The 71,507-nt window shown below is 42.2% G+C and overlaps 3 protein-coding genes across 11 annotated transcripts; 1 reads left to right on the plus strand and 2 right to left on the minus strand.

Moving 5' to 3' along the window:
• Positions 1 to 5,842: 5,842 nt before the first annotated feature.
• Positions 5,843 to 35,993, plus strand: bcl9 (BCL9 transcription coactivator). Of its 4 annotated transcripts, XM_046053755.1 has the most exons (11): positions 5,843 to 6,012; positions 6,237 to 6,404; positions 7,941 to 8,106; positions 23,304 to 23,798; positions 27,621 to 27,934; positions 29,059 to 29,166; positions 29,312 to 29,498; positions 30,248 to 30,344; positions 30,451 to 32,629; positions 33,155 to 33,427; positions 33,576 to 35,993. In XM_046053755.1, exons 4-11 carry the CDS (start codon positions 23,512 to 23,514, stop codon positions 34,613 to 34,615), a joined length of 4,485 nt encoding a protein of 1,494 aa, XP_045909711.1. In that variant the 5' UTR covers positions 5,843 to 6,012; positions 6,237 to 6,404; positions 7,941 to 8,106; positions 23,304 to 23,511; the 3' UTR covers positions 34,616 to 35,993. The 4 variants fall into 4 exon arrangements, with proteins under 4 accessions (XP_045909711.1, XP_045909710.1, XP_045909709.1 ...); XM_046053754.1 differs by lacking the exon at positions 6,237 to 6,404; XM_046053753.1 differs by lacking the exon at positions 5,843 to 6,012 and having other exon boundaries at positions 6,082 to 6,404.
• Positions 35,994 to 36,342: 349 nt separating this feature from the next.
• Positions 36,343 to 45,389, minus strand: acp6 (acid phosphatase 6, lysophosphatidic). 4 transcript variants are annotated; one of them, XM_046054323.1, is made up of 12 exons: positions 45,192 to 45,389; positions 41,623 to 41,683; positions 40,961 to 41,181; positions 40,709 to 40,837; positions 39,697 to 39,827; positions 39,453 to 39,532; positions 39,278 to 39,365; positions 39,025 to 39,157; positions 38,393 to 38,493; positions 38,134 to 38,226; positions 37,876 to 38,041; positions 36,343 to 37,788 (listed from the first exon to the last, which is right to left on the minus strand). In XM_046054323.1, the coding sequence occupies exons 1-12, from the start codon at positions 45,258 to 45,260 to the stop codon at positions 37,654 to 37,656; spliced, it is 1,407 nt and encodes a 468-aa protein (XP_045910279.1). In that variant the 5' UTR covers positions 45,261 to 45,389; the 3' UTR covers positions 36,343 to 37,653. The 4 variants fall into 4 exon arrangements, with proteins under 4 accessions (XP_045910279.1, XP_045910281.1, XP_045910280.1 ...); XM_046054325.1 differs by lacking the exon at positions 45,192 to 45,389 and adding an exon at positions 41,798 to 42,599; XM_046054324.1 differs by lacking the exon at positions 41,623 to 41,683 and having other exon boundaries at positions 45,192 to 45,348.
• Positions 45,390 to 46,991: 1,602 nt separating this feature from the next.
• On the minus strand, positions 46,992 to 57,249 carry gja5a (gap junction protein, alpha 5a). Of its 3 annotated transcripts, XM_046054978.1 has the most exons (3): positions 52,465 to 52,499; positions 51,073 to 51,192; positions 46,992 to 49,582 (listed from the first exon to the last, which is right to left on the minus strand). In XM_046054978.1, exon 3 carries the CDS (start codon positions 49,480 to 49,482, stop codon positions 48,331 to 48,333), a length of 1,152 nt encoding a protein of 383 aa, XP_045910934.1. In that variant the 5' UTR covers positions 49,483 to 49,582; positions 51,073 to 51,192; positions 52,465 to 52,499; the 3' UTR covers positions 46,992 to 48,330. The 3 variants fall into 3 exon arrangements, with proteins under 3 accessions (XP_045910934.1, XP_045910935.1, XP_045910936.1); XM_046054979.1 differs by lacking the exons at positions 51,073 to 51,192; positions 52,465 to 52,499 and adding an exon at positions 57,112 to 57,249; XM_046054980.1 differs by lacking the exons at positions 51,073 to 51,192; positions 52,465 to 52,499 and adding an exon at positions 50,681 to 50,774.
• Between the last annotated feature and the right edge of the window lie 14,258 nt (positions 57,250 to 71,507).

The raw sequence follows: 71,507 nt of genomic DNA on the forward strand, positions 1-71,507 counted from the left end.
TATGAACCTGTCTCCCGTCTGCTTCGGTTCCCATGGCAACAAGATAGAGTGAAGGGGAATATGGGTTGTGGAATGTCTGCATCTACCGTTTCCTCTCTGTAGGCATTCATACACAAAGATAGGAGAGAGGAAGAGAATAAGCTCAATGAGCCAGGGTTTGGGTGGCGTTTGAAGGTGGGTACACAACTACTGTCATATACATCCCCTATGTCTGCTAGCCCTTGCCAGACCTGAGCAGAGGTGGAAAGTAAGAAAGTACATATATTCAAGTACAGTTAGGAAGTACTTGTACTTTACCTAAGTATTTCCATTTTCGGCTACTTTATATTTCCACTCCACTAAAATATATAGGGAAATATTGTGCTTCTTACTCCACCACATTTATTCAATTACAATGATTAAGATGTTACATTATAAAACATATGATAAAATATAATTAATTTTTATCCAATAAACGAGTGGTTTGGCTTGTGAAAAACTGTGTTTACTCAGGGCCCGTTGTCACGTCTCCAACAACCCTTTCTCCTGGAAATTACGTTTATATATTACCAAATTGTTTTCCCAATTATGTTGTGCTGACAAACGTAATCGCTGCCTGGATCGTGTTCATAGGCAGCCTTTCAGAGAATGAAGCGTTACATTTATGAACCAAACTGGCGCCACAAGGAGGTGGTCAGGGTGGATGGCAGGCGTAAAAAATGCAGGACTGTGACACCAGAGACCAGGTTCACATCCTGATTTCCATCTGAGGTTAGGTTTAGGCAACAAAAGCACTTTGATTAAGGTCAGGGAAAGATCGTGGTAAAATGGTAACAATGTAAACATTGTGTCTTGTGATTCCAGTCACTGTAGACTTTGTGAACTGTATTAGATCACGATCTTTCCCTTACCTTAACCAAGTGTAGTACTTAAACATAAGAATTAAAATGTTTAATCATGCTGTAGGTACAATAAGTTGATACTGTACTGAAGAAGGAAAACCAATAAAGCGTGTTGTCAGTTATCATTTTACTGATATGTCCAGTATCAACATTTCCTCATTATGTTATTAGACAATGTAATCCAGCCAGTACTATGTTTCCATCAAAACATATTTTGCTGCAAATTGGTATATAAAGGTACTTTCTAGGAGACAGGGCTGCAGGGCTGCTGTTTCAGATGTCTATGAGCAGTTTCACCAAATAGACATTTTCTCTCAAAAACTCAAATGGTTTAAGACAAATAGTTGTTTGAGTGCAAAAAATAACTATTTGTGTAACAGGACTTTTCTTTTTGTTTTCCTTTCCTCTGCATTAATCATCTCACGACTGCTCAGATTTATCCTTCGAGGGGCCTCACCCCTCTGTTGGTAGCCACTGGACTAAACTACCAAACCATACATAACGTTAAAACTAGTTCCACCTCGACCAGCTACAACAGTAATATGTTACTTACACATTGATGCATCAGTATTAACAATCTTATAATGTAATAATCTGTCTGTTTACTTTTACCTTTGATACTTTAAGTGCATTCAGCTTATAACACTTCTGTTCCCTCTTCGGGAACTGCAGCTCAGTTCCTGTTTTTGCCGTAAAGGCCTCAGCCATATAAGCACAACAGACTCATGCAATCATAAATCCTTCTCGTTAGGAGGCGATCTAATCACTCTTGCCTCTGATTAGTCATTAACAGTCCAGTTAGTGAAATGGTGAGACACAGGTGGGTGGGCAACTGCTTAGATCTCCGGGGTCTGCCATGACTCGTTAATGATCGGTTAATTAACATTGTTTCAGTCCTCGGGCTTGTTTACACTCACCTGCCACGGGGAAGAGTCAGAAAACACTGCTGCAGGGGACAGTAAACAAGAGGAGGAGGAGAGAAGGAGGGTAGAAGGGAGGAAATGATGTTAAAACTTAACAACAGAATTAAATTTTTATGTCTTAAAGTTCAACTTCAGCTAGGCCAAAGCAAAGAGAGACATAAGATTGTATAGAAAAGAGCAGGGCCGGTGGTGAAAGTGAGGAGAATACAGTGAAACAGAATAAGCCAAGTGGTCGCATCTCAGTGCATCAACCATCATTAGAGATCTGCGAGGCAGTGCTTGCCTCTGTTACTCATAGCAACACTGCATACCATGATAATAGGCAGACTGATGATTGGTCAGGCTGCCACACTCTGGTAAGTGACCTCACCGCTGTGTGAGTGAGCTCACTGTCTCAGTATTTTGATAACCCAGCCAGTCCTGGCGTTCTTCGCAGGCCTGTTAATGAACAAACCTGAATCCGACCAGCACATCCTGCTGTAGGCCAACATATGAGCCCTAAAGATACGATACACCCCCCCATTCCCACGAAGCCACCGTGCATCCCAGTCTTCCCACTTTGACTGGCAAGATGTGTGTCTGTTTAACTAACAGAGTTAGTGTCTTTATCAATCAAACGTATCTCACCTCATCCCTCTTCTCTGCGTCTACAGTGTGTCTCCCCAGCATGAGACTGTTTATCGAAGCTTTAAATAATGCAGATGGTAATAGGATAAGTGAACAGTCAATGTTGGTGTCCTTCTTAAACACACACACACACGCAGAACACAGACAGATGATGCACACACACCCATGCATGCAGGCAGACAGATGGGCAAACGCACACACAGCATTGTTCTAATGTAACATTGGGCAGAATCTGGATTTTGTTTTACCATTTCCAAACTATTCTGGGTTACTCATGCTGGAGGATAGCCAGAACATAGACCTGAAGAGCTTTGCTAGTGTGCATGTCTAATGCAACCCAGTCTGGGAATACTGCCAGTTTACTGTTACTCCACCAGTGGGGTTTATCATACACACATGCACACACCCACACACTTACTTACACACACAGAACCAGAGAGGAAGGTGTGTGTGTGTGTGTGTGTGTGTGTGAACACACACACACAGAAAGAGAGACAGAGCTTTGTGGTGTGTCACTGATCTCTGCTAGCATGCACAAACATGTCCCATGTAGCCGTGGTCTGCTTGTCAAAAGTCACAAATATGCAGCTCTCATCCCATGAAAGTGTGTCCTACAGTATGTCATCCCACTGCTCATTATAAAAGGCTTCAGTGTTGCTGATGCTCTACAGTTCGAGATATGCCGAGAGACATGTGGTACGTTCACACACCTAACAAGAAACAAACAAACAAACTTTTAAGCCAAATCTCAAACAAACCGAATAACTAACTAGGTTCACATAGACTAAAAGAGTTTAAGTAATAAGACACAAGTCATTTTTTAAGCAAATCGCAAAATCACGGTATTTATTGGTTTACTTTATCTTCTATAATGTAAACCCCTTGGGATTTCTGTCCATTGGTCTGCTGGGACATTGCAATGGACATTTTACACTATTTTCTGACAATTTAAAGACCAAATTATTATTTGAGAGAAAGCCATTGGCATCTTCATTCAATAGAGAAAATAAGTGGTAGTTTCAGACCTAAATGATACTAAAAGTATCGAGCACAAATCATGCAACCCAAACAATTTTTGAGCATGCCATCCCTATTTCCTGTGTATTCAGTTCCAAATCTGCTCTTACTATGGCCCTATTTCCAGCTATTTTGAAGACTGTGAGCAAAAAAATCCCTGTTGCAAACTTAAATTTAGTGACTCAACTCCTCTTAAAAACTCAAAAGATATAATACACATTCATGATTTCGTCCTCACCCTCAAACAGCCTCTTGAAGATGAATGCTCTCAGTTTGAAAAAAACATCTTCACTTTCTGTTCTCAGAAAAGTACAGGAATGCACACACACACACACACACACACACACACACACACACACACACACACACACACACACACACACACCAGGCCAACTAATAATGTGTGCACTTAAACACCAATTCATTCAATCCCCAGTTGTCATGATTATACATTTGGGTTAGATTTGAAATGTATCTTGATTAAATATTGAGAAGGACCACTCTCATGCATGTCCTTAATGTTTCACTCTTCCTCTGAGGCTCTGATAAGTGTGTCTGTGTGTGTGTGTGTGTGTGTGTGTGTGTGTGTGCGCGCTGTAACCGAACATAATTTTATTTTTGAAGTGGCATCGGTGGCATATTTTTTTAATGTCATTAGCTACTTTGAGCACTATTAAAGTGTATTGCACAATGCATCATCAGTGACGACTACCCCTCGTTGATATAAATTGGGTGGACAAATTATGAGAAACATCTTTTGTGTACGTGTAGGGCCTACATGTATAAGTATGGATGTTCATATATCTAAACTGTGTGTAATTCTATATACGTCGTATGTATGTTAAAACTATATGTCTCTTGATATATTCATGTAAATTCTTACAGGGCTTCTCTGCATTAAAGACATTTTTTCTTCCTCCTTTCTTTTACCATTCTTGTTTTATAAAAATGAATTTTCTTCTAATGATTTTGCATCATTGTGAGCACAACAGTAAGAATGGTATGATTTGGGGGTTATGATTCCTGCAATGATCTGATTAATTAAGTTACTTGTTGACAATAAAGTACAAAAACCGATACTGATATGTTTGTAAGTGTCTTGAAGGGGAACTCTACCGATTTTTCATATATAATGGTCGGTTTACGTGTGAGGAGTAGTCAGCCTCTGCAACACTGACATTTCTATAATATCTTCTGATGCCCTGTTCCTTTCAGAGCATCAGAAGTTATACAAATGTTGTCAAGTTTGATAAAAATTACCCCTGGTGATGTCATCAGGAGTCACAGACTGGAGGTGTGGAGTTTGGAAGGCATGGACCTTCACCAAGCAGAGATGAGCTAATGAAAAAATGGTTGCATTATGGGAAATGTAGGATCAAGTGTTTCTGGAACCCATTCTGCAGACCGAAAAACCTGGATATTGTAGCCTGTTTCTGCTTTAATCCCCCCCCCCCCCCCCCCCCCCCCCTTTCTTTCTTTTGTGAGCCCCCAGCTTTATGGAATTGCAATATTAGATGGCTGTACTCCTTTAATACAAATGCAGATATAGATATGTAAGTGCTTCCTTTTAATACAGCTGCTGCTAAATTGACAACTTCCTTAAGGGAGAAAAACATCTGGACATGAAATAACCAGAATGTTAATTCCACAAATGGCTAAATACCTGCAGACACTAGGCTTCAACTCACGATTATGTTTTATATTAATCTGCCAATTGTGTTTTGACTAATTTATTAATAATTTCATCTGCAGGCCTGCGCTATTAGGCTACTGAAAAAATGCCCATCACAATTCCTAAAACCAGAGGCGACATCTTCAAATGTCTGGACAAACAGTCCAAAACCTCATGATATTTAGTTAACTATCGCATAAGACACAGCAAAGCAGAAAACTGTCTGGAACTAGCGAAGTTAGGCATTTTTGGAGCAATCACCAGTCGCCGATTATTTTAATGTCGATCAACTAACGTTAATCAATTTATCCACTAGCTTAATCATTTCAGTTCTTATATTACGATCTGATTTGACTGATACCGACATAACGTGTGCATTTGAAGCATACTTTTAAACAAAAAATCCTCTTGCGAGGACTTCTACAAGTTTGATGCTTCTCTGCTCCGAAGTTCTGTATGGGGAAGTTTGATGTCTCCACAAAGACGAGGGTAAAACTCCACAACTAAGATAAAAATACAACATTTTAAAGCACAGTTTATGTGCGTTTGCTCTTCTCTGTATAAATGTATGTTATGCAGTGTTTACCGTGTGACATGGAGCGGACATTTGCGTCTCTCGCTGTCCGAAAGTAACATTCTCACTGGCACACAGACCTGACCTAGAATTGCTACTTAGAATTCGGGCTAAACCATCGCGCTGAAACGGAGGGGGGAGCAGAGACGACAGGAAATCTTGACTGGGATGTAATGGAGTTGGACCACTGGAAAGCTCGGGCGAAAGGGGGGAGACACATTTTTATTTTATAATGTTACCGTGATAATGTTGTGATTTGATAAGTGTGGGCTATGAATCCGTCGTCCGAGGGAAACGGGAATTAAGCTAACATCCCAGGTGAGTATTCTTTTATACAAATCCAGGTGGAAAGTGTCGCTACCACAGCTCGCCTCCTGGCAACGGGCACACGCGGGTCCTCCTCCCGGGGACATCTCACTCCGGTATCCGTTCTTCTCTGCCTCTGTCCCCGAAGGCTGGTTAGCAAGCCCACGTCGTGTCTGGCCTGGTAGACAGTGAGCGCCCTTTCAACCGTGAATGCCGATTCTTTTTTTTTTTTGCAGAGCACCAAAAGCGGATTATTCACGATGTTTTCAGCATGGTGTAAAACCCGCGGAGAAATATTGGTTTTTACCCCATTATACTGGAGGACCGCCCGTGCTTCGTGAAAATGAAAAAAGGATACAATGCAGCATGCATGTTATGCATTCTTCGGGAGTACCACACCGCTGGTATTGTATTTACTTTATTAAAAATGTGTTTGATATGATTTATAAACGCGTAGCGAGATTATAGGCCTCGGCTGCTGATTGTGTCGGCCAGCCCTATCATCTGCCGAGCGATTTAATTGTTACATTGTTAACGGAGCTAGCAGAACTTGAAAATGAGCGTTTGCCTAAGGAGGGCCTGGATTGTTTTATTGACAGACAAAGCCCTGAAATGAAGCCCATTTCTGTGTGTTTTTTGTGTGCTTGTGGCCGACGTCGTTGTTCTCGCTCTCAGCCGCCGTCCAGTGCCTCCCTCTTCGGGGAAGACTTTGTTTGCGCTGGCCGACGCTCCATGAATGCAAGTGCTGAAGTCCTCCCTTCCCCCCCAGCTCTCTGGCGAAACAGGAACAACTTCTTTTAGGAAAAAGAAAAAAAAAGTTCCTGGAGTTTCAAGCGCCATGGAATTACTTTGTCCGCCAAGAGTTGTCCAGTGAGGCGCTGAGATTTCAGGAGGAGGGGGGGAGTCTAGTCTATGTAGCTGTTGTGTGCTTTACGTTTATTTGCAGAGTTTTAGGTTTGTGGATGTCTTGTGTGTATTTTAGGGACGACTTCCTCGAGTAGGCCCGTTTGTGAGTAACTTGTGTGGCATTACTGTGTTACCTTGGCAAGACGAGAGAGCTAAGCATGTCAAAGAATATGTTCAGTTTTTTATTGAGTTTTGCCAATCGTGTTTAACTTGACTTGTGAGTGAAAAAAATAAATCCACAGGTCCTACAGTGTAAAAATGTTTAGTAAAAGACATCTGATACCTGGGAATTGTGTGAATTCACTCCCCTAATGAATACAGTCTTGTTACCTTTCATGTGTTTATTTCGAAAGTGTCCCTAAGTCATTTGTTTTCCTTTTCTTACTAAAGATTTTGCACAAAGTTATCAAATTCCCATTAAATGTGTATACAGCAACATACTGGCCTTAATACTTTGTTTTCTCTCTCATAATTGTAAAGAGAAAATCTCACCAGCTTTTGTGCTTTGTTACAGTTCGCCTTCTAGTCCTTTTTAGCTGATTCTGTCATCCCGAGTGACTTCTGACTTTGCAGGTCAGACTTCAGAGTCTTAGCCAAGGATGGTTTTGAAGCATACCTGCCATTTGCTGCGATTGAACTGCAGACCTTCCTGTTACAGGACAGTGGTCTCTTAAATTGCCAGGCAAAACTGCTGTCTTCTTTGAACGTGTATTTGTTTAATAGTCCACAGGCTAAATGTATTTATCATTCTATGGTCACTACTTCTACACTATTATGTTTGCATTGTTGCGGTCTAAAAAAGTCACTCTTCTGCTCTCACAGTTGATATTTAGAGGAAGGACGAAGTCCTCTTGGATGCAAAGAAGCTCTTGATAGAGTATCATGCGCTGTCTTGTAGTCCCTTATGTGTACACTGGTCGGTTATGTGTTGGCGACATGTTAGTCTTGTCAACATGAGTGACTGAGTGCTTTTCCTTGCCATTTTGCTTGTTTGTGTTTCACCTGACGAGCAAAGTTCTCTCCCTCTGTTCCAGGTGTGAATGACTTGTGGCTGTAGGGTGCCGTGAGAGGGCCAGGTTCCTGCACAGCCTCCGTGGCTGACTGGGAGGAGTCGAGTGGAGAGCAGACATCAGTGCCCAGGGGACCCGAGACCTGGTTCTCCATATGAGGCCCTGCTGAAAGGGCAGGGGGGCTTCTGAGGTAACCCAGCACAACTCTGGCTCCCTTTGTGTGTGTGTGTGTGTCACACTGAATGTTTCTTCCACTCTTCTCAAAAACATACAATATACAAATACAAATACAGTCCTCTTATCCTCAGAATCAGCTTTATTGCCAAGTTTACACATACAAGGAATTTGCTTTGGTGGTTTGCTGCTAAACAATAAACATAGCAGGTAGAATCCCAATTATCCTTATAATCCTTCATAATAATCCTTATCCTAATTGCTTTCATTGCTTTACTACTCTATAAACTTAACTGTGAAAATGCTAAGAAACAAGCACCATAAATTATGACAGGATCATATGGGCCGTGTCCGAAATCGCTTCCTATTTATTACATAGTGCACTATATTTACGGTCCACCATTTTATTTGAGTGTCTGGATTCTGAGTGAGTAAATTTATGCTCTTTGTAGTACCCTTAGAAATTCCCTCAATGTAATGAAAAGCCCTGTGTCCATGGCACGTGATAAAAACAAAAATCAGCAATGTGACGCTACACTTGTCAGTTATGATGCAAAATGACGATTCATGAATGTCTGACGTCTCAACTTTTCCTCACTCGACTGTAAACTATGATTTTCCTTCATGTAGGGAGCAGTGAACAAAGTCATGGTGTAGCAGTACAGCAAGTAGTTGCTTTCGCTGTACATGGGACCTAGTAAAGCAAAAACGAAAAAAGAACGAGACATGCCTGTTGGGCAGATTTTCCTCACTAGCATTTTATACATTTTCCTGACAATAATGGTGCTTTCAGACCAAAAGCGAAGCGAGCGTTCGGGGTGGTGAGTTTACATACAAAGTCAATGCAAAGATGCGTAGAGCTGCGATTTCATGTCTGGTGGCGCAAAGCGCCGCAAAGGCAACATGAAGGAAGTTGAATATTTTCAACTCAAGCGAGAAATTCGCATGACGCTGAGTCGCGATAGCCTATCAGCGTTGAGATTGTCCGTCCGTCACAGACAGCTATGTATGTATGTATTATGCTCTGACAACTATGCTGTTTGCTCAAGGGAAGGGCCCGGAGTAAACTGCTTTTATTAAATTAGCTTTTTACTTTGGTTTTTGGGATTACAACATTGATTTATCTTCACTCGAGCTTCTCAGCAGCTAGATTCCGTGCACATCCGGTTCCAGTGTTGTTAGCCTCGTTTGGCGCTACTTCATTTTTATATAAAAACTGGACATTGCTGGGAGAAAAGAAAGCGAGGAGGTTGAACTACCTGGTGAGTTCAGAAAACATGCGTATGTAACTTTATTCCACCTATCGTTGTACTTTACTGTGACTAAGTTAGCATAGAATAACCCTGATCGATCCGAACTCCATTCAGAAAACAAACATTTTAGAAGTTGTTGTCTGCTGTCTTGCTGACAGACCTGACAAAGCATGAAGTCATATGTTTAACAAATCTGCATCATATTGTAGTTAATTCGGCATCAGTTTGATCCGTTTATTGCTATTTAATCGCAGCAGAATGTTTACTTTGGGTTCATACAGCTGTAGTAATGGCGAGTTGTGTTTATTCGCGTTGTGTGTGAACACTCCAGCGATAAAACCCCCACGAGGAGAGCGTTGTGTGGATTAAATTCGCATTTGGTCTGAATGCCGCATAATGATGTTTCTCTTTTTAAACCAACAACATTTGTTGAGACCAACATTTGTTACATTATCAAGCATGACAGCAAACACTTCTTTCTTGAACTCACAGACTGACTGGTGCCAGGCTGTCCCTGACATCTGCCTCTATCTTTTTGACATTTATCTGTGGAGGTCGCACATTGATAGCTGTATTCTAATGAGAGAGTCCTTGAATTGTAGAGGGGTTACTCCTGTACAGCCTCTCTGTGAAGCGCAGTGAAGAGGAGAGGGACCTCGGAGCTGCACGGCTCTGTACGATCAGTGCGATGTTTGGTCTTAGTCTCTGATCTGCACATGCTGAGGACACAACATGGTCAGGGTGCTCTTCCTGAAGACGCTGTCCACACTGTTTATTTATCTGCTATCTAATCCGAAGCGTGTCCACCAAAAACCACAGTGAGGTGAAGGATGCAGGGAAATGGATATTGATGTAAAGTGGCAACGGATTTATTTTCTCCTTTGTGTATTGGACTCTCGTGTTTCCGTGCATTTGTTTGCTTCATGGGTTTTCTAATTAAAACTCGCAAGGCTTGTGCTGTGTATGACATGGAGGGATGGGTTTGAGGGGCGGTTTGTCTCATCGTCTGTGCAGTGAGTGGAAGGGGGCTCCCTTTCCCATGCATACAGTAGATTAGACCAAAGTGTTTCTTGTTTTTTTTCTATTGCTTGAAATGTTTATTTGTGCTCTGTTGACTGAATCTGATCTCTTTTTGTATTGATTTGCTCATAAACTAAGGAGCATTTACATTTAGCAAAAATAAAGCATCGGTTTGCCATTTACCTGGTGTTCTGACTAAGATGTCCATTCACAATTAAAAAGGAATTTCGTTCCCGATAAATGGCTCCTACAATAGTCAGCCCTCCATAGTACAGTAATTATGTAGTATTCCCCATGGAGCAGGAAAAATACTATTTAGTTTGTACCTGTCGTAGATTTGTAAGTATTCATTCTGCATTCAATTCAACATTGCTGTACTTCTATATATAAAATCATCATATACAATTACTTACAGTCTAGTTTTACATTGTGCACATAACATGAAAATATTTTAGTATAATATGTTACAGAGAATTCACAAATTTTGTAGAGGGTATTTTCTCCCTTTGCACCCACAAAATGTGCATTTGTTTCCCAGTTCCAAAAAACTAGGGCTTGAGATGAGACACTTTTTCATTCTTCAGTTTGTAGGAGATAATTCACAACTACTAGATTGAATTTGCCGCTTGTGTCTGTTGATTTATTGATTGCTGCAAATATTGCCCATTTCCCCCATAATGGGTAGTTGTGATGCCTTTCTCGTCAGTCGAAATAAGTAGTGATCTGATCTAATACATTAAATTGGTATCGTCGACTACACCCAAATGTGACCAGTCCACATAAATACTGTTTCTGTCCCGCTCTGTATAAAATTGTGACCACGTCGTTTTGAAAAGCTTCTAAATGTAATATAATTAATAATTATATATAATTCACTCAGTGGGTTACACTGGGGTTTTTTTTCCAGAGAAAAAGGTGAACTGGTATTGGATTGGTACTCAGCTAAATCAGCCAATACCCTGAGTTAGGTATCAAATTGGTATTTAAGGAGAGGAAAAAGTGGAATTGGTGTACCCCTAAATATAGTCACTGTGCAGCATATGTGAAAGGTCAAGCTACAAAATGCAGAAGCGAGTTAGGACCAATAACAATATTGTGAGGGGGGAAAAAAAATAAAAAATTACTGGACGGATGGATAATATTATTATAAGTGTTCAATAAATAAGGCCCTGTTGTTTTAGGAGCACTAACACCAGTTTTTCCAAACCAAAACTAGTGGTAAATGACAAAGTATTTATTATTCAGTTTATAGTCATACATGCCACGCAGCATTTTCAGCAAGTGCATGAATAAGTGCATCACTTGTTTTCTTCATTTATTCATTTGTTCAGTTCTGCGCTGACCAATACAGAGCAGCCATCACTTAGAAACATAGTAAAGATAAATTACTATAATAAAGGAAATCGACTACACAAGACTATAGGATGTCACTTTAAAACAAATCTTTTAGAACTGAAACTACCAGCTTCTAGTAGGAAGTCTTCACAGCTTAGTGTGCCTTTCCAAACAGTCACAGCTATAAATATGAATATGTTTTTCTAATAGCTGCATTTCATATCTTTTTTTAGTGTAGGAGGTCTCAGTCTCATATGTGTGGTGGGATTGTTGCCCATACAGGATCCTCTGGGATGTGTCTGGCTGAGTCAGAATGTACCTATAATACTGCTTTCATGTTTCTCTGCTGTGATTGACAGTTATTGCACAGACGGGCTGCTCCTCCTGCCTGGGGGGGAGGGGTCCTCTCAAACAGAGTGTCTCTCAGGTGGAACCTGGGGGACGCGGTGACCTGCGGTAACCCCTACTTTCTGTGCTAAAAGCTGCCAGCCATGCTGAGGTCCTGTCCGGTTAACAGATGACTGTTGCCACTAGTTAGCCCAGTTTAATGTAGCAAAAGGACACTACGCTGACCAGCAGAGGTTTAGAGAGCAAACCATATTTTAAAATCTGTTTTTCATAGACAACCAGATAAGATGCAAGCACTCGACAATGATGCTACTGAGGAAAAATATATATCTTTCTGACGCTGTCAGGCTATTTGGCATTTATTTTAAATGTTATATTTTAATGTAATTAATTTTTGTCTGTGTGGTTTTCCAACAAGAGGAAGATGACATTCCTGATAGTCTCCCTTTCGTCAAATTACCATCACACTTATTGCATGTGACACAATTCAAAGAGCTTTGTTTTAATTTGAAATTGTTTTTTTGAGCCAGTGATAAGCTTTCATCAACTGTGTCAAATCTTCATTATCAAGTGTTGTTTGAGTGTACTGTCAGTGGGAATGAGAGTAAGCTTCTGGTCTTTATGTTCTTTGGCTGAGCTCTTCCTGAGTTTTAATATATACTTTTCTATTTTCAAGGAGATTGCACCTAGATCTTTGGAGGGATTTAGAAATGTGAATACACTAACAATTTCTTCAAAATTACATGATGGGCAATTCAGATGGGTTTAAGATTTTGTAGGCAGATATTTGGGCCTTTGAATGGATTCATTCAGTGTCATAGGAAATCTGAAGAACGGGATAACCTTTTATTTCAAGATAATGTTTTATTCTAATATTGCCTTTAAATAGCTATAGAGATATCGATCGTAGTTTGTTAACAAATGTAACTACAGATGGTGTTAATATTGGATTTTGTTTAGATGTATCAGTCAGCGATGCCAGAGGCGTTGTAGCCATTTTGCCACCAGTTTGTGGTTCTTTTTGCTAACAGAACTACTAAAATGTATGAAGTTGAGGTGAGACTTTATTTTCCCTCTCAGCCTAATTACAGTCTGATCAATATGACATGAACAAGGCAGAAATTATATGTAGTAGTTTATTTCATAATATCAATCAATCGCTATGGGTGGCAATCAGCAGGGACCTCCCAATAAAATATGATCTTGATGAAGTGCTAATGCTAACATGCTAGCATCTATTGTCATTCCTGAAGTACTACAATTCTGTAATATTGTGGTTTGATGACAGTGTGTTTTCTTAGGTGGTGTGTTGTCAAAGTTGTATCATAACAGAATTTAGTGGGACTGTCTGGAGTCTCTTGGGCTGGCAAATCAACAGGTTCCCTCCTTTGTGCTTCTACAATGTTTAGTTCTGGATGTGCCTGCATGTTGGTCTTATCATTGTTCATGTCATTTCTTAAAACCGTGACCAAAATAGTGCCACACCTTGGATAAAGATAATGTTTAAACTGCTCAAATATCATCTTGGATGAAGATCGTGTTTAAACTGCTCAAATTTCATCTTTATCCTCCATGTTTGTTTTTGCTCACTGTCTAGTAATTTGAAACATGTGCTTATTAGGGCTCTACCAAATGTCTTTATTTTAATTTTATTTTTTTTTTTACATTTGAAGCTTCTATTGACGATTTCGATTGAAGCTTCGAATGACATATTTTATGTCATCACCCTAAAAGAAATTTAAAATACTCGATTTGAATAAAGTGATTCATCAGATTTATTGAGTTAGTGTTTAAGTACAGGCAGAATGAGTAGAATTTGATTGAATGATGATTTACAATTCCAATGTCGACGTGAACGAAGCTTCCAAGCTGCGAAGCTGCTTATGCTCATAAATTAAGAGAATAATTGTGTTCTTGTACCTCTCAGTTTATCTTTTATCCACCTTTAATGTAATGAAAACCAGTTATAATGCCTCATACATACAGTGCCAAAATTTGGATTCTAAGGTCATTATAGCAATACAAAAATGTCACAAATGTTGTAGCTATTCTAAAACCAGACGCTTGCCTGCAAATGAATGGGGAGTCTGGGTGAAGGCAACATGGAGGGAAGTGAGAATTTGCAAAGTGTCCCTTTTTAAGAATAAAGAAGGAAGTATCTCTAGTATAGCATTAATTAACAGGATTAAATTTACACTTCTGTGTCAAGTCATGCCGTAGCCTGATGCAAGACCACAAGAACTGTGATTGGTCGACTTGGTAGTATCGCATTTCCTCCAATCCCCCAGGAAGTGCTCTGTGCTTTGAAGCCAATTCTACTTGTGGCCAAACCAGACATTTTCCCATAGACTTACATTGTTAAAGAAGTGGCTGTAAAACAAAATTCTTTTGAGCGTCAGGACCCCATGAAATTACTCTTTTCACTATCAGAATTTGATCCATTCCATATAACATTTAGAAAGCATGGAATAGCCACACGATTATCATTTAACCCCCATTCCCCCAAGACGGCGAAGGGCTCAACCGGAAGTTGGCTAGCTTGGCTAGTATAAATGCTCACGATGGCGTGGCTATGTTTCTACAGCATAGACTCGATGAGAAGTACCCTGCTATGGGTAATAGCAGGGTAGATATGTCTTGCTTCAGAGCATTTGTAGAGAAACCTAAAGGAGGCTCAGGCTCATGGGAACATGCCATAAACTTGTAGCACAGTTTTTAGTGCATCTCAGACATTATTAGGACAGCTAAGTACTGCCGCATGTGGGTATTTCTATGTGCAGTGGTATGAGTATGAGCATGTATATTGCTCTGTGCCTGTATATTTAATTGGGCAGGTCTTTGCCAGTGTGTTTAAAATTCCATGGAAATGACACACGAATACAAACTGGGGTAAATCAGGACACAATCTGGCTCATATTCCCTCCAGAGTGCTAATTTTGTTGTATGATAGTGGAGAAGAGACGCCGCATGTGTTGTGTACGCTGTGTGTTTGTGTGTGTTCTGCTTTGAGTAAAATGTGTTGTTGCTTGTTTGTTGTCATGCCAGGTCAGTAGAGATGCCTGAACTGTGTCACATGGTCTGACAGGTTGAGATGTCACTTTCTTTCTGTTGCGTAGTGATTTGTAATGTACAAAAAAGAATCTATGGACGAATATTTTTGGGCAGCACATCTTAAAATTTAATTTCTTTTCTGCCTAATGTTCTTAGTGCTATAAATTGAGGTTCTACACAGCGTTAATTGTATTGACTGCTGCTTCAAATGTGGTATTTGATGTTTCTGTGCTGTTTGTTGTGATTTTCAGTATCAAGACATGTGTCATGTATGTAATAAATTGGCACGTTGCTTGCAGGAAGAGCATTTTGACCAGCACGCTACGAACACAAGCGTCCTTTAAACTATACCTCAGTGGTCTGCACGACCTCTGAAGGGCCTGGCCGTTGGGATTTCCCACAATGCTTTTAGCCACAGGGAGACGTCCTCCCAGCATGAGCAAGGGAGGAATGCGGGCCGAGTGTGGGAGCAACCGTCGGGATGGAGGGAGGGAGTCACGGACCAGAGAGCATGGTCAAGGGAAGGGAGGAAAGAAGGGGTCTGCACAGAGGACAGCAGAGGTTCTCTTAAGCAAATGGAGTTTCTGTTTGGCTTTTTATTTGAGCCACAAATGGGAGAACCTTGTTGTAGGCAAAAACAGAGTTTTGTGGGCACAGTTAACACAGCACATTGCTCCTGCCTCATTAGCAGTTTTTTTTTGCTCAGTCACAAGGAAGTGCCCTCCTACTAGAGGTCTTTATGTGTTTAAAATCCTGTGGAAAACCTACCATAACCTGATGTTCATAAATTTGTATAAAATGGGGACTGAAAAGATTCAGACCTAGTCTGAACTAGACCTGAGGAAAATCACGACCATGTCCAAAATGTGGTTGAACCAAAAAGACCACTGACCGTTAATTGCTGCATATTTTTTCACTATGCTTCACTGTTTTCTTTCACCTCAAAAAAACATTTTCTTCTGCAGTTTGACAAACTAAAAATCAGAGCTGATCATAGATCCACTATATACATATTGATTGATAGACTCAAGAGTACAGTCCAATCCTGGCACAGCTTGGGTCCAGGTTGGGTCTCTCATTAGTATCTGGGTGGACATGTGAAGACCTCTGCTTTCTACTGGTTAGTTCCTGCTGCTGCGCAGTAAAGCCTCCTAGTCCTAGCTATCGTGGCCATTGCTTGCTATGCTAACATTTGCTCGTCAACCTTTTGAAGTGCAACCAGTCTGTTGCCGACAAGTTGTAATGTTAAGTGAAAGACGGCATGATTTTATGCACCTGACCAAGAATACAAGAGAATAAGAACCTATCTGTTACACGCGATAGTGTGCAGAGGCGTTGGTCCTACAAATAGCTTATAAGAGTAAATATTAGTGTATACTTTATATTAACACTTTTGCAGAGTCTGTAAGTTGCATATACGCTTTACGTTTTTATAGTGGTTTTACAGTTTTTTTTCTCATCAAATCCAAGGTAAGGTATATCTGGTGCTTGTACTTTTAAATTTGTGGCTATAATAATTGTAATACAGGCACACCTCTAATTTGAACCATGCCTCTTGTGTCAGAGAAATAATAGCACAATGCCACTTACCCAGTCTCTTTGTCTTATATTGAGAAGAAAGGTGTGTGTGTGTGTGTGTGTGTGTGTGTGTAAGCAAGCAACACACCCACTTAGCCAGAGAGACAGAGGACAGATCGGCAGAGATGGAAGTGCAGGGTGAAGTGTGTGAGACGGAGATCACAGCAGGCCGGAGTGCTGAGTGCCAGTCCTGCTGCTGGAGCTGGCCGCCACGCATGGCACCGTGCCCAGGCTACGCCAGCAGATGTGTCACTAGTGAGTCAGCTGTGTGTGTGTGTGTGTGTGTGTCTGAGACACAGACACCCACCCGCACACTGCAAAGAGAGCGACTTGTGTAATAACCCTCCTCCTCCTACGGGTATATCTGTATCACACTCCTTTCCCATTCTCCTGTTTTCATTGCCACTTCCATCATTGTGATGGACACGGCAAGGCTTCTGTCACCACTGTATGATATGACAAAATGTGACACTACGCACATGTCCCCTCCCTGGGGACGGAGGGGCATCGTCTGCCGACCGGAGGAAAGAATGAACCGAGGATGGGGGAGTGTGAGTTGTTGTAGAAATGCAAGACAGACAGACCAGTGGAGAGACAGGTGACGCTAGGGGTAACAGAGGAGGGGGGAAGACTAAAACACACTCAGGTGAGCAGAAGGTGAAACCTGGGTGGAGGAGGATGGATATATGTAGCTATTAACGTTTGGGAGCAGTTAGGAGTTTGGAGTAATAAATAGTTGCGCGGCTTGGTTTTAGTAGAAACAGGAGCTCAGTCATACTTGTGAGTGCTGCTCATTTGTGAGCACTCGTGTTCCTGTCACGGTAGATAGATTATGTCAAATGTTACATCCGTGGCATCCCAGCTCTATCTTTAGTGACACTCAGCATTCCTAACATTCTGTGTGTACCAAGTGTGAGTCATGTATGCTATCTGCAGGGTGTGGCATGTTGGTATCATGCTTACACATAAAGCCACCTCAGCAGGTGAGTGTGCAGGCGTTTGCTCAGCCAGGGGTATTGTGGGATGTCCAACAGATCTTTGCTTGGAGGACAGTAGGAGTCTTGCTTTGCTGTACTTAAGTTAGAGTTAATGATGTTTGTTCTGTCTGCAGTTAGTTACTGCTTCACTAGCAGCCAGGTAGGTATGTGTAGGAACTAGGTGAAGTAAGGAAACTGGTTATGTACAAGGAAATACTGAGCTTATTACTTCACTTAAGACTGCAGAATAACTGCCAGATTGATATCATTATATTAGCCTTTCAGTGATATATTTTAGTATAAATGAACTGATGAAAATGTTAGAAAAAGTATTTCAGTATTGGTGTAAATTTAATGGTAAGTTAAAGCTAGCCTATGACAGCATTCTTGCACATTAAGTTTTGTATAAGGTGCATCTGATCGAAAAACCCTTTGTGAAAGAACATAAATAAATCGACGCACTGTCGCTCACTTCACCCTCATCAGGTAAAAGTCATATCATAACAGGTGAAACGGAAAGTAAACACACCGATTTTGTTGCAAATCTTTGACTTGAGACTTCATATGTATGGTAATTTGAATGAATTCGGATGTCCATGTAAGTTGAGGCCTTGTGTAAAGTGATATGTGTATATAAGTGAAAATATTTTCTGTTTGAGAGAGCTGGCTGCTGCTTCTTCAGACTGCATGGTTCCCTGCTGGTGGCTGTGTGTTTTTGTATATTCGTGCAGAAAACTGTGAGAAGGGGTGGAAATAATGTTTCTGATATTGCCCTAAACAAATAATGGACTAAAGAAATTCTTGAGATGGAGGCCGAGAGAGCGTGTAGGGGAGCTAGAGAGGGAGAGAGAGAGCGCAATACTCCATTGTGACTGAACTGCAAAATGGGATTTGCATAAATAAGGCTGAAACATCAGCAAGGCCTTTTACAGCCAAAAGCAGTGCTGAGATGAGGGAAGACAGTTGGTGCGTGTGTGTTTGCACTTGTGTGTTTTTCCCCTTTCTTTTTAAAAATAAGGGGGATTGTTGTGTTAAAAATTTAAGCCTTTGGACTAGGTTGGCTGTAAGGTCAAGGTACCTCTCTCCTCTTGCCCCCACCCCCCCCAACACACACACACACACACACACACACACACACACACACACACACACAGTGGATACTCCACTGTTATAAAGCCTCCCATTTCCCCTTCAGAAGAATTTGGGTGACGTAGCGGGGAAGGGTCTACTCTCTACACTGCGCTCAGAATACTGTTACATAAGCATGAAATGAAATGCTCCCTTTTAGTGCCACCCGCATTTGAAAACCCAAACCTAATTGAATTGAACTATTTTCTGCCCTCTTTTCATGTGGAACCTCATATTTATATCAGAGGCAAAAAGCTCATTTTTAGAGCCTCATTATACCGTTTTCCCATTAACTTGCATGCACTGCAGCTCCTCGTGTGTGCTGTGATAGACAGTTCAGCATCTACACTGGAGATAGAGGAAGAGAAATCTCTGTGATTACCTCCACGTTGCTTTGTTGTGTGTGCGTGCAGCTGGCATTGGCGTGCATGCCTGATGTGTGTTTGTGTGTCAGTGTATTCCTTATGACAGTCATGTCAGCAAGCTCCCCAATTAGTGTCTCGTTAGCGTGCAATTGGAGGGAACAGGTGATTGACAGGTCCTGCTGTTTATGTCTGTATGCGTGCTCCTACTCACATTACACATTTGTGTATGATTGGGGTTTAGGTTTAGATAACGCCCCTTGAGGGCATGCATACTAGTTGGGGCTGAATGAGGTAGGAGGCTGTTTTCTTTTTTTGATATAGTAAAATGAGATCTCTTCGAGGCCCCTGTGGTAGATAGTCCTGTCAGGACAGCACATTCACTGCCCATCCACATCCAACCACAGCAGCCCAGAAACTCACCGAAGCTGTAGAGGGTGAATCTATGATTGCCCACGTGTTCCTGCTTGACACCCGCTGTTACAATAATTATTAAGTCTATTATTATTATTATTATTATTATTATTATTATTATTATAATATATTCAAATCCTTATTATTGCTAAAAATTTCCATGTGGGACTTGTTGTGCTACTGTGTGTTCTCTTTCCTTCCTCTCTCACTCTACCCAAGCGGTCGAGGGAGTTGGCTGCCCACCCTAAGTCTAGGTTCTAGGTGCTTGCTCATGGTGGGAATTGTTGGGTGTCTGTAAATAATATTAAAAACAGTACGGTCTAGACCAGCTCTATATCAAAAGTGCCCTGAGTTAACTTTTGTTATGATTTAGTGCTATTGAAACAAAATTCCAACATTCACACCCACTTCAAGCAGCTTTTGGCCAGGTGTGTGGAGCTGAGAATGTAAGCAGGATATGAATGTCTCTCTCAAGCTTGCCCAACTACTTTCACTAAACGAGTGAAACACTATGAATGCATTTGAGGAAAAAACTGTCTGGAAGTGCGCGTCCTTATCCCCATATTTGGGTGATTATGTAAATGATTTGCCATTTGAAATAGCTGTTCTGTCTTTTTTGTCCTTAGATTTGTTCGGACAATATGTTGTATGAACTAGTTTGGACATGTGCCCTGGCCTTTTATTTAGCACCCAAACTTACTGAGGTCTCATTTAAAAAAGCACTTGTGCTGCGGCACTGAACTATTAGTTGTTCTGGAGGGAAGTATGCACTTAAAATGTTTTGCTGCAGAGACTGAAAGCATTTATTGTAAGTCGCATTGGACAAAATAATCTGCCAAATGAATGTAATGTATGATTAGGATTTCTGTATGTCATTCAATCCTCACTTCTCAGATGTTTCTTGTAAGGTATTAGGAGCTTTGTGCACACTGTCCGTTTTTGCTTCCCTGTCTTTGACATTGTCTTTCATGCTTTAATCCAAACTCTGCCCTAACAAAACCCCAACTCTAACAACTACTAATCTAAAAAACTAAATAACAAAATTTTTTTTAAAATTAATTAAAGTTAAATGCATTCATTTGGTGCAAAATTAAGAGGCTATCTATGAAGAACTTTGCACTCTTGTAAACAATGTTGTACTCTAGTAAAGTATTTGATCATAAACCCATTGTATAGCTATAAATGGTGATGAAACGGCAACAAAAAGTCAACAATCATTTGTTTTTCCAGCAACCCTAAATCAAATAATAGAAAATTTTATTGTTGTTGTTTGCTTTTAATGGACACATGTAATATGTTTTATACTTTCTGTGAATATAATCCAATTAATCTTATTGACATACTGTATAAACACATTATTTTGAAAACTGGACGTTGTCACATGTGTATCCTTGCGCTAAATTCATCAAACCCGACCCAATTTAATAAATTATGTTGTATGTGGTTCTCATCATGCAATATGAAGACTTGACAGCCTCTCTTCAGACTCTCATGACAGGATAAAGTCGCTAACCTGCCTGTCAGCTCGCACTGGTCCGTTTCAGTAAAGGCTTTAATATGTGCGCACTCCAGATTTAGGTGCGGCTAGCTTAATCGCCTTCTCACAAACGAGTGACACTTAACCACTTTTCTTTTAAGGTAACTTATCTCGAGTAAGATGCCAAAGTGTGTGAGCGTGCGAGGTTAGAGCAGCGCCCACAAAACACAACGTTAGAGGTCTATAATGATATGTGTAAAAATATTTTTGGTTCATTTTGAAACTATGGCGGAGCAAATTAGACTGTGGCTGGCCGCCATAGTCTTGTTAATTAATGGGAAACACTGTGTGTAATTATTTAGACACACAATTTAAACTGAATGTTTATACTAGGTCCACAGTTTGAACAAAAGCTCTTGTGTGAATTGTGTGTATATTTCTACATGCTGCACATCACTGCTGCAGAATTACTTGCGTATAATTGTGTGTTGCAGTCCTTATTTCCAAAGTTATGTATCAAACTTTATTGTGTCACAAAATAGAAATATGTAATTTCCACTTAGAATAGAGGTCTTTAAAGCAGTTCTGTTGTTAAAAAAATTGGAGTTCACTGGAAGTCACTAGTTCAGCAATCAATTATCAGCCTCCACTCCTGGGTAAAAAAGTGTATTATTTATCTTTAGTCTAATCACTGTATTTTGTGTACACATTGCTTCTCTGTGCTTCTTCTTCTCTGTCCCTGTGGAGGAGCCAGACTCTGCTCGTGTGCAGTTGTGATCTGTGGCCCTGATAGTTGTAAATCACTTCTGCTGTAGACCAGCGAGAGACTAGTGTTGCTGCTGTAGCAGGAGTCTGTGTATTTGTCTGTTTCCCAGTGACACCCCCCTCCCTTAAACCATCCTCCCCCAAACACTCCACCTCCTTCTCACCAGGGGAACTCTGGAGCCAGTTACAATGTTGAGTGTTTTGGAAGAGCTCCTAAATATTTTCAGGATGACAATGTAATCTGACTGACTGGGCCGCTCTCTCTCACACGGGATTCTCATGTCTCAATTCTCGTGCTCACTTGCAAACAGAAACACACAGTTGGCTGGTGTGGACCACAATACTACCTCTCCCTTTTGACCACCACACCACACTGTTGGTGTGGTGTGGTGGTCAGCACAGTGCTGATATTTATATAGTTAACGCCAGATCTTTACAGTATCAAAGACTAACTACCTGATTTATTTATTTATTTTTTTTTAGGCAAATACCAGTATTGATATTTGAGAGTTTAAAAATCTGTTAGTGATATTGACCAATAGTCATCTTTTTACATGAAAGCATAACAAAGGATCCTTAAAATTCTTCTCTTTTTTTTTGTTGCAAAACTGCGAGAGCGGGACAGTTGAAACGTAAATTTGAGAAATTAAACTTGTCAGTGCTCTCTGGTGGGCAAACTATGTAATGGGTACTCTGTTTCTAGTTGAAATCAAACAATTTCTTGTGATTTATGGGTCGACATATTCACTGTTCTTATCTAAAATGAGCTATTTTGGCCAGTTTATTGGTCTAGCTCCACGAAAGGCTCAATTAAGGATTGAAAGGTGGCTGTTGTAACTTGGCATTATGTTACAACAGTGGTTCGCTAACTTTTTCACATTAAGGAACTATAAAGTGACACAAATTAGTCCCAGGACCCCCATCTGACAGGGTTTTGGCTTTTAGATGTTTTATTACAGAATGTGTAAGAAACCCATGGCCAAGGTGCCCTACATCCTGTCATTATGTTACTCATGGATTGAAATATATTGAAAACAAGTACCCCCAGGAACCCACTTAAGAACCCCAGGGGGTATGCAGACCCCACTTTGAGAACTACTCTGTTACAAACACTCATGTTTGTGCCATAAAATGGTTCAATACACTGTTTCTGTTTCTTCCATTAGCTGCTGACTTTGGTGACTTGTCATATTGAGCACACAGATTAACACTGTAGATGTATGTTATACTGCAGGAGAGTTTTCTGTGAGCACTTAAATATATACTGAGAAAACTTGTTACCATATGCTTTTTACACAGCAGACATTTTACTTGTCATAGCACGAATCCATTCCCACTGACATAAATTAAAACCAATCAAAGCTATTGAAAGAGTAAATTACCAACTTTTAACAGCCACCTTTTAAACTTGCAATAGTAGATTGATAATGAGAAAATTTTGGGTTGAGTGTCAATTTAAGTTCCAGTTTTAACTGTCCCTTTTCCTCTCTCTTCTCTCTCAACAGTGTGCCCAAGGGCCGTTGAAAGCCCCCTTCGGGGAGTTTCATAAATACACACTGAACAAGAAAAGACTGTTGGACTATTGTTATTGTTTTTACACACTTTCTCACACCCTCACACACACACACATACACACACACACACACACCCACACACACACACACACACACACACACACACACACACACCCACACAGACAAGGACGTAGAGAGAATGTTGGAGGTCCAAGAGGAGAGGCCAGCGGCGGCAGGTACAGCAGCGACACATTTCAACAAGAAGGAGCGAGGGAAGAAAGATCGGGAGGAGGCCAAGGACGGTCGGGGAAACCTCTCGAACATCGGGAATCCTGTTCCTGGCTCCAGGAACGTGCGTGCAAAAGCACCACTCTCACACACAGGCAGTCCTCACCAGCTCATCACTCCACCCTGTTCTGTAGTCCTGGGAGCCCCATCAATGCACTCCAATAGGCTAAAGAACTCCCCGTCCACCAACACACAGAGGTGAGTGGACGCCCACACTGACAACCTGTGGGGCTATTGCTGTGATATGTGGTGCTGTGATGGTAATAATAAGCAAGCAGAAGTCCAATTCCAACTACGCCATGTTAAACAGATTTTTTTTTTTTTTATGGCAGCACAGCAATGTTGTGACACTAAATCAAGTTTTTACGTGTTGTTGTTATGTGCTACTAACAGCTGATGACTGAAGTACTTAGTCGTGCCTTCCCACATCAGTAACTTATAAACAGGTTTTGCTGGGAAAGCACAAGCCTCTGTCCAGTCCATAAGCCTGTTTCAAGTTATTTGAAAAAAAAAATCATCACACAATATCAAATGAATAAACATTAGCTGCCTGTTTATAAACAGTTGGGAAGAGAGAACAGATACAAACACTCAACCCTCTGTTCAAGACGGAACGAAGTGAGAAAAAACAGGTCTCTCTGTAAAAACAAACACACTGAAGCTACTTGAAAAATGTATGGACCCATTTTCTGTAAGAATCTAATATTTTATGCAGCAGTACATATGACAATTTCAGCAGTCTCTTAGCTGATATGATTGGTTGCATAAGGATCAGTGCATCCCTCATCCGAGCATTTGGTATGTTGTGAAACTCTCATATCTTACCAGTTGCAAGGTGCATAATGTGCTGAGTTTTGAATTTTGAAAAAGCTGATCAGGAGCAAGTATACAGAAAACTTTAGCCACAGCCCTTAAACAGCAATTTTGTTGTCATACTTTATTAATCCCTGTGGGGAAATGTGACCCATCCCAAATATTTAAGAACACTGAGCAACTATTTCTATAGCCAGTGGCATGGTCTGTGGCAGAAGGCTTTATATTACTTAACACATGTTTTCTTAATGTGCAGGGAAATCAGATGATCTAGAGGAAACCCATGTCAATTTGAAGAGAACATGCGATCTCCATACACAAAAGGCCAAGGCGGTGACCTTATTGATTTTAAGTTGTCAGTGTTACTGTATTGCTGTGGTGCAGCCATGGCAAGTTGTTACCAAGTGTTGTGTAGTAGTGATCAGTAGTGAAACTGAGTCCTGGCAATGTGATTAATTGGACACAAACGTGAGCATGTCACTTTGGCCTTATCCATGCTGTGGCCTTATCGATGTGTGGGGCAGGTGTAATGCAGATCTAAGATCAGCTCTATTATTTTACCTGAAAGGTCTTGATGTGTGATCCAGAGCTGTTCTAGGGTCAGGGAGTACACTGAGCTTGGAAGTTTTCCCTGCTGACTCATGGTTCTGGAGCCTCTGGAAACGGCTGTCTGCACTGCCAAAATTCTGGCTTTGCCTTCTTTTTCTACTAGCTGTGTGTCTGTGTACGTACATAAATTGTGCTAGGCTGCGGCTGTGCTTTTTGGACATGTTGGCATTTGTTTCATGCTACATGTACAAGTGTGTGTGTGTGTGTGTGTGTGACGGAGAGAGAGACAGAGAAAAAGATTAGGGTGTGGTAAGGCAATTGTCTGCCAGTTGGATGTGTCCTGCTTGCCTGAACTGAACTGCTCTCATAACTAGAAAGCAGCAGTCATTTGGAGATGGCCTATGTCTCTACAGTCTGTTTTCTTCAAGTTTATCTGTGCGCATGGAATTCCCAATACCGGCAATCTAATATGGTGTTCATAGACATGCGTACACTGCTGGATGCCATAATGACACTGTGTTTAGCAGTTGCAAAAGAAAAAAAACAGGGCAAAAGAAAAATTATGTTTTCCTGTCGGTCTTCTCCTGGTCTGGGTATCACAGTAGGGAACATGGGTGCCCAATTCCAGAGCATGATTACTGGGTAACCGAACTTCAAGCCCCAGGCTTTTGCTTAATATACCCATTTTATCTTTTTCTATCTTTATCCAAGTATCTTTCATAGGTGAAAAGAAGGTGACAAATACACACTCACCGGCCACTTTATTAGGGACACCTTGCTAGTACCGGGTTGGACCCCCTTTTGCCTTCAGAACTGCCTTAATTCTTTGTGGCATACTTTCAACAAGGTGTTGGAAACATTCCTCAGAGACTTCCATCCATATTGACAGCTGCACATCCATGATGCAAATCTCCCGTTCCACCACATCCCAAAGGTGCTCTATTGCATTGAGATCTGGTGACTGTGGAGGCCACTGGAGTTCAGTGAACTCATTGTCATGTTCTAGAAACCAGTTTGAGATGATTTGAGCTGTGTGACATGGTGCATTATCCTGCTGGAAGTAGCCATCAGAAGATTCACTGGTACACTGTGGTCAAAAGGGATGGACATGGTCAGCAATAATACTCAGAAAGGCTGTTGCATTTAAACAATGTTCACCTGGTACCAAGGGGCCCAAAGTGTGCCAAGAAAATACCCCCTACACCACCACCACCACCTTGGTTGTAATGAGTTGTTATTTGAGTTACTGTTGCCTTTCTTTCATTTCGGACCAGTCTGCCCATTCTCCTCTGACCTCAAGGCATTATGTCCACACAACTGGCGGTCACTGGATATTTTCTCTTTTTTGGACCATTCTCTGTAAACCCTAGAGATGGTTGTGTGTGAAAATCACATCAGTTCTTCAGTTTCTGAAATACTCAGACCAGCCTGTCTGGCACCAACGACCATGCCACCTTCAAAGTCACTTAAATCGCCTTTCTTCGCCTTTCTTCCCCATTCTGATGCTCGGTTTGAACTTCAGCAAGTTGTCTTGACCACGTCTACATGCCGAAATGCATTGAGTTGCTGCCATGTGAATTGGCTGATTAGCTATTTGTGTTATGTATATATTTATATACTGAACAAAATTATAAACGTAACACTTTAGTTTTTGCCCCCATTCATCATGAGCTGAAGTCAAAGATCGAAGACTTTCTCTATGTACACAAAAGGTCTATTTCTCTCAAATATCCAGGGAGTCCAGGGGGGTCCGGAAACCAGTCAGTATCTGATGTCGCTGTCTGCCATCTGCCCTGTACAGTGAAAACCAGGATTCATCCATGAAAAGAACACCTCTCCACAGTGCCAGACGCCATCAAATGTGAAATGACATTTGCCCACTCATGTCAGTTACGACGACGAACTGCAGTCAGGTCAAGACCCAGATGAGGACGACAAGCTTGCAGATAAGCTTCCCTGAGACGGTTCCTGACAGTTTGCACAGAAATTCTTTGGTTAGACAACGTGGTCTGCGGTTGTGAGGCTGGTTGGATGTATTGCCAAATTCTCTGAAACGCCTTTGGAGATGGCTTATGGTAGAGAAACATTTCACGGCCAACAGCTTTGCTGGACATTCCTGCAGTCAGCATGCCAATTGCACGCTCCCTCAAAACTTGAGACATCTGTGGCATTGTGCTGTGTGATGGAACTGCACATTTTCAAGTGGCCTTTTATTGTGGCCAGCTTAAGGCACACCTGTGCAATACCCATGCTGTCTGATCTGCATCTTGATATGCCACACCTGTGAGGTGGATGGATTATCTCGGCAAAGGAGAAGTGCTCACTAACACAGATTTTGACAGATTATGAATAATATTTGAGAGAAATAGACCTTTTGTGTACATAGAGAAAGTCTTCGATCTTTGAGTTCAGCTCATAATGAATGGGGGCAAAAACAAAAGTGTTGCGTTTATAATTTTGTTCAGTGTATGAAGACAAAACACAAATAAATTTGGAAGTCCGCAGATTTTGTTTTTGCATCTGATACTCAATCAAATAGACAATTAAAATCAGTTGTTTTACACCGCTTTGATAAAATAGAAAATGTATTTTGTTCTTCTCTTAATGCCTATTGTAAATGTATTAGTTATGCCGGTGTTATTTTTTTCTTTCTGTCAGCCCTAAACCTAAGACGGAGGCCATGGTACGCTCACCTCCCGTCATGTCCCCCTCCACTGCCACCCAGATGGACTCTAAAATGCCCAATCAGGGTAAACCGGGGAGCACGGGCAGCCAATCTCAGCCCTCTCCCTGTGACCCCAAGACCCTGGGTGCTAAAGGAGCTCCGAATGTGGCAGGGGGCATGGGACTGAAGAATGGCCAGGGCCTGACCTCTGGCCCAAGTTCCAAGGTTAAAGTCAAAAGGGAAAGAAGCACCTCAGTGGAGTCGTTTGAACAGCCAGAGAGCGGCACACCCACTAGTGAGGAAAAAGGTAAGTAGCCAGTACTCATTATTATCAGACCACCTAATGTCTAGGGCTGGCCCAAAGGAGAGCAGACAGAATGAGCGCTATTGAAGAGTTATGCGTGATCTCTTTTAACTTTTATTATAGACCACTACATGTTCTTCAATCGGCCTAATATAATGATTTAAATGTGTTCATTATGTTGTTGTTAGTATGTTGTAGCCTACAGTTTAGGCTACTGATTAATTTAATTTCCTTTTTTGATCTGTAATGGAATTAAGCAATTGTAAAATCAATAAACCCCATAACTGCCAGACTGCCGTTGTCATCATTCAGTTTCACGTGTTCTCACACAGCTGAGGGCTTCATTTTGCTTTCCCTTTGACGTGAACTGGAGCATTACGTTCACTGATGTGAGCGGAGGTCAGGTGCGCAAAAAAACCCCTCAACATTTGTAGCTCAAAATTAAAAATCTAATGTGTACCCAACAATTGAATATTTGAATATTCAGGTCCAGCCCTACTAATATCCAGCAAGTAGCTGGGGTCAGAAATGGTCAAATATTCTTTGTGAAGTGATACAGTCCACCTGGAGGTGTGTCGGAATTTAAATTTGAGACTATTTTACATGTTGTTTTTTATTCTCACCGGAAAATGAAAAAAAAAAACAAAACAAATGTATCCCCAGAATGATAAAATAGTTGAACCTTAGGTAGGTGGGAAAGGTGCTCGGATTTCTGGATGTTTTTAGGAGAATAATTAATAGCTTTCCTTTAAACATACCAAAGGTAAATCTGTTTGTAAGGAAATGATATGAACTGCTCAGCTTGTTCCTATGCATCTGGTAGTACTACCCATGTCATTTCCTGTAGTGGCAGTTTATTATAATTATTCAGCACTGATTATTGGAGGAAATGGCACAAATTCTCCCTGATTATAGCCCATGGTTGGTTTCTTGTTTCTTTGTCCTGTACCACTGCATACCTTTATTTGGAAAAATGCTGTACATATAGTTATTAATTTCTTCTTGGGTATACAACACTATCTGACCAAGAATATACTTTGGCGTCCCTCATTGTCACTTGCACAGATAAACCCAAGCTCACTGATAGATGGATGGATGGGTGGGTGTGTGTGTGTGTGTCTTTACAGACAGCAGCAGGGTGAAGAGGATGTGTGTGGCAGAGAGGAGGCAGCCGTACAGTGGAGCTGACTGGTGCTCTGGGGGAGAAAGCGATGAAGATGACAAAGGATTCTTCAGTAAGTGTGTTAACGTGTGCATCCAAGCATGCATTCAGTCCCTCTCCTGATCAACTTGCCTTGTGACAGCTTTTCCACAGAACTACATTGCCTATAAGCCTGTACTGGTCCTAAAGCCGTGGTCTTGCCTGTTGTCTCCCTGTAGACTGTAACTCCAGTGACGTGAAAACCCAGGACTCCGTCACACATTCTACCTCCAATGCTGGACTCAGTCGCTCCTCCACACCCTCCCACAATACACTGGGAGGCCAGGGCTCCACAACAGAACCTGCTAGTGGCCAGAAACCAGGCTCAAAACTTGTTTATGTCTTCACCACGGAGATGGCCAACAAGTAAGGAAGCTGAGTGTTGCCATTTGTGTCTGTTGCAGCTTGTATCCTCCATACTGTCAAGCCATAATTTGACATCCAGATTTTGAATCTTCAGTATATATTTCGAACATGTATGGTAGTTTTTGCACTGTTATGATTAGAGTTAAAACCCATCGCTACACTTTTTAAATATGAACGTGTTTATACAGGCTAATTAAATTATCATCTCAATACTTTAGACCTTTTTTTCACATAAGCAAAACATACACCCACAGCAAAACCCTTTGTGGAATTGCAGTTCAAAATTAAATGGAATTACTAACAATGTCAATTGCCTGAAGGATATTTCTATGCCCCTGTCATCTGTGGTGGTTGTTGTCTTTGATGTTTGTTGTTTGTTTCAGCTATTTGTGTGTATGGCACTAAGATACTTGCTTCCCACCCCTTCCTTCCACCAACTTTCCTAGCCTAAATCCATTGTGTGTATCTGCACAAGCATGTGTGTTTCTCAGTGGGAGCATTCGCTTGGCTGAGGTTAACACTCTGTTGGGAATTGGAGATCAAAGATGTTGATGCTCAGTGGAAGGTGTGTGTGTGTGTGTGCGCAAAGGTTTGCTTAGTCTGTTGACCTTGGATTTACCTTCATGGTCCCACCTAGTACTCATCCACCCGGCTCACCATCTCTCAAACGCGCGCACACACACACACACCACACACACACTTATTGTGTCTGATGACTGATATCGGACTGTCTGCCTTCTTGTCCTCAGGGCAGCTGATGCAGTTCTGACTGGCCATACAGAAAACATCATTGCCTTCCACATGAAAAACATCTCCAACAGCAAGGACAAAGCTCACCTCCTCCTGGTAAAAACACAATTCTTTTTTTTATCGCACACACATCCTTTCATACACCAACATTTTGCATAAGAGTGTCATAACTTGATCCTATTTCTGTCCCCATCTTTTAAAGAACAACGCAGCAAGCACCCTCCGAAATGACTCCAAGCCTCCCCAGCAACCCCCGTCCCATGCTCAAGATCAGAGCCACCAGCCTGGATCCAAGCCGTCCTTACCTGGCATGGCAGAGCCAGCCCCACCCCAGCCTTCAAACCAAGGGAGCCAATCTGGTGTTCTTCCACAGGAAGGGTCATCCTCGGCAGGCATGGAATCCAAAAATCTTCCTGGCAGTAGCCCCAGTAACAATCCCGCCCCAGTTGACCAGGCCCCTGTCACCCAACCTGAGGCAGGCCTCAACCCTCCAACAGCAGGTGAAGGAGGGCAGGGTGGAGGCTCTGGTGGAGCTGGTCTGACACCTCAGCAGCAGCAGCAACAGCAGCAGCTGGCCCAGGAGCTGTTGAACATGGAGGCCAACACAGAGGGTCTGTCCCAAGAACAGCTGGAGCATCGCCAGCGCTCCCTTCAGACCTTGCGAGATATTCAGCGCATGCTTTTCCCTGATGACCGGGATGCCCCACCAACGGGACCCCCACAGTCCCATGGTGGACCCCATGATGGAGGCCCTGATGGTGCACCCCGTAGGCCTGAGCAGGGACCCCTACAGGCTATGATGGCACAGTCTCAGAGCCTTGGGCCGCCAGGTGGGCCAGGAGGACCTCGTCCACAAGGTCCCCCCTTTGGCCCACCCCATGGTCCCAGGGACATGCCCCCGTTTCCACAAGATGAATTGGGGGCACACATGGGGGGTCCAGGGGGCTGTGGAGATGGAGATCAGATGACCCCAGAACAAGTGGCTTGGTTGAAGCTACAGCAGGAGTTTTATGAAGAGAAGAGGAAGAAACAGGAAATGCAACACCGGCCACTTCCTCCAGATATGATGATGCACCCCCATGGTCCACGTGGCATGATGCGAGGGCCCCCGCCTCCCTACCAGATGGGACCAGGAGAGATGTGGGGAGGACCAGGTGGTCCACCTGAACACTACCAGGAACGTATGGGCATGGGCCCTGGCCCCAGGGGTATACCTCCACATATGCAGAGGATGCCTGGCTTCTCTGGTATGATGAATCCTGAGATGGAGGGACCCCCAAGGCCTGGAATGGGCTGGCCTGATGACATGCCTCCCCGGATGGGAGATGCACGAGGTTTCCCTGGAGGGCCTGGTGGAATGTTTGCTGGTCCAGGGGGTCGTGGTGAGCGTTTCCCAAATCCCCAGTCAGTCCAAGAAGCAATGTTCCACCAAGGTATGGGTGGTGAGAAGGGCCTCCCTCCTGGGATGATGATGGACATGCAAAGGATGATGGGGCACCAAAGAGGTGGAATGGAACCTGGTAATGGCATGGGTATATTTCCCAGAATGCCCGGTGATGGTCCTATGAGTCCATCCTCTAGGCTTCAGGGAATGGGGGGCAGGGAAATGGGGCCTGAGTTTGGGATGGGGCCTGGACCAGGGCCAGGACCTCATATGCACCCTTCCAAGCTACGAGATCCCTCCATGAATATGAGTCCTGATGAGATGATGAGAATGAGGGGAGGTGGAGGACCTCCAATGGAGAACATGGGTCCCCAAGGGAGGCCTATGCAGGGTCCTCCCTTCCCTGAGCAGACACAGCCAGGAGACTTTCCTATGGGGCCTGGGCGGCCGTTCCCAGGGGGTCCTGGAGGAATGAGAGGTCCACATGCAGACCAAGCCTTTGGTCCAGAGCACAGATCTACACCAACAGGAGGTAATGGCCGTATTAACCACCTCCCCTCTGCTGGTGGCCCTTCACAAGGTCAGAGGGGCCGCAAGCCGGCAGATCTGAATGTCCAAGCGGGAGGGGGGAACTCTCCCAGTGTCAACCCACTTAAGTCCCCACCTCTGAGGCAAGTACAGTCCCCCATGATGGGCTCTCCCTCTGGAAACCTTAAATCCCCTCAGACACCGTCCCAGCTGGCTGGCATGCTCACTGGTCCCACAGGCCCCAGTGTCCCTCCAGCTCCTCCAACATCAGCACCAATGAAGTCCCCCCACTCCATGATGGGATCAGCTGGTGCCTCTCCCGTTCATATGAGGTCTCCTTCTCTTCCTAACCCCTCACCAGGATGGGCTTCCTCACCAAAACCACCCATGCAGAGTCCTGGAGTACCACCTCAGGGTGGAAAGCCTCCTCTCAGTATCACCTCACCAAACATGATGGGCATGGAGCAAGGTATGTATGACAATATATTTCCTCCCTTTTCTGTGTTCATCAGCAACTCTGTCTCTACTTGTTCTTAATATATTAAGTTAATATTTAATTCCCCTTCTACTTTCAGTGCATCTTTATTAAATTCCATACTGTTAATTTTGGGATTTCTTATGTGAATAATTTGGTGTTGAATTCACTGGTCTCTGGATTGTTAATACCACATGTAAAATATCTGACTCAGACTATGACCTGGGCCTTTGAAATCAGAATTGGTCTAAAAAACTGACAATAAAATGGACATGGAGGCTATCTTTCAAGTGCATCAAGTTAACACATCTGTTAGGGGGGGGGGGTTGGGGGGGGATATGGTCCAGTGGCTCCCTCTTGTGGCCACATAATTTAGATCTTACTGAGCCTTGAGTACCACACACTAATGCTAATATAATCAAAGATAAAAAACAATCTGCCTGAGAATGAAAAGTCTCAACTCTTAATTTTTATCATCTCTTTGTCATGTCCTCTCTTTCTCATCATGTCGTCCTTTAGGTGGTAACGGTCCTCCCTCAGCCCCTCCTTCATCAGGGGCTCCATCTGGCTCCATGTCCCTCCCAGGCAACGTCCCGTCTGGCAGTCCGTACACCATACCCCCTGAGCCAACTCTATCCCAGAACCCTCTCTCCATCATGATGTCACGCATGTCCAAGTTTGCAATGCCCAGCTCCACCCCACTCTACCATGATGCCATAAAGACTGTTGCCAGCTCTGATGACGACTCGCCCCCGGCTCGGTCTCCTAACCTGCCATCAGTGAACAATAATGGTAAGACATCTGAAATATCCATTGTTTGTTGTTTAATTTGTAGTTTCACTTCCACCCACCTTGGGCCAAATTTATGCTAATCTTCCTTTGATCTCCTTCACAACAGCTTGAACTGAATATATAAACTTTTTTTGTTTTGCATGTACAGGTATGGCAATGAATCACCAAGGCAATCCACGAATGATGGGACCTGGAAACACTGGACCCATGTCTGCCCTCAGCCCTCTGGGTATGAATCCAATGGGATCCCAGCCCCTCTCCCATGGCATGCCCCCACAGATGCCCTCCCCCAATGCCCCTAATATGGGCCCGGGCATGATGCCTCATGGCATGATGATACCACCAAATCCCCAAGACCCTGGTATGGGAAACCCTCAAATGATGCCCCAGGGACGCATGGGTTACCCTCACCGAAGCCAGGCATACCCCCTCACCCAGTCCCCCTCCCAGCAAGGCCCTTTCTCCCCACACAACGGTCCTGGTCCCCAAGGTTTCCCTGGCCACCCCATGGGCTTCCAGGGGGAAGGAGGGCCTATGGGAGGACGGATGGGGAACATGCCTCATGGGGGAGGGGGTGATGGGGTCATGTGCAAACCTAATAATCCAGGTGGGCCAGAGTTCAACAACATGCAAGGCGGATTCAGTGATGCAGACCTTCATGAGGTGATGCGACCGGGAGCATCTGGTATTCCTGAGTTTGACCTGTCCAGGATAATCCCATCAGAGAAGCCCAGCCAGACTCTGTCTTACTTCCCCCGAGGTGGAGGAGACAACCCTGGGGGAAAACCACCACACCCCTCTGGCTTCCCCATGCAAGGCATGATGGGCGAGGGTCCACCGAGGATGGGGATGTCCATGCAGGGGATGGGGGGGATGCCAGGGGGGCCTGGTGGGGGAATGGGTCCCCAGGACATGCCAATGGGCAACCCTGGTCACAACTCGATGCGGCCACCAGGATTCATGGGTCAAGGCATGATGGGCCCCCAGCACCGGATGATGTCCCCAGGGGGTCCGGGAGGGATGATGCAGGGGAGACAAATGGCCCACCCAGGCCCTGGCGGCTCACCTAACATGATGATGTCACTGCAGGGCATGGGTGGCCCCCCACAGCAGACAATGATGATGGGGGGTCAGATGAGGCCACGTGATATGGACATGGGGTTCAGTCCGGGCCCTGGAATGTTCTAATCCAACAGAAACCTTGTATCTAGAATGTTCTTGGACAGTACGCAAGGGTGGAGTAAAGGTGGCATATGGAGAGTGTTCAGAAAACTCTGATGGACTCAAGTACAGGAAGTATAATACAAGAGAGGGTGTTCCCAGAAATTAACAGAATGGAGCTAACCAGTCACCTAGTAATGTCCTGTGGGAACTATTCCAATGGAGACTCGGGACAGGCCCAGTTTGGAGTACTTTTGCCACAAGAACATTTAATTTTGACTCATGAACTTCAGAATGTATGGGATTGTTGTGCATCAATTTCGCAAAACTGTTCGTGTTTTTTGATTATCTGACTATAAAGATGACTTCACCATCAAAGAGGAATCAACCTTACAAGTCAGCGTGGAGATGCTACAGTATATGTCTACTTTTTTCAAATTTAAAAAACAAATTTGTCATGACAGTCGTATGGAACAAGAGAAAGGAATAAGAATTTGTGCTTTGTGAAGACTTTAGTGGAACTCCATCTTGTCTCTCGCTCCATTGTTTTGACTGTTTCTGTACAGTATATACGTGTGAGAGTGCGTGTGTGTGCTTGACAGACTGTATGTTTGTGTGGTATGTATGTATGTGTCTGTATGTATAGGCATTCTATCAGTGACCTCTCAACTCCTCTTACCCAACTTTCATTGGGGGAGGAATGCCCCCTAAAAATACTGTACTGTTTACCATTGGTGGGCTATTCGAATTTTAGTCTATTTTAATTTCCTTTGTAACTCCAGTGTATAACAAACCAAACTATGACCTCATTAAGATAATAGTATTATTAAAAAAGCACAAACATGGACCGTCTGCAGAAAGCGTCTTCTTTCTCTATTTTTACCATTGAGTGTAAACACACTAAGTGTGAGGATCCTGGCAGCTTTGCAGCACAATGATAATCCCCAGTCCATTTCAAGTTGTGGATGACATTTGACTTGATGCTCCAAAACTTTCAGGACTCAACTTTCGCCAGCGTGAATAATACTGCTAATACCCAGATGTGCTATGTGTGTTCTTCTTGTTCCTGTTTTGTTTTGACTCTTGTTGACTCTGGGTAATAATCATTCCCACAGCAATAATCCCCCAATGGTCAGCAGAATGGGACAGGAGTGGCTAAATGCCACAGCAGGTATGCCAGGTATTATAGAACTAGAGCTAGGTAGATCTGGTTAAAATTTAGAAAGGCAGGTGTGGTGTCCAGAGTGAGACACAGAAATGTAAACACGTACTGCTTACCATCCAGTTGACTTCCTCTCTTTTCTCTATTGTATAAGCTTGTCATGTGTTTCTCCATTGGCTTTGGTGCAGAATAGCCTACCAGGCCTGTGGTGATGGACTACAAATAAAAGATATTGTTTTGGTATATACATGTTGTCTATGGAGTGTGTGTGCGCACGCGTGTGTATGTGTCCACATGGCTCCCGACTATTGACAGCTAGTCAGTTATGTGGACCATTCACACATCAACCGAGCTTAAAAACATTCAGCTAGAACAATGGGAGCAAGTTCTACCTAGAATCAGCATTGACATTTTATCAGGAGGTACTTACTGAGAGCTATTTTCAGAGGACACCACACTTCCAAAATAGATGCAAACATGTTGATGCATTTGAACTCTACTGAACTAGTTGTGCTTTAGTAAGCTGTGTTTCGAAGTTTTCCTTGGCTGGTTGAATAGCACAGAGCCCCTTACGTGACATGAGCCAAAAGACTTCAAATTGATCAAAATCTTTATTTATGCCTCACAAAACCAAACCTTTACATTTTAAACAGCAGGTCACAGGGAAACTCCCGCTGATGAGGTACAATGCTTGTTATTCTAAGACTAACACTCAAGTCAAAATAATGGGCATGTATTCATGCATACATCAAACTGCGGTCTGATAACAAATCCCCACAAGAAGGCAACCTAATGTTTCACTCTTAAAACATACTTGAGCAGAATTATTCCCTTTCTGCATTTATGAAGACATTCACCTACACATTAAGAACACTTTCTGCACCCCTTTGTTAATAACCACTAGCTACTGTACATGAAGTGCTTAGTATTCCCCTGAGGAATGAATATTATGAATGATTAATTGTAAACACAACCTAATTGGCAGAATTGCATCAGCAGTCAGATACAGGCATTGATGATGTCACACTGGTTAACCTTTAGGTTGTCCATATTAAGATTAGATTTCAGCAACTGTTTGAACTTATAATTAAAAGGCTAATAATACTGTTGCATTTTTCTTTTCAAAAAGTCCTAAAATGAACAAAACCAACAATGAATCTATCCTACTGACAAGTATTGCCCGTGTAGACAAAGCCTGATATAACTTATTCCTCTGTGCCATAGACCTCCATTGTTGTCTAAAGCACAAAACAGGAGCCACACTATTTAACTGGGTGACATGTTCCTTCATAGCAGATTTGTATCAAACTGCAGCTGAAAATATTCCCCGACAAATCTACAATTTACTCCTGTTCAAATATCGCTTGCTAAAACTAGTGTCAAGTAATTTTAGGAAATTACTTTAAAAAAATTAAACTATGCATCTGTCACCTGTTCTTAATGTTTTATGAAGGTACTGAGAGATATGCAGACATTGTTGGTTTTAGTCTGTTGGGATTTGTTGACAATAAGAAAATCATGGACTAACGCCACCTTCATCATTAAGCAAAAAAGATTAAGTGCTTGCAAACAGACACCTATGCACTAAGCATCTCATATCAGATATACACTCTATAGTAAAATCATTCTGCACGTAAACTTTAAACTATATTAACCATTTTATTGCCATGGTTACATGGAGATGAGGAATAACGTCTGATGTAAACTAAAAGATCTCCAAAAGAGGATGTGATGCAGGACTTGTGCCCAAGAAAATTTTCCCTGGTGTAGTCCGAGAGTGAGGTATATTGACAGGGATGGAAGCTGGATGGAATGAGAATGTGAAAAAAAACATGATGCGTGCTAAGTGTCAGGAGTGTAATGTCATGGGTAGCACTGTGTTGAGACGTGAAGCTTTGAGGGTTCAGGGTTCGGCCAAACCCTCTGTGTGGTTACAAAGTGACTGGTAGAGTTCAGAGCTCAGTGAGTAGTCTGAGAGGGCCTGTTTGAACTCCTCCAGGGGGCAGTACACTCCGCTACAACCTGGTATAAGTTGATCCTACAGAAAGACAAGCAACTTAAAGTGAAACACAAGTGGGAAAAAATAAAAGCTTATCAAATAAACAGACACATTCTCACCCCCTACCTGGCCGATGTATGACACTTTAACAAAGGGTTTGCTGGTCTGCCGGTGCTGGTGCAGCTCCAGAGTGATATCGGCAGCGTACGGTGGCCACTTCATGTCAAAAATCCCCAGAGCCATCAGACAGGGAATCAAAGTGGTGTCATGTGCAGAGTACAAAAACAACTTCCTGTTTGAGAGAGAGGAGAGTGGACCACTTAAAGAGAAACACAATCAGGTTTGTGTGCAAGAAATTGTTGCATCCATCCAGAGGGGTCCAACCTGTTTGGATCTGATGAGGTGTCCTGTAGCTTCCCTTCAATGTTAACTAATAATGTGTGCAGGAGGGGTCCCACACACAGCTGCAAGTTCTCCCTGTCGAAAACATAGCAAAAGAATTAAAAAGTGGCCTGTTGAACTTAACAAAAACAAAAAAAACAGTTGGGTAAAGCCTCCTTACTGACACCTATAGATTGTCAAAACTGGAATCTACCCTTTTTTCAAAAGCCTTTGCACTTTTGAAGGCTTTGTTTAATCTAACCTCTTGCTGGGCTGATACACATGGTAGATCATGTCCACAGCTCTCTGTTCCACTTTATTCCTCCAGGTATCCAGCACTGCTGGACAGGGCAGGCCATGAGTCTGTTAATGAGCAGAGACTTGACACAGTCAGCAGGCTGTTGGGCTACACAAACATCAAAAGCAAATGTACAGCATGTCTTAAGGTTTTTCCTCACAAAAGCGGTCCTTTTATTGTAAAATATTTTCCATTTTACCCTTCATTGCCATCATTTTCTAAAGTGGTGTCTATTGTGGGCAACTTACAGTAAAGGATGGTGTCAATTTGAAGACGTGGCAGTAAAAACTACCAGTAGCTTCATTTATAACATTTCTATCACTGACTGAATTAGAAGTCTTCAGATTTGCATCAATGGGAACTTATTTTAAAATCAGTCACGAGTAAATGTTTAAACGCAAATCATGCTGAATCTGTTATTTTTTTGCTTGTTAATCTCTAGAAACTTGATGAACCTTTATAGAGTTTCATCTTATATAACTAGCAGCTTGCTGGGTAGCTGCCTCCGGCCAGGCCTTGATAATAATGGTATGTATTCTGATAGCTTGTGGTGAGACCTAATAAAAGTCATATGAATCATGATGTGGCGGTGTCACCTCTCTGGCAACCATGTCGTCCCTAATGAGGATGAAGTCGATGTGCTGGTGAGCAGCGATGCCCAACGCGCGTTGGATGCTCTGCAGGTCTGCTGCAATGTCTGGCAGAGTGGACGACTCTGCCCAGCGGTGGCTGCACAGAACACACACGGCGTCAGCCACAAAACACAGACACACCATGACAGCCTGTCAGAGGCATCTCAGCTTGGCTAATAATTATTCAAGTTTCCAGTTTTGGGTAGCCTCTACATACCTGCCAAGGATTTTGAGCAGCTTGCATCCGTGGTAGTTAGGATACAGGATTTCAGATTCTGCCTCCGTTGTTAATATAGGCACAATTTCTTCAAGCAGAAGAGAAAACAACAAAAACAGATTAGATGAGATCCAGAATAGAACAACTAACAGCATGCTGACATGGATTACCCTACCTATTTGTTTTTGCTGGAAGAGCCCTGCTACCAGGCACTTGGCAGATTCAATGGTCCTCACAATGTTAGTGGAGCGCACACTAAAAATGGAAAAAATAGGTCATGGAAGGCAGCCAACTTGAAAAGTACTAAAGCATTTGGGCTGATGCCCTTTGTACTGCACTCATAAACTTAATTTATCAAAATCGTAGAGTACAGACATGTGTTTGGGCTCTGGCTACCTGTCACGATGCGCAACACTTACTAGACCTCAGCTGGGTTAAAGCTGGAGCTGAGAAAAGGACTCTCCTCTATGTATCTCCTCCTCAGCCTCTTGCCCAGCTCATACAGCTGCTGCATGCCCACTGTGGTCAGCTGACCGGGGAACGTGCCACCCTGCCAAGTGCGACAAACAGGATCACGTTTCGCCCACAGATGTGGCCTAACATACACACTCCTGCAATGGCAGGAACCAGGAACCCAGCAAGGATGTGGTACAAGGATGGCAGGAGTCCATATTGTGGGATTTAGTTTTCTAAGTCGAACCCAGCGCAGCAAACCTCTTTAGCAAAGCAGACAACTCAAGCACAGGAAAACATTTTCATGGACACTGTGGCTGGCAAACAGGACACAATATCTCACTGGTAAGCTCTACACACAGTTCAGCAGTATTACAGAGGAGGTGAATGAATTAACCCACTTTAATGTCGTCTGCAAGGCATTGTAACGAATCATGGTGGCCACTAAAGGGACAGAGGCTAACTGAATGAATACAAGAGTGAGGCAGTCCACAAGGTGCTTTAAATCTCTAAATCTTTGATCTATTAAAAAGGCAAGAACATCCAAAAATACAGACTCTGTAAAATATATTTAATCCAATATCTTGATTACACACAGGTGGTCATATAACATATAAAACAACAGGCCTGTACCAAAGCAGATATTCAACTGTCATAGCAGAAAAAGCTCAGATGTAACTATTGTTGGTGACTCTCTTGTCTCAGTAAGTGTCTAAGTAATCTGTTCCAGACTGCACAGAGCCTTGGCAAAGGCTCACCTAAATGGAATGACATCATTATGTTACTAATTACACCTGTGGTTTTCTAGCTACTATGTGCCTAAATATCTTCCGTGAAAATGTACATGTATGTTAACCATTATCCTCCAACAAAGGCTCTTACACGAGAACCAACTACACAAGTTTCTGCACATGATTTTGTTCCTTCAGCCCTTTTCTTGTCTGACTGCATTCAACACCACAAAACACACCTACTCACGGTCAGTTGGTTTTTCCGATAGCTGTCTTCTACAGGAGCCGGGGGCTTTGGGCCACCATGAAGATCAGTCACTACATAGTCGATTTTGGTATGCGCTGGAGGCTCCAAGAGCGTTGGCACCCACTGGACCTTTGACGAGACAAACGTGCCCAGACAAGGAATTTCCTAGTTGTTACTTACAGATATTATGCAACACTATATATTTTAAAGACACAAGCACTAAATGGGTAAATTAGTTGTTGTTTTTTTTACCTCCATCACATCAGGTATCGACTTGAGTGGTGTTCTGGCACCATGTCGGAACAGGACTTGGACCAATTTTAGTTCATAGGGCGAACTGAGATTTGCATCAGCAGAGGAGCAACTTGAAGCAACCTGGTCTGATTCGGTCTTCTTCTGTGACCACAGCATTGAACCAAAAGCCAAAGAAACGGAACCGAAAACACCCGCTTTGGTCCAAAGATTCCTCATGGCTGTGTTGTGAAAAAAACAGGGCAATTATGTTAGTGTGTCTGAATTTACTACACATGCATCAGGGTTAATATTAGGAGAAAGAACTTTTATCATTAGAAAAAGTTAACAGGAATAATAATGATGTTATGGTGACATTAAAAAAAGCTTTCAGTCTGCATAATGTTACAAAACAATCTTTCAACAGCTCAAGCTTCCCCTTCACTCTGGAGTAAGACAGCAACTAACGATTAGTTTCACCAGCAGTTAACCCAAAAATTATATTCTTTATTCAAGTGTTTGGTCTATAAAATGTCACAAAATAGCTAAACGACATATATGATTAACTTTAGTCAGTTATTGAAATATTTTCTGTTGATCAAGTAGTGTTTGATGTTAAGTTAACTAACTTAATGTTAATCGTTTTAACTCGACATTCAGATGCATTAAAAAAAAGTACTAACCTGCAAAGTCCAATGATGTCGGGAAAGACGATGATGATGCAGTAACTTTAGCTAGAGTTAACTCCAATAGTAGTAGTAAGGTAACGTTAATGTTAACATATATGATACAAGGTGTGCTAAATTAAGACCCATTTGTGATCATATTTAAGGTTTGATATAATAACCTAAGACTTACACACGAGACGCCCAGCTGGAGCTTTTCTACTCAAATGTTTGTCATTTGTGAAATAAGTTCATATATGCATAAAACGCCTTGACACTGTCAGATAAGGGCTATTGAAACTACAGATAACCCGGGTTAGCCAACAAACGTTGCTTAACTCGTTTCAACCACAGACTGAAGTCGTTGCTGACTGAAGCACGTTGAGGAAACACTACTCGGCACAAGGCGAAGAGTAACTCTTTAAAAACCAGCACTAACACAAACACATGAAGTTTAACCCCCGTCTCAACAGTAGAGATGTGCAGATAATACCGCAGCTTTCTTCTTCTTCTTTGTGGTTTTATGGCGGTTGACATCCAAAATGTTGCATTACCGCCACCTACTGGATGAAATAGTTTCCCCAGTGCAATAAATTTACAGTGACCACCCGAAGTACTCCCATTCAATGCATTGTCCGTTCTATGACTCAGACTCAGTTGTCTGAGATGGTGTAAATCCTTCCCTCAGTTTACTGACTATTTCTTCTCCTGATGTGTCTACAATGTCCAAGAATCTCCTTGCCGCCATCTTGATCCTCTCTTTAACAACCATAGAAATGCCAGGAATTGCATATCATATTCTGCTCATCTCCATTCCTTTTCGGCTCCTGTTCCTTTTGCACTCTTGATAGCGTCGGTGCATGACAGACCCTCTTCTACTCTGATTTTACCCACTTTTATTCGTTTTATCTTTCCCGGACATTGTGCTGACCCAGCATGGTGATTTCTCGCACAGTGAATCCACTTTGCTTGTTCCTGCTCTTCTTCACACTCCTCTCTTTCACAGTTGTTCTTTCCACATCTCCTGTACATATTGCTGCTACATGTCCATACTCCTGAGAACAGAACCTCTTTTATAAGGCCTCACCCTGTAACATCCATCCATCGTCAACCACTTATCCTGCGTACAGGGTTGCGGGGGCTGGAGCCAATCCCAGCTGACATTGGGCGAAAGGCGGGGTACACCCTGGACAGGGCCACTCACATTCACACCTAAGGACAATTTTTGAGACACCAATTAACCTAGCATTCATGTCTTTGGATGGTGGGAGGAAGCCAGAGCACCGGAGAGAACCCACGCAGACACAGGGAGAACATGCAAACTCCACACAGAAAGGCCGGGGTTCGAACCCACAACCTTCTTGCTGTGAGGCGACAGTGCTAACCACTGCTTCACCCTGAAACATATGTAGTCTAAATATACCCTCTCTGGCAAATCTCTCTCAAACATCAAACACAGAGTGACTTTGCTCCCTTTCTCCTTGAAGGAAACTTGTAAGTCTTCTCGCCTCACAAACACTTTCAATACCCCAAAATTTCTCGTCTTCCACTGACTGTGGTACGCCACTTGTTACTCCGTTCTTTTTTATTTCCGACCCGAGTAGGAAGCATTTCAAACTGCTATAATCTGATCTCTCTGCCGCCTTGACACACAGTAAATGATAACCATCCCAATCCTTGTTATTTTGATTGACCGATCATCTCCGAGTTTTTCCTCCAACAAACTTTCCAACCTCGTGCGAATCCTTGAAGGTCCCGTCCGTTCTCGTCACCACTATCATACCAACTCGATAAATCTTATCAGTTCTTCTCGCCTGGCTGCCATCACTTGAAACACTATCCTTCTTCCTTTCCACAAATCCTCTTGTGGCCTCTTCTTTTCCTGCTACGCTCTCCACGCTCTCCTCTGACTCCATTTTCTCTCTCCTTCTTTGTATCTCCTGCGCTGTGCCGAGACGGTCTCTCCTTCTGTCACTCAACAGCCGATACTGCAGCTTGTTTCACTCCTCTGAGGTGCACCGTCCGTTTCAACTGTACCGGAAGTGTCGAGGGCAGAATATCACGTGACTGATGACATCCGAAACTCACATCACTGATTCCTCGAAAAGCACTTAATTTAGTTTGACAGCAAATTTACATTAATCCAATTTTTCAGATAGTGGAAACGAATGTAACTTTTTCAAAGGTGAACCAGAATCTTTAACGCATCTACTTTACCACTGTGTACACTAAGTGACGGGTTGGACTCGTGTTAAAACTAATCATACTATTATGATGTCCCTACACATTTTGAAGATGATAAATATAACATGGATTGTAAACTTATTGATTCTATATGGTAAATTTCATTTACATACTAAATGCAAAGAGTATATTAAGACTCAAACGTATGCTGACTGAAACCCATTAAGAAAACACTACTCGGCACAAGGCTAATATCTAACATTAGATATCTACACTTCATTTACTTATGTTTATATATTTATAACTCACTGTATTTTGCCCATGTAAATATATTTTGTAAAAATGTGTTAATTTGCATCGTCCATCCATTTCCATTTCAATGTTAAATGTTAAAATAAAACCTGTTAAAATAAAGGTTAAATAAAACGTAGATAAAAGTAATACAAACTGCTAAACTGTAAGGTGAAAAGTTTGACAGTTTACAGCTAAACTATGTGGTTGGCACATTAGTGGAAAATGATTCGGAGAAAAATTTAGAAATATGGCGATGTTCATTAGAAAGAGACGATCAAGTATGAGAACACCTGATACCAAGTAATGATGCAATAAAAGTAATAGGCTAATTCAATGAATTATATCATATCTCATTGCCACTCATATGAAATGTCACATAAATGTCAACTATGAAGTTTAAAAACATGACCCTCACTAAACTACACCAAAAAGGTACATTCATGTTTTGTGTCAGCAAAAATATTTTATATCCAGGCTTTTGGGACAACGCTTGATTATTTTACTCTATTATTGGCTTTTGCACATCAACATCTATACTTATGAACAAAAGTATACAGACTTAAAAACACGCATCCTTCTTGCACACACAAGACTATAGGTATGTTTGACTTCATGCGGCGCTGAGCAGCGCTGACTCCGTGATGCATGCTGGTTTTATTGTGTCCTACTTTCGCCGGCGATGCAAAACGTCACCATGTCACATGAAATTTAAACATCGCGTGAGCAAGGTGGCCGCAGGCGCCGAGTCCGGCGGCCGCAGTTACATTTCTCCGGCTGCACAAAGTTGGACCTACCTTTTGCTTGATCTCGCGGCATTATTCTTTGCAAATGCCGCGAGATCAGTCATTGACCTCAACTCACAGTAAGCTCACGCAGGTAAAAGGTCGAAAGTCAGCCTCAACAGTCATCTGGAGCGAGGCGTTGTGCTGCTGTAACTTTAACGAGCCACCAGATGTCGCTCTGTTTGCTAAGTTTGAAGCTTCAAACATATCTTTCGGCTCAAATAAAAAGAAAGCCCCAAAGCTTCACAAGGCTTCGCCCGCCCATCACAACTCAACAGTCAGTTAACTGTACCACGACGACGAAGCTCACTTTTATCAGATACTTACTTTCTGAAACGAAGTTCTTCTGCTACTGTCGATAGAAAACACAGCGTTCAGTGAATGATAAATTGACATGTCATTCAGCGACTCTTCCCACCAGTTCAAACTAAAGGGACGTGTCGGGAACTGTAGGGCGGCACACGCCACCCTACAATAGAAGTGAAGGTTTTAGCTACGAAGGTGAAACGACAAATCCCGACAGCCACATTATAGACTGACCTTTTCTTCTTCGTATAAAAGATTCGCGGTGGAGGAGGTGCCTCAAAGTGTGCTGCTGCCCTCCACAGGACCCGAGCGTATCTGCACGGCACGGTGCTTTACTGCTGAGTTTGTTAATAGGAGAAAATATCCTGTTTGACAAATAACAAATGAGATGATTGTACAGCATTCTGGAGGAAACCGGAGTATGCCTATTATTTTGCTCATCAGATAGGCTAAATCATACAATTAAGTTAGAAGCCTGTAACATTTTTATTATTATTGTCATAAAGAACCATCAAATATACAACTAGTTAGCCTAATTCACAAATTGTATTTGGGAAATTCAGTCATTCCAAGTTTTCTAACTCTTTTGAATTAATCACCATATAATTTATTCATTTACATCATTTTACAGTAATAATAAGGAATATGTAAGCCTGTGTGTAAGAAATCTGCTTCACGAGTCTCTGTTCATTATTTTGAATTGCATCCTACATTGTGTTTTTATTTATACATTCTAGGGGGAAGTATTTGTAGTATTTATTCACATTTACATTTCAGATCTAAATTGCCAAAATATATCATAAGATTGCATTGTTGTACAAATCAGTATATAAAGTAGTAAAAATATAGTTGCTCACATGTTAATGCACCAGCAATGATAGCCTATGTGATTATATAAAAACTTTTTCTGCTTATACTCAAGCAACATTTTGATGAAGCAAATGATCAGAATACTTCTTCCACCACTGAATAATACTTACCTTTTATCTTAAATGCAGATTCTTCTAATTTGCTAACCCTATGGTGGAAATTAAAATAAATGTCACACAGGTTCATGCAGTATTGTCAAAAAAAATATTGAGAGACTGAATTTGAAATCTGAGAAGTATATTCCAACTTGAATGTTCATCAAGGACACATTTTAAAATAAGTAAAGAGAGCAGACATCAAGTACCCCTACTTTTACCCATGGGTGATTCACAGATTTTAAGAACAGCAGTGTGGGGTCATCCCTTTGTAGTATAATCTTATGCAGTCATGATGAAATGAGGGTAGGCAAACTTCATAGAGGTAAATCTGATCTGCAACAAACAAAGAAAATGGCAGCATCTACTGTAGCTTTCAACTCAGTTTCAGCTCCTGACAGACCAATGGGGATATCAGTGCGCAGCTTCCTGGCAGAGATGGCGAGCCAGTCTTAGCTTGTGTAAATACTGTGTATCTTACCCAATCTGTCTCCTGCAGGTCCTTTTCTGGCTAAATAAAACAAACTGGAAAAAAAATGCTAATGCTGATAGGATATTGATCTAAAAGTGCTGGAAACCTCCTCACATCTCATCTTCTTCATTTCCACCTATTCTTTAGTTTACACCATTTCCATTTTAATAACAAGGTTTTGATGTGGTGCCAGTTGGTCTAAATATAAATTCTCTCTGAGCTCAGTGTTACATATTCAGTGTGTATATATCCACATGTATTATATATATTTTAGTAACATTCATGTAAATATGTTGATGTGGCAGAAATACCCAAGAAGTATTGAATGAATCACCACCAAAGAGAACAGATTGTACAGTTGATTTATTGATTTATGATGGATTAGTGATGAAATTTATTGCATAAAGGTCTGTGTGAAAGAACTAAAAACTGCAGTGAACGTACAGTCAGCTGAACAAGATTTCTGTATTTTAAATTAAAGTTTGCTGTAGGAAGATATGGAAGATTAAACTTCAAACGCCCTGTTGCAGTGGATGATCACTAAAATGCTGGCATACACAACCTGAACAATTATTCTGCATATAGTAATAACAAGACACCAGAAATGATATCCAATAACATCCATTCAAAGACATCAACTGAAACATACATTGCATAGAGACAAATTCACTATTTACACAATGGCTCCAGGAGAAAAACTATAAAAAGTAAGTGCAATGTTGCCACCCAGTGGCCGGACCTCCTCATAACAGCATCCAAGCAGGGCGTCTTCTTTTTCTTTCCCCTTGAATTCCTTTTGAAAAGGAGCATCCTAAAACAGGCTCTGATCTCTTCTGCAAACAAAGGCTCCTGTCAAATAGCCTATATAACCAATGATGTGAGTTTTACTTCTTTTAGATTTTTTAAGTGATAAATCTTGTGGTGCAGTCAGGTTAGCAAATCAACAGAATGCTTAGTTTAAATTGGCAGTGTTTGCCATGGCATTTGGAAAAAATATTTTTATAGAAAACATGTTATGTGGACAGATATTTTCACACGTGTTAAGGCACCTAACCTTGATTCACTGCAAATGCTCTGCTTAAAAATGTCAAATTCATATAAGGGCAAGCTTCACAGTTTATTGCGTATTAAGTTTTCTTTTTTGCAGCAGGACATTGGTTGTGTTATTTAATGTCACAACCTAATCCATGACTAATTGAATAGTTGAGATGTGTGTCATAATTTGCTTTATAATGAAATGATTCCGTAAGTCATCTCACACCAAGCACCCCGTCATTCTCACATAATAGTCTCTCGATCTTGCTTCGGTTTTTGGCTTCAACTGTTTAACTAAAACATAAAATGTGCAATAGCCAGGTATCACATCTGTTACCCTGTTTTCATTTCAAAATGATTTTCCTTTTGCAGTTTGGTTGTCAGTCTTTCGAGCTCCGGGACAGATTGGTTCTCAATCACTGTGTGCTCACACATGTCAGGTGTACATGGTCCACTCACAGATTTCAGTGTCTCTTACTACTTAAGTGAACATTCAGTCCATCCTCTGAAGTGTCAGGCTTCAGTGCCAGTTTGCATTATTAGCCTGTGTTCACGCTCTGACCCTTCACTCAGAAATAACACTCAGACTCCTCTTTGTGTCTTGGTCTTTCAGTTCCCTCTCTTTGGTTCAGAAGGTCCAGCCCATCCCTTGCTGTCCCCTCGTCAGCCACTCTTTCTGGTTGTGAGTCTATACTGACAGGTCATCTTGGCGAGCACGGCTGCTGGTCCCGCTGGTCTTGCTCAGGCGGCGTTTGTCCTTCATGCAGCCGGAGTGCAGCAAAGGAGATGGGGCGCAGCTGCTGGGCAGCTCTGTGGGTGCTTGGTCGTATCTCATCCTCAGGAAGTCTTCCTCGTCCTCCAGGTTGTCGCAACTGTGATGTCGCTCCGTGGCCAAGTTGACCGAGTTCTGCTGCAGCGCCATCCTGTTGTTGAAGGGATGAGAGGCCATAGACGTCATAGGGTTCACAGAGCTCGGGGTTGCCAGGCACTGGCTGAAGTCAGGAGGCGGGGTGCAGGAGGCTGAAGGCCGAGGTGAGCTATTGGGCTCCAGCGCTGCAGACACGGCCACCGTCACAGCTTTGTGGTTGCTCCTCTGCATCACCTTGTTACGTACACACCTCCTGGCGCTCTTCCAGCCAAGGTGGTAAAGCTCCAACACAGAGAGCAGCAGAGACACTCCGGCCACCACCAGCATGAAAATGATGAAGACGTTCTTCTCTGTGGGCCGGGACATGTAGCAGTTGACAGGGTTGGGGCACGGCCAGGCATTGCACAGGTAAAGTGCCCTGAGGAACACCCCATAGATTAGGTACTGCACCACGATAAATGTCACCTCCATCACAGTGCGGATCATGATGCTCAGGACGTAAGTCTGCAGCAGCGCTCCTCTCAGGTGAACACGGCCAGTCCCGTCAGATGCCATCACTCTTCCACTCTCCTTCTGCTGAAGGTACTCCTTCTCCCCCTCCAGGTCTCCTCCGCCTTCCCCTCTCAACTCCCTCTCCTCCTGCTCCTTCCTCCGCTGCTTCTCCTCCCTGCGCACGATGTGCATGGCGTGGCCCATGTAGATGAGGGATGGCGTGGAGACAAAAACGATCTGCAGCACCCAGTAGCGGATGTGGGCGATGGGGAAGGCACTGTCATAACACACATTGGTGCAACCGGGCTGCTGAGTGTCACATAGGAAATCGCTCTGCTCGTCGCCCCAGGAGGACTCGGCTGCTGTGCCCAGCACCAGGATGCGAAAGATGAAGAGGACGGTGAGCCAGACCTTCCCGACTGAGGTGGAGTGTTCCTGGACCTCCTCTAGGAAATTCCCCAGGAGACTCCAGTCACCCATCCCTGCTCACAGGCCAACTACACACCTGAGAGACAAAGACCGAAGAGGGAGGAGAGAAAGGGAAGAAAGAGGGTGCACTAGAGGTGAAAAGGTGAAGTCACTGTGGTGGAGGATGGAAAGAGAAGAGAAAGAGAAAAGAGAAATACAGATTATCAGTCAGACAGCTGAAAGTCCTCTATATTCCTGCTCATGAAATGACCTGGGCATGTGTGTGGCATCATATGCATAAAAATAGCTTCTCTGACTGTGAATTGCTTGCGGACTGGACACCGTGGCATGAGAACAACCATTTTCCCATGACAGAGAGACACGAACAGAGAGAGAGAGAGAGAGAGAGAGGCAGGGAGAGGAAGTTCAGGAATCATGTAAAAGTAAATAATGAGGTTGTTTTAAGAAAACTGATTCAATATTATGCTATGTGTGTTTACATTCCCCATGTCCAATACCAAAGTGTGTATGACACAGAGGCAGAGGGAACAGGACAATGGGGCAAGTCAAAGCTAGGTGACTTTGTCCTTTTAATGCTGTGACCTGGTCTGAGCTGCACAGTCTCCATCTTGCCTGTGGACCCTGAACAACAGACCTCACTCACGATGACAAAACATCAGTTTTGATGTTTACAATCCTCCCCGCGATAATGAAAAGCTCCTACATGGACCTTTCTGAGAGTGTCACTCAGATCCCTCCAATTATCCACTGTGTGTTTGTGTGCTTTCACCTCTTGACTGCAGCGATATTGAGAGTTTGGGTAAGACCCAAACATGGCAGTGGCAGGCTGGCGAGTCTCTGCCGAGAAAGACCCTATAAGGCAGTTCACCAGACAGCTTTATGGGTGCAATAAATGACCTCTGTCATTGAGGGGTTAAGAAAACCCATCAAATTCCATTGAGGGATGACCTCCGACATCTATATGCACTACGTGAATATGCCTTCTGCCAGCTTTTACTATGCAATTAGAGATCAAAGACAGATGAGCAATAACATGAAAAAGGGATGAAAGTAACAGTTTGACAGGTTTTTCCAATACGTCACACATCTGAAGCTACTGTCCTACTGGTAAGGTTATAGAAAAAGCATACATTCCTGAAAAGCTGTGTTAAGAAAAACCTAATGGTGTGCCAGGTAGGATATACAGTATAATCACTAGAATCACAGTGTGAAAAACGCCAAACAGGGAGTTATTATTCTTTCTTACCACCTCAAGTGTAATCCATGAGCAGTTGCTTCCAAAGTAAGTTACTCCCATTGAATAGTCCACAGTGCAGGGCTCTGAATTGCCTGTCTGACACTGACACTGGTTATGTGTGAGAGAGAGACGGTCTAAATGACCATGACCATCTGTCCCTCTGTCTATCTCTCCCCCTCCCTCAGTGTCTCTGTGAAGTATATATATGGCAATAAGTTAGGAAATCAGAGGATTGTTCTCTTTATCTGTAAAGCAGGGAGAGGCGAAACACAAAACACCCCCGTGAGAACATGTGGGAGAGGAAAGGCTCAACTTCTATCCATTCACAAGACTGATACGCCAATGGATAGCACAGGAAAGTTTGGGGTCTGACACTTGTTTTCCAGCACGCAGCTAATACCCACTAACGTCAGACTGGTCACAGTTGGAGACCAGTTGGATGATCAGTCACTGAAGCAGGTCCTCGCTCCACTCAGGGAACTGGCTCAAAGCCCTTTTCGGATTATCTGAAGTTGATGATCTTTCTGAAAGTAAATCACAATCAAGCAGGGAGTTGGAGGAGGAAGGGAGTGAGAGTCCAGCCAGCACAATAGCAGGAGGGACTCATCACAGTGGTCATGTTCTTATCAGCTAATACTGACAACAGGCTTTTGTCACCTGTGCAGACCCTGGTAACATTTCGTCTCCCCCTGGACTCATTCAGAGAAAACCATTGTGATAGTCTTTTATTATCCTGAATCAGTGTGATGACATGCTTCGAAATGTAAAAAATAAGTGAAGTTAATAAGTGAAATGTCTTAATTTGTCATCTATTCCTTGAGTGGTCAAATGTGAAAACCGGTTTAAACAGGTGTACTGATCTGTCAGTGGTGTAGTACAATAATATCCAGAGTCTTTAGTAACAATAAATTCAAAATGTTACTCAAGTAATTTTATATAAATATAAAAAGTATGAGTTTTACAGAATGGTCCCTTTCAAAGTGTCATGTTATTATATTATTATCACTGATGCATTACCATGTAAAGTTAAGTAGAATTTTGATGTTGAAGCTGGTTAACTTTGTGTTGGTTAGTTTAATCTATAAACAACATAACAGTCTACAGCTTTGCTAGCAGCTCTGTGGCATTTATTTAGCACAAAGCACTGATGTGTCTAAGCTAACACGCTAACATGTTCAAAATTAAAAGGCTAACATGCTAATGCTAACATTTCCTAATCATCACTAAACAGTCCAGTCACGGTTGATGGGAATTTCATTAGTTTTGCTGGTCTTTGGTCATACTAAACATTTTGGCTAGATGACAAGTCAAGGGATCACCACAGTTATTACAATTCATCCTGAAAGGAACATGAGTGTCTGCACCCAAATGTCATGGCTATATGGCCCATCCAGTTGTTGAAATATTTTTCTCAAAACCACATGCCAACCTCATAGTGGCGCTACATTAAAATTCAGGGGATCACTAAAGTCAGTAGGATACATCCTCATGGCACCATGAATGGCTATATAAAATGTTATGACCATCAAACAGTTGTTGAGATATTTTAGTCTGGGCCGAGCCATGCAGTTATATCATGACTATAAACCTTCATATTTTTGAAGTGGATGCTTAGTATGTAAAATATGAATCTACAACGAAACAAGCAACTTTAGCTGTCATGTAGCTGAGAAAAAGTACTACATTTCGCTCTCAATTGTAAAGGAGTGCAAAGTACTATAAAGCAGAAATTCTCAAGTTAAGTACCAATATCGCAACACTTACATAGGCTACAGTACTTGAGTAAATGTACTTACTTTCCACCATTAGTGTAGTAATGTGGTCTATCAGTCTGGGAAAATACAAAAAAGAATACATACAGTAGGCTACACACTACTATTCGTTCACAGTAGTGGGAATAGAAGCTTTCCTTTTCTGAAGAAAGAAGAATTCAGATCAGCTGAGGAAAGGTAGCGTTCTTACTCTGTGTCCTTCCCTCGACTGCCTCTTCCTGTTCTCAGAGGAAGCAATCTCAAACAATATGATTTCCGAGGGACAAAAGGAACAAGGTATTAAAAGGAGTGGGTGGCCGAGAGGTTACAGCTGACCGATTCCAGTAAACCTTTCTGCTGTAGAAGCACCTTTTGCTGATGGTTGTCTATCATACCTGTGCTCCTGTGGGCTCTCTGGAATCCTGGCAATAACCATGGATTTACTGTGATACATTGTGCCCTTTACTGAGCGGTCTGGTTTGCCTGCAGACCGTCATGGCTGTCATATTTGTTTATAATCTCTGTGGCAGAGTAATGGAGAAGTAATGGACAGTCTGGTTATAAGGTATTCAGAACGGTGAACTGCGCAAATGGAGTATTGTGCTCCTCTGAGTTATTTCTCTTTGACGTTGATCCAACCGTCAGGCGTGATCTATGAGTCTCTCTGCTGTGTTGGCGAGGTTAAAGAGTTCCATGGAAACAAAGTCGAGGATAGGTGTGGGAGAGATATTATGATAAACTAAGCAAGAAAGTAGACTATGTATGAACTGTAGCCAAGAACTACAGTCACCACTACAGTGTCAGCTCAAACTTAAACTGGACTAACTGAATGTGGCTGTATTTTAATTGCCAGTCCAATGTATGCATGCACTGACACTGAGTGGGTCTGGATAGCAGCCAGGCAGCTCAGAGAGGTGAAGGGAGAAATAGCAGCTAACTAAACTGCATCACTGCAAAGTGACGGCTGCTGCTTTGACTTGCAGCAGAGCAACAGGACTAAATGTAGTGTGTGTTTTCTCTACCCTGCAAGACAACAATAAATCCTCTCTGGTCTGTTGGACCGCCCTCAGTCTTGCCTTAGAGGGCAGTGACTCTGGCTCAAGAATCAGTCAGAAGAAACCTTCAGGCTGGAGAAACCCCTGGATGGAAGTTTTATAGGATCATCAAGTTATGTTTTTATTGTTGTACGGTGGCGCTATGGTTTCAGATTTATGTCTCTAAATGTGCCATAACATGAGAGTGCAGAGAGTTTTCTCGTTTTTAACTTAAAAACTGATTTTCGGGACAAATAAAAAGCTGCTGCTGATTACATTTCTCTCTTCTAGTTGAGTTTAAAAACTGAACTCTCTCCCAACTATCTGCCAATCTTTTTCCATTTTCTCCCCTCAAGCCGCAGTGTATCCACAGGCCAGGAACAACAGGGGGCAGAGTTGATTTAAACATTCCTTCAGAGATCTGCACCTTTCAACACTAATCCCTGTTTGACAGACTCTGGATCCTCATAGAGGACCAGGATACACTGCCCGCTCTGTGCTGCCCTCATAAACACACAGGCAATTAGATGGTGAAGTATACATTTTCTCGGCCTGCCTCCTTTTAATGGGACATGTTTAGACTACCATCAGTGGAGGAAAAAGTATTTGCACCGTGCATTAAGTACAATTGTCTTAATATGTGTGTAGTTTTTCTGCAAGGATCTCAAGGATCTCTCTCACGCTGGCTTAAAACAATGACATTACCTGACAAGGTAATTTATTTAAAGTAAGAACACCAATTTATTTACTAGAAACATGTGTACAGTATTTGACATATTCTAGAGGGATAAATTTGACCACACATGCTCACACTGAAGGGGCCTGAAGTTAGAATCTAAAAATATGGTCCAGGTCCAAATTTGGCCGGCTGCCTTCAGGATATTCTGGTGTAGGACATCTTTATAACTACATGGCCCCACTATTTGTGTCCAGATCAGAAAAACGTCAAATATCTGGACTTTATGGCTGCATTATCTTTGCAAAGATTATTCCATTGCTGTGAGTGGATTAAAATAACAGAAAGAGAAATGTATTAACTAAGACACATTTCTAAATGCTATTGTTATTGTTGCTAACCACTGCAAATATTAGGTAGTATTATGGGTAGTATTTTTCTAGTTTTTCAAAATAAAACTAACCATTAAGATCTCTGCTGCATCTCTCTTCAAGAAAGACCTCAGTATTTATTTGACTACACTAAAAAGACCAATATTTTTATTCATCTCAATAGTAACAACAATTGTACAAAGCTCCTTTCTTCAACCTGACCCTAAATGGCTTTTAGTGAGTGGTTTCATCTCTGGAGAAACATAACAGCACATTATGCTTCATCAGTAATGACACAAGTCATCATCGAACTCTGTATCAAAAAGCTGAATGGACTAAAATAAATAATTATCTCATGATACTAATCTATAGGGCTCTACACATTAATCTTGGAAGAAATAGTTTCAGGTATTCTGCAGCTTTTAAATAGAATAAAATGCAAACCTCTGTCAAACTAGATTCATTCATTCCCTTTTAAGATATCAACTTTATTATCTGATGTTTTTAATGAATCTTGCAATAGCTTTTTAAAATAATATTTGTCGCTTGATTGTTGACTGTCTGACTCCTTCTTTCTTGTATTTGGCCCTGAAGTTTTTTCATTCCCAGTAAAGAGACTCCATGATTAAGTAAGGTTAAAAAGGTAGATAAACTCTACATTACAGCTCATGTTAGATGACCCGAAACAAAAACCCTCTCGGAGCTCTATAACCAAAATATCTTTGCCGGTAACAGTTCACAGTTTTTTTTATTAGAATGACTATTTGCACGTATGTGTCAAAGTTCAAGCTTAGAATACATGCATTATGAAGCATAGCTTTAAAACTTTAACACATGTGAAGGGTCAATCCCAGTATGCATTGCAGCAGCTGCATGGCTGACACGCGTATCACTCCCATGAGTGCCAGGATTCCGATCAAGGATGAGCATGTTTAAGTTTAGCAGTATTGGCGTTGTGTTGGGGTGAGTTAGGGATGGTGTGACCTACAATGTGGATCTGATGCGGGGAGAAGGGGACAATACTTCCCAGTCACATGAGTCACATGTTGTCACCACTTACAGGCCAGCCTGGATCTAGGGAGCCATATATCAGTCACACCAGCAGAAGCCAGTGGGCCGCTGTACTGCCTGCTACCTTACATGGCTGTCTAGCTCTTCATCTGCCCACTACTGTACACAGACCCACAGCCCTGTTATGATCTATTGTTTAGCTGCATATGGCATTACAGTGGAACCCTCAGTCCAGACAGCTGCAAGGTGTTTCATGGAGCAAAATTCTGTCTTATACACTCCCGACTGCAATTCCCGGAGGGCTGCTATTTCTGGGGGAGGCTTGTTTTGATCTTTATTTACTTTGCTTTTATCTTTTTTATTTTGAAAACTATCATCACAGTCTCACACACACATACACATATCACCTCTTGTATATCTTGTCATAGCCTATGTGATTCCACTGAAATATAAAGTCTCATTTATGACTCTGCTGGGAGTTTGGGATTCACACTAATGTCACAGTGCTGGTTATTTTTTTCAGTGTTGATGTATCTTCAGTTTCTAACAGAAAAACACTGACACAGGCTTAGGTCGGATAACATGATGTTACATGTCTAAATTTCTTGTGGATACTCATTTAAGTGACTACACTTTTTGGCACTAAAATCCTTCATATTTGTCTAGTCAAATGTCTGTTTTCTGAAGAAGGAAGTTGAAGCACTGTAATTAAATAGCCTACAGTTCTGAGGTACTTGCAGTTTACTTGAGCATTCAAATTTTTGTTACTGTTCACTAGTTACTTTCAGAGGGAAATGTTGTGCTGTTTATTTGACAGCTATCTTTTGCAGATGATGGACCACAGTCAGCTACAAAATTAAAATGTTTCTTAGTGCATATGTAATAATAATGTAACACTCACTCAGCAAGTATTACCTGCATACTAGGAACTTTTACTTTATAAATATTGCTAATAATACTTATTCTCCTACTGTTTTCCTACTGTACTTTTCCTGAAGTATTTTTACCCTGTGATATTGACATGTTTACTTAAGTAAAGAATCTGAACAGCTGTATGAATTCCTTCCTTAGTTAGGCCCAAAAAACATAATTGCACCTCATCAAAAAACAGTTGAAACATCTTCAGGTTTCATGTGTGAAATTTGCAGCACTGGTTTCTCTTAACAGGAAAACAGCAACTGCCCTAACCAATGTCTGTGTAGTGGCAAACACAATGTGGGGGGAATTTGTTATAGCATTAAATCAGAATTTCAACCTTTTGCCCTGACACAGCCACAGAGATAACATCTCCACAAAGTCTTCATGCACTATGTACACATTGTTGGTGGCTCTATTTTTAAGGTCTGGAGTGCTGCACTCAGTTATGAGCAGAGGGATGGGAGAGAGAGAAAGACAGAGCGAGATGAAAGAGGGGAGCGCAAGTAAGGTGACATCTGTACCTACCGGGGAAGACAGGGACTCTGACATACAACAGGCCTCCCATGCCATTGTCCCAGCCATTCCATTGCTGTAGTTTAGTAGCAGGATGCTCACAACTCAAATGTCTGCATCCGTCTTTCACCTGAGCAAGAGTTGTAGTTATGTGATAACCTTGGCTTACCTGTTTTTTTCTGCTGAAGGACTGTGGTCTGGAAGGCTGTTTCTGATAAAGTACAAGCTCCTTATCTGTCCTCTGGTGAGACAAGTCTTGGCAGGTGATGATGCGGAGATGAGCAGATGACTGCAGACGCAGTGTGATGGTGGGACTACCTTCTTCTTGTGAACATCTGGCTCTTGAGGACGGCGTCTGAGCTTAGTGTCGTCCCAACACCAAACTGTTAGTCCACACAGGGGGCACGAGAAGAAAAGCAGGGGCATCACAAGAGAGTGTTTCCCCCCACGGCCCTCCCTTCTGTCTCTCCTCCTTCTCTTCCTCACCCCCCCTACTCCCCCTTTCTTCTTACATCCCTGGTGCTCTATTTTTTGCTGGGAAGCATTCTTCGGCAACGGGAGGGGAAGTGGAATTGTTTTCAGGGATCAATGGCAATTCCGCTTAGAGTCAACTTCCAGAGTGCACTTATTTACTGTGTGGTCCTTTACGTTTACGTGTCTGTTGCCTGTGCTGTGTTCAGTGCCAGGCACAGAGAAATTCCTATGATGCAAGCTTTAAAAAACATTTACTAAAGAATCAATTCTACAATGAGAAGTAATTAAGCCCCTCTGTGTTTACCCATGTTTTGATTCATATATTCTGAAGTTCAGGCAAAGACAAACTAAAAATTTGAATTTAGTCAAATCTGGATTTCCAGAAGCTAAATAAAGTCATAAAGTCAGGAGTTTGGGTGGAAATACTGTACCTACTTTGTTCATCTGCTCGTCTCACTGTCCTTACCCCTCCTCTCGAAGCTCGTGCTGGCCTGAAACTACTTGCTGAAGTTAGGGATGCGAATAAAGAGTCATAGACAAAACTCAAAGAACCTTTTATTTTTGGCAGTATGAGGTGTGAGTTTGAGCCACAGTCTGCCTGCAGATACATGTTACATTATATAATGGGAATCTTTCAGGTTAGATTCCTCCTTGCTGAAGGGTCAACATGCATTCAAAGGCATTCAGATGGCTATAATTATGTGGTGAGGACACTCAGTGTGTATGAGCACGCACACATGGACATACAATTGTAATGTACTTTCTCTAACAGACCCTTTAATGCAAGGTTTGCATCATTCTTTGATCTGGCCAACGTTACATCTGTCTTGTGTGTCAATTTCACTCTCTGGATTTTTTTTCCACTATCCAAGTTTTGACTTTAAAGAAATACTTTTACATTTTTCAAAGTTTGATTACTGAATGTGAAGATACTGCCAGATGCTGGTTAGCTTAGCTTAGCACCAAGACTGGAAACACGAAGTCACTGCACCCAGCCAAGAAATAATGTGGTACATAACTCTGTAAATCCACAACATGTTGTTCTTACACTACATTGATTGTTCAAACTAGAAAAACTAGATCAATAACCATGTCATGACTATGAAGGTCCCCTGACCTCGGCGAAGTAGTAAGAATGGCGATGTTGTTTTATCAAGTGATGTCAAATGTGTGATTTTGGATGGCATGGTTTAATTTATTACCTTAGGACAGAGCCAGACAAAATATTGCCAGCTTTGTGCTAAGCTAACCAGCCACTGGCTGTAGTGCCATCTGATTCATATGTGTTCATTTAAGTTAACATTCTTTTCATTTATTTCTCTGCAAGTTAATGAATAAGGGTATTGCTCAAAATGTCGAATTGTTCCTTTAAAGAGTCATTTCCATTTGACATTTCAGTAACCAGTAAAGACACCCATAATTCTTGCTTTGTCATGGCCTAATTAGGGATCTGACTGGCTAAATTCTCCGTTCCAACAACTACGCCTTTGACCTCGGATCAGAGAAAATGCTTTTGCATGTATAAATAGCAGGAGAAACCAAGTGATTAGGGGTCTCATGACAAACAGCGCCAGACCTCGGGCCAGAAGCTGTGACCCTGCACACTCATCTCTGCTGTATCGCTTCAAAAATATTTCATCTGGTTATTCTTTGTACATGTATTAATTCTATTATTTCTTGCTCTTACGAGACAAAACAAACAAAGAACTTTGTCCCATGCAAAGCCTCTTTGTGAGGACTGTCAGCGCGCAGACTCAACACGGACTGACGCCAAGACTGAAAGACCTTTTTTTCCTTAACCATTTTAAAAAGGTTGCCAGTCAGTTAGAATTGCCTGTGATTTCCGAGTTTCCTTAAACAAAAGCCATGGAGCACCTCACATCGCCTCAGGCCTCAGCCAGCGACATCGTTTAATGGAGTGTTTGAAGGCATGGAAAAGCTGCTGCTAATTCCTAATTACGTAGCCTTCCTCAGTTTAAAGACTACTCTGACGTTTCCATTGTGCTGCTCATCAGGATGGATTTAGAAGTGGAACAACATTCACACAGAATAACAGCATGAAGTGATTTGGAACAAAGAAGTGATGTTCCACGACTTCACTTAATCTCATCACTTACAGCTTCTCTGCAGTGCCAGGATGAGGTCTGAATGTGTGTCTGTGTGTGTGTGTTACAGAGAGATCAAGAGAAGGGGACAGGACAACTGCATGTGTTTATGTGTGCCTCTGAACGTAGTGTATGTGTACTTGAGTGTTTGATGGAAAAAGCCCACACTGCCAGAATGCATTAGTGTAACCCTCCCCACCCGTCCACCAGCCTGACCCCTGCCTGCTATTCTGCTAGTTTCAGACCTGCCTCACCAGCGTCCGAGGGAAGCCAGGCTTGATGGACATGTGCTCCTGAACAGCCATTACAACCTTGTATATACCCTCCAACTCATATCTGTAATCCACTATTTGGGATACGGTCGGAGAATATAGGACAATTAAATGTGGCATCAAACTCCAGAGGAGGGAAAATGTGTAGTAGAAAAAGTCAAGGTTGTTTTAGTTGATGCGAACGCATACATGCACAAACTGTTACTCACTGGTAGGCCCTACATGTTGGGACAAACTACTGTATGTTACTGACAGAAGGGATACTCAACACTGACATGTTGTCGTGGCAGACTTCCTGTCAATCAGACACATTCTGTTCTTTGCACTGACTGGGGACATGTAGACAAAACATCCTGCTGCCGCATTTGAAAAACTCTTTCTCGGTCTTCCCTGATTTCTTCTTTTGAGTTGTATTCATTTATTTTGTCCTTTTGTTCCCTTTCCTTTGTGTAGTTATAACATTTTCCTCCTTTAACTTGGAAATGGCTTGGCAGTGGCTTCAGTGTTTTTCAAAATTTTTAACAGGTCCGAAAATAAACTGTATCTACCCGAACTGGCAGCAGAGTTTGAAAACAAACATAAAATATTCAGATTTTTTCCCATATGTGCTCTTGTATAAAAAGACCCAAAACGTGGTAGTTGATTACTTGATTACTAGAAGGATACTAGGAATGATATCTATCCCAAGCAGATCACTATAATCGTTATGTTTTTTGTTTTTTTTACACAGCGGTGTCAGGTCAACATAATTTCAGCCAGCATATAATAATGCTCAAGCACTTGAAAGAACTGAGAGTATCACTTTCTAATAGGACATACTATAAGTTGTATGTAATGTCTTTGTGCATCTTAATAAATAATTTATTAATGCTTCGTAAACCAGTGATAAGCTATCTGCCAGGTTGTAAAAAGTCCATTTGGTTGGTGGATATCCCCCTCCAAAACAATTTGCTTTGCTTTGTCTCTAAATCAACATCTCCACACACTGTCTAGTAAAGCTGCAGAGCATCTGGAGCAAAATTCAACTTATTCAACAATTTAAGATTAAGATTTAAAACTGTGAACCTAAGAGATTATCAGAAAGTGAGTAAAAGAGGAAGTGGGTGAACTGTCCACTAGAGTCTAGACTTTCAAAATTGAAGTCTAAGGCTTGTGGTATTTCATGTAATCTCAAATAATCTGATGAAAGACAAAAATCAATGTATCTATCTCTCCAATTTTTTTAATTTCCCCACCCAGTATGTGCCATGAACATAGTTTTTTCTTAAAGATTGAAAAATCCATATTATGAAAATTGGTCACAAATGTGAACTTTTATTTTCAAAAAAGGCTAAATGATTCCCTGAAACAGTTGGGCACAGTAGTTTCTAGCGAACAAAAACTCAAACAGGAGTAATTTTTTGTGTTAAGTGAGTACTCATAGCCATAGCCTATGTGGGATTGCATCAAAACAACCTATAGTGCCCATGTTCATGGCAATGAAAGACCATTTCACCCACAGCAATAGTGCGGCTCATTGATGAGTGTTGCATAGTTTTTGGACAACAATTGAGCTCTATGGCACAGAGGAATAAGCTACATCAGGCTTTGGCTACACAGACAATACCTACTAGTAGGATCAATTGATTGTCAATTGTAGAGTCAATGATGCTCAAATGGATTATATAGATTTTTCAATAGTTACTAATTTTATTATGAAAAATTAATACATCAATTGGTTCCAAATATATTAGAATATAAACCATCTATGAAGTATTATTGAACTAGGAGATATATTTTTTTACTTTCTCTCAGTTCAGTGCATGACATCTCCAAGTTACACACTGTAGGAGTATTGTTTATCTCTTTGGTCAATTCTCTCTCTAATCTGATCAACAGTTAAGATATTCTTGGAACTAGGTTATTATTTAACCAGTGCTGCTTGGTTGACAAGCCGACCCAGAAAAGAGAGCACTTGGCCATGGGCAGTAAATGATTATCCATGCTGTTGGCTCATTATAGGGTGACAAAGCTTTGAGGCAACAGGTGAGGGATTGCGAGGAGCTGACATGGCAGACGTTCAGTCACTGGATGTGTATTTTAGACTTATGTCATTTAGACTCGATCTGTTTCCCACATGGTTTGAGTCTGCAGATTTAGACTGATGCTATTCATACTGCTCACTGAAATGCTGTCCCAGACACTGATGATGAATAGGTTATGGATATATGTGTGCATTATTATGCATGTCAAGGATGGCTGTTTCCATGTTTGTCCCGTGTTTATCTCTGTTTTTCCATTAGCCCCATGTGTCTGTGCGACTGCTTGAAGATATTCTTAACACAATTTATTTAAAGCAAGAACTTTTAACTTATTTTATAAGGCAACCCCAGTGGCTTCAAGAGGCAGTTGCAGAACAGTGGGACATTCAATTTCTGTTAAAGTCCCAATATTTTCTTGAGTTTCTTTAGATATTCAAGATATTATTTTATTTATTTTTTTAGGACCACAATTAACAAAAGAGCAACAAAAGATGGTAAGGTATGCTGTCATTATGGCTTGTTTTACCTTTTACCTAAGCCACTTAAATGTTTATCTATGACATGCTAAACCATAGTGTAACAGTAGCACAAATAGAGAAGAGTCATAAGTCAGCTAACTGATTTGAGGAGTTGTCACACATTGATATCTGTCCAAAGTTTGCTATCATAGGCTAATATTAGCCAAACTGATATATTGTAAAAGCCAATATTAATGTCTAATTTTAGTGTATCACAGATCAGTGTGCATATAAGCCAATGAGTAACATCGCTCGCTCTTTCCCTGGCAGGTCTGCTTTACACTATGTTCTTGTAAGGCTATAGCTTTTTTTTTTTTTTGCTGGCTATAAGCAAACGTCTTGCCAGGTGTCTGGCCTATCTCTGATTTGTATAGCCTCCTTAATGTATCCAAGGTGTATCACAGCACAGGTGTGTGGAACGGCATAAACCACAATGTCTTTTATGGTTGCATTTACACTCGCTGGCCACTTTATTAGGTGCACAATTTAATGCAATTTGTCGGAGACATAATGTAGTTTATTTGTTTTATGTTATCATTATTTAAACCACTAGGTGACAATATGTATACACATGTAGATACAACATTTAATCACAGGGTGGAGCATTAATGTAGGAAGTGCACATAGCTAAGCTCCAAGTGATGAGAATCAGATGCAGCAGCTCCTCAGGCAGGTTAAGCTTCCTGAGCTGACGCAGGAAGTACATCCTCTGCTGGGCCTTCTTGATAATGGTGTCAGTGGGCTCTCACTTCAGGTCCTAGGATATAGTGGAACCCAGAAACCTGAAGGATTCCACAGCAGACACAGGGTTGTTGAGTATGGTGATGGGGGGCAGAGTGGGGGGACTCCTCCTGAAGTCCACCGTCATTTCCACAGTTTTGAGCGTGTTAAGCTCCAGGTTGTTCTGACCGCACCAGAGAGCCAGCTGATCAACCTCCCATCTGTAGGCCGACTCATCACCGTCCCGGATGAGGTCAATGACCGTTGTCAGTGAACTTCAGGAGTTTGACAGATGGGTCTCCTGAGGTGCAGTCGTTGGTGTAGAGGGAGAAGAGCAGTGGGGAGAGCACACACCCCTGGGGGGCACCATTGCTGATAGTCCGGGTGCTGGATGTGATGTTTCTCAGCCTCACCTGCTGACTCCTGTCAGTCAGGAAGTTTGTGATCCACTGACAGGTGGAGGCTGGCACAGTGAGCTGGGTGAGTTTGGTGCTGAGGATGTCCAGGACGATGGTGTTGAACGCCAAGCTGAAGTCCACGAACAGGATCCTTGCATATGTCCCTGGAGAGTCGAGGTGTTGCAGGATGTGATGCATCATCCACTGACCTGTTAGCCCTGTAGGCAAACTGCTGGGGGTCCAGCAGTGGGCCTGTAATGTCCTTCAGGTGGGCCAACACCAGTCTTTCAAAGGACTTCATGACTACAGATGTAGTCATTCAGTCCAGAGATGGAGGGTTTTTTTGGGACTGGGATGACTGTGGAGCGTTTGAAGCAGGAGGGAACTTCACACAGCTCCAGTGATTTGTTGAAGATCTGAGTGAAGATGGGGGCCAGCTGGTCCGCACAGATTTTCAGGCACGATTGTGAGACAACGTCAGGTCCAGGAACCTTCCTGATCTTCTGCCTTTGGAAGAGGTGGCTCTCGTCCTCTTCACAGATCTTCAGTGCAGGTGAAAGGTCAGAGGGGGAAGGTGACTGTTTGAAGATGGCGTTGGAGTGGGGAAGAGGTGTGACTCTGGGCTTTTCAAACCTACAGTAGAAACCATTCAGCTCGTCTGCCAGTCGTTGAGTACCAGCAGTGTTGGGGGATGGTCTCTTGTAGTTTGTGAGTGTCCGTAGGCTGAAAAGCTGTTATTTAGCTTTTCAGCATAGCACCTCTTTGCAGCTTTGACCTCTTTAGTCAGAGTGTTCCTGGCCTGGTTGTACAAGACTCTGTCCCCACTTCTGAAGGCCTCCTCCTTGGTCTGACAAAGCTGCCAGAGTTTCGCTGTGAACCAGGGTTTTTGGTTGTTGTATGTGCGGAAGGTTTTAGTCGGCACACACATGTCCTCACAAAAACTGATGTAAGATGTCACAGTGTCAGTTAGTTCGTCCAGGTCAGTGGCTGCAGCCTCAAAAACACTCCAGTCAGTGCAGTCAAAGCAGGCCTGTAACTCCAGCTTTGACTCGTTGGTCCATCTTTTCAACAGGTTTAGCAGATTTCAGTTTTTGCCTGTGTGTTGGGATAAGATGAACCAGACAGTGATCAGTGAGTCCCATGGCTGCACGGGGAACAGAGCGATAGGCGTCCTTTAATGTTGTGTAGCAGTGGTCCAGTGTGTTAGTGTCCCTGGTGGGACACTTGCTGTCTGTACTTCGGAAGTTCATGACTGAGGTTTGCTTTGTTAAAGTCCCCAAGAACAATGATCAGGGAGTCTGGATGTTTTTTTTCTGGTCGGCCAGGTGTAGTAATGCCTCACTAACACAGGCCTGAGGTGGAATGTAAACAGCAACCAGAACAAACGAGGAAAACTCCCGCGGTGAATAAAACGGTTTACAGTTTATAAATATTGTCTCTAGGTGAGGCCTGCATGATTTCTTCAACACTGTGACATCTGTGCACCACTCTTCGTTTATATAGAAAGTCCGCCTCCCCGTGTTTTTCCCGTGAGCTCGCGTGAGCTCACTTTCGCGATCCACGAGGATGAGATTAAATCCCGGTAGGTGAAGTGCGCTGTCCGGGATGCGCTCGGTGAGCCAGGATTCGGTGAAACAGAGGGCAGCAGATCTGCAGAAGTCCGAGTTAGTTCTGTTGAGGAGCAGCAGTTCGTCCATTTTGTTGTCCAGAGAGCGGACATTCGCCAGGTGGATTGAAGGGAGCGCAGTACGAAATCCCCACTGTCTCAGCTTAACCAGCGCACCTGCACGTTTTCCCCTGTGCCGTTTCCGAAGGATCCCAAACAGAGCTGCCGCTCCTGCAACTAATAACTCCGGGAAAGTTCCAGGGTCAATAAAGAGCAGTGGAATAGTATAAGCAGTTGAAAGTCCAATGTTTAAGAGCTCTTCTCTGGTAAAAGTTACTAGAGAGGGACGGCAGAAAACAGCGTTAACAAACAAAAACACAAAAAGCACTACGGAGCGTAATCCCAAGGCGGCCGTCTGAGGCGCCATCTTGGAGTACTAATACTACTAATATAATACTAATATAATACTAATACTACTAATACATAGAGATTGATTGTTCAAGTAGGTTATTACAACCCATACTTACATTTATTATTAGGCCTCTAGTGGCAGTATGACAGTAGCAAAGGAGGAAGTTGGGTAATGTTGTATAAAGAGTGAGGCAGTCTGTGCAAGGAGGTGTTTGGGATGGATAGATGGGTGAAATTCAGGACTTTCACTTACTGGCGTTTATGTCCCGTGTGAAACCAAGTCAGTGTTGATTTATTTTGAGTTTTAGGTTTAGGAGTTAAGTCAGGTGATTTATGTGAATTATGTAACATACTTATTTTGACCAAAACCACAATGTTTTCCTAAACCAAACCAAGTTGTTTTATTGCCGATACCTAACTGCGACTGTATTACATTAACCACATGTTTAATGTCGTGTGACTTATGTAACGTAATTAAGGTTGCTGGACAAGTAATTTCCTACGGTCATATATGTTGTTTGGGAAGGCACTTGCAATCGACCTATTTTGTCATTTAGACATGCGGACATGTTGGGCCACTGAGTATACATTGTCCCTGAAAGACTTCAGTTTAGTGCATCTCATGAAAACAGGAGTATGGTTGGCCTCCAGGGTGCCACAGAAACTTAAACATAGTTGCTGGCTGTCTGTTTTTGATTTGGGGTTTTACAAAGAACAGGGTTAGATTCTTCCCGCCAATTGTTGATGTTATTAGTACCACCATAGGCTTTTCCTACAATTACATGTCAAAATGTCTGCTGTGAAAACAGCTGTTGGCACCAAATATCCAGTATCCATTGGCTGTCGTAAAAACATCTAGCAACGTTTTTATAAGATTACTGTATGTTTCTTTGTGCAGTAGCTGATTTAATAAAGTGAAAGCAAACAAAACTCATGCAGTGGAGTCAGTTCCTCCTCCGCCCTACTAAAACAAGGTTATGAAGTTGTGGAAATAGCTGAAGGAAACATGGACTCTTAATGCATTTATCCCCCCCCCACCCCCCGTCACCACTGAGTTACAGCATCCCAGTGTGCAGAAGGAGCGGACTAACAAATGCAGGAAGAGGGATATCTACATGACCCCTCACCCAAGACAACCAACTAATTTAGACATGAAGACAGATGGGTGCCGTGTGTGTGCATGCATGCGTGTGTGTGTGTGTGAACAGATTGACTTTGTCCAGCGAATATGTTTTATGTGTATATGATGATTGAAGACATACAAGGGTTGCATGTGTGTTTATGTATGACAGTATAGTTCATCAGGTCCAGCAGATATGCGGCTTGCAGTCACCGGCCAAGGGCAAAGAAAAGACCATAGGGCTTTCTTTAGAGCCTCTTCCTCCCTGCCGAACTTTTGACTGGAATTATTCTAAATGAAATAAATAACAATCAAGGACCCATTTTCTAGCAAATTAAATGAAAACCATGAATGGTTGTTTCGTACTTCTTCGACGATGTTCTCATGTTTTATGACTTCCTTCCCTGTCCTGGTCATTGTTAAGGTGACTAGGCTTCATTTGAGGAAACAACATAAACTTGTAAATCAAATTGTAAATCATTTATCTTACCCACTGAATGTGTGAGAAACTCTTGTGGGTGGTGGCCAGTGGTTGGTTGACCATGTGTGCCGACACCCTTATCTGTAGATAACATTGTTTTGGACGGCTGGCTGACTGAGGGGACCAGGGGGCACGAAATCATCCCGTGTCAGGTCATGTGTTCCCCTGATAGTGACAGTGAGGGTGTTGCCCTCACCAAAGACCTATTTCTCTCGAATATTGTTCACAAATCTGTCAAAATCTGTGTTAGTGAGCACTTCTCCTTTGCTGAGATAATCCATCCACCTCACAGGTATTCCATATCAAGATGCTAATAAGAGAGCATGGGTATTGCACAGGTGTGCCTTAAGCTTGCCACCATAAAAGGCCACTCTATGGAATGTTGGTCCAATCTCCTTCAGTGGCTGGTCAGGTCGAGACTCCGATGAGGACGAGCATGCAGATGAGCTTCCCTAACAGCACCTGAATGATTCCCAGTGTACAGAGCACCAATGAGTAATTAAATTTATCCTTTTGAAAATGTATTCTCTAATCTTAAAGCTGTTTTAATTTTTTATTAACAATGTATCACATGACTACTTGTATGTGTAAAGGGTCGCTTGTAGTGACAAACCCACAGATTTTCACCTGACTCTGCAGTTCTCCATTAGTTTTATGAAGCGTTTGAGCGTATTTCAGCTCATTGTTTTGATTTTACTTTTTTCATACACTCTCACTGCTCTCAACAGCACAATTTTCAATCATTTATAGACCCACTATACCATACTGGCTAATCACCAAATGCCAAACTGACAAAGTTTGTGATTACCAGGTGAACATATTGGAGCATTTAGCAGCTAAAGAGCCAGATATTTCCCTTACAAGTTGGTAGAGACCAAAACAGAGCTCCAACTCAGTGCTAATTTTATTCTGTGTCTGCTGGCTGTGTAAATACACAACAGCTGGCTAACAAGGTCACCACATCAACTTAAAAAGGTGAAATTATTCATTGTTGTGTTGTGTTGAGTTCATGTGCAACTCAAATTTCACTGTCAAACAACCATCACTGGCAAAGAAGCTCAGGGTATTGCTGCTGTTCCCTGGATTGCACTATAACTGTATTTCTGGTCTATTATTATTTTTGTCTATTTGTAATAGATTTCTATCTATTTAAATCTCATTTTATTCTATTTAAATTGTTTTTGTATTGCTTTTGAATTGCCTCTTGTGTGTGAATGTGAATGAATAAAGCTGCTTTGCTTTACCTTGACTTTCCTTTTATTACGTGTCTGTTGATCAGCCAATGGACCTTTTTCACAGCAGACATTTTGGCATGCTATAAAAAGATAAGCACAGGCGCTGATAACATTAAAAACCACAGCATTCCATTTATTTCAGTTACTTCCAGGACCCATTGTACATGCTGGCTCTCTGGCATAGATTACTGGGACACTTAATGGAACCAAGCCATCATTAATAAAATTAGTTCCACCTGTACTTTTCCAAGTCAATATGTCTACTGTGAAAAACGTCTACCTCTACATGCAGGTTAACCCTTTCTGTGCCGAGATATTATTTAATTAGATAATTAATTAGTATTAATCAAAAATATCAGGTAAGCTGTTTCATTTTCAGGGGCTTTTTTTGATTGGATTTTCTTGACAGAGGTGGAAAAATCTGCACAAAAACCCAATACTTTCTTTGTCAAAACTCCCATATTAATCAAATATGTTGAGGCTCAGGAGTTTTTCACCACTATGGGATGATGGGTGAGGACACAGAGACTGGACTTTACGTTGTGGAATTTAGAAACTGAACTGAGGAAGTTGGCATATATTGCTCACATTTCTTGCTACTACTACATTCATATCCATCCGCAGAGTAGATTAATCATCATTAGTAATGTAATAAAAAACAAATGGAAGCTTTATCAGTAATAACTAATTTAGAAAGAACTGAACTCAGTGAGTGAGATTTTACACATACTGAAGAAAACTATTTCCTAGTTGTACAACGTGCAAGCTAACTTAATTGCTAACACTTTCTAACAAGTTTCTCTAGACTCAGTGAACATGACCACCTCTACTTTTTTACTTTCTACACACACAACTGGTAAGGTTTACTTTGATGAGGTCCTTTCACAACTACTGACCGTTAACTAAGCATGTCTCATGTGTGCCACAGGGGATTTCATCAGCCTGTTGACGTTGCTATGCTGATTAATGGGCTCATTGGCTGGCATTAGTTTATTAAACTAATTGTAAATGTCAAATTCATCAAAGAAGAGACTGATATGACTATGTAATCAATTATAGCTTCAATGAATGCAAGGTAGCCACAACTGTTTGAGGAAAGGTGATTATGGGAAACATCAAGAAGTTGATGAAGCAAGCTGTTTATAATGTGTATAACAACAAACAACACAAAGAAATTCAATACAAGGCTGCTTTACAGGAGTCCAAGAGGGGTGGCCCTTTAACTTCCTGCCTGTCTCCAACCATCATCTCCACTCCTTCTTAAACTTCAGTCTCTCTCTTCCAGTCTCTCATATCCAGGCACACACAGCACTTACATCCTCCCTCCATTAATGCCTCCTGCCTGCCCTCCACCCACCCCTTCTCCATTGTGTGCGCGTAGATTCTCCACTCCCTCCCATGGTGCCCAGCGTTGCACAGTGAGGAAGCTGCCCTTCCACTTCCTTCTTCACTGGTGAGAACAATTCATGCCTGGTCTCTCACCCCTGTCTCTCTCTCCCTCTCTGTCTCTCTCTCTCTTAAATCCAGACTACATTCAGCTGCCAGGTTTCTTGTTTTCCTGATGCAGGGTCTGGTCCTGAGAAATCTAATTACAGACTTCAGACATATACATCCACCATGACTCCAGAACAGATTTTTTGGAAAGTGTATGCAAATTGTAATAATACTGTACGATATAACATATTGTAATGTGTGGGACGGACATGATGGTACAGGTGTTGTTGGTCCTATTTTGCTTCCTTGGGGCATACATAGACAGAGAAGTCTTTGAGCTAGAGCAAAGTCCTTATAGGCAAGTCATGCCACTCAGCTGCCATCTTGTCGATGCCTCCGGGCAGCTATTTCGGACTAACAAGACCAGGCACCTGTCTAAATGAGTAGGGAGAGAGCCAGAACTGTACTTATACAGGTCACCAGGGCATAAAAGCTACATCAATATAATCTGCATTAAAATCTGATAAAAATCGCTGAAGCATTTGACAACTTTGACCCAAAATAAGGCTTAAAAAGCGTTTTTCCCAGTCGGTTATACTTCTACTAGGCATGCGTCACCACTTCCACAGATGCGCAGTAGAAGTAAAACAGACCCTTACGTCAGTGGAACCATACGATTGGCTGAAATATGTTTCCTGCTTTGGCTGTAAAAAGCAGATGATTGGCTTTCTAGCGGGAGGGTCGGTATAACCGCCATCTTTGCCGTTACGGGCTTTCCCCATAGAGTAGTATTGAGGATGTGATATAGTGGCGTGTCTCCTCAAAAATGTCTCTGAGCAAGAGTCCAAGTCAAGTGTCAAGTCACTCATGATTATAATGAATGTTGTTTCACCTGCTGCGTTCAATGCTGATAAAACTGTATAGCTATAAGGGATTCTGTAATGGTAACCTGTTTTTCACTTACAGAGCACAACCATATAATGTGCAGTGCAATAAATGACAGCTTATTACCTAGCCTACTGTAAGTCAACACACCCCACAGACTCTCAAACCCAGTGTAATGTTAACAAATGTTAAATAAAACTGTAACGTTACATGATCAACAATAAACCTGTAACCATATAATGCGCATTGCAATCAATGACAGCTTAAACTACTGTAAGTCAACACATTCCCCACACTCTCAAACCCAGGGTAACGTTATAACTAAATAACAATGTAATGTAACCTGTTAGCAGCTGACGTTAATACGTGATGGCAGCCAGCGGGACGTAAATGATTATGTTGATTGACAACCACAAGTTTGGCAAGTAAACAAACGCTCATTCATTTTTTCATAACGAAGGACAGTCGGGGTTAACCTCCCGGGGGTTGTAGCTGAAGCAAGAAGCAAGAAGCAAGCTAACGTTTGCTAGCCAATACTGAGCTAAACATGTTTACTAACCTCAGCTTACTAACCTATTTTGCATTCAACGCTATGTTTGGACCTCGTTGTATTAACTTTTAAAGCCAAAGTTTATGATGAATGACACAGCAGCTGCCGGTGTTTGTTGTCCTCTCTCACGTGTGGCCCTGCGCAGCTGATCCTAGGTGTTACGTAGGTAGGTCATAGGTATCGGAGGGAGGGGAATAACAGCAAGCTCATCAGATGTTTCCTAAAAATAAACATTGTTGATGAGTCCCGCACCTCGAGTCTGAGTCTTTTGAGGACGATTCTCAAGACGAGTCTGAAGTCACTGCGTGTGCAACTTAAGTTGGACTCGAGTCAGA

This window comes from Micropterus dolomieu, linkage group LG07 (assembly GCF_021292245.1).
Source record: "Micropterus dolomieu isolate WLL.071019.BEF.003 ecotype Adirondacks linkage group LG07, ASM2129224v1, whole genome shotgun sequence".
NCBI lineage: Eukaryota > Metazoa > Chordata > Actinopteri > Centrarchiformes > Centrarchidae > Micropterus > Micropterus dolomieu.

Excerpts from the sequence above, each read along its gene's own strand:
- bcl9 (XM_046053755.1), top strand. The coding sequence starts at position 23,512 with ATGTTGGAGGTCCAAGAGGAGAGGCCAGCGGCGGCAGGTACAGCAGCG. Across the intron at positions 23,799-27,620 it reads CCGTCCACCAACACACAGAG|CCCTAAACCTAAGACGGAGG; the intron begins GTGAGTGGACGC and ends TCTTTCTGTCAG. Across the intron at positions 29,499-30,247 it reads ACCACGGAGATGGCCAACAA|GGCAGCTGATGCAGTTCTGA; the intron begins GTAAGGAAGCTG and ends TCTTGTCCTCAG.
- gja5a (XM_046054979.1), bottom strand. The coding sequence starts at position 49,482 with ATGGGTGACTGGAGTCTCCTGGGGAATTTCCTAGAGGAGGTCCAGGAA.
- acp6 (XM_046054323.1), bottom strand. The coding sequence starts at position 45,260 with ATGTCAATTTATCATTCACTGAACGCTGTGTTTTCTATCGACAGTAGC. Across the intron at positions 39,158-39,277 it reads CTGCTCAAAATCCTTGGCAG|CCACCGCTGGGCAGAGTCGT; the intron begins GTATGTAGAGGC and ends TGTTCTGTGCAG. Across the intron at positions 38,042-38,133 it reads ACCTCATCAGATCCAAACAG|GAAGTTGTTTTTGTACTCTG; the intron begins GTTGGACCCCTC and ends TCTCTCAAACAG.